We start from the raw sequence: 72089 nt of genomic DNA, 5'->3' as shown, positions 1-72089 counted from the left end.
AGATCTCTCTATAAAGAGGTTTGGGGTCCTATAGATATCTCTATAAAGAGGTTTGGGGGTCCTATAGATCTCTCTATAAAGAGGTTTGGGGGTCCTATAGATCTCTCTATAAAGAGGTTTGGGGGTCCTATAGATCTCTCTATAAAGAGGTTTGGGGGCCCTATAGATCTCTCTATAAAGAGGTTTGGGGTCCTATAGATCTCTCTATAAAGAGATTTGGGGTCCTATAGATCTCTCTGTATAGAGGTTTGGGGGTCCTATAGATCTCTCTGTATAGAGGTTTGGGGGTCCTATAGATCTCTCTGTATAGAGGTTTGGGGTCCTATAGATTTCTCTATAAAGAGGTTTGGGGTCCTATAGATCTATCTATAAAGGGGTTTGGGGTCCTATAGATCTCTATAGATCTGTCTATACAGCGGTTTGGGGTCCTATAGATCTATCTATAAAGAGGTTTGGGGTCCTATAGATCTCTGTATAAAGAGGTTTGGGGTCCTATAGATCACTCTATAAAGAGAATTGGGGGTCCTATAGATCTCTCTATAAAGAGGTTTGGGGTCCTATAGATCTCTCTATAAAGAGGTTTGGGGGTCCTATAGATCCCTCTATAAAGAGGTTTGGGGGTCCTATAGATCCCTCTATAAAGAGGTTTGGGGGTCCTATAGATCTCTGTATAAAGAGGTTTGGGGGTCCTATAGATCTCTCTATAAAGAGGTTTGGGGGTCCTATAGATCTCTGTATAAAGAGGTTTGGGGGTCCTATAGATCTCTCTATAAAGAGGTTTGGGGGTCCTATAGATCTCTCTATAAAGAGGTTTGGGGGTCCTATAGATCTCTCTATAAAGAGGTTTGGGGTCCTATAGATCTCTGTATAAAGAGATTTGGGGGTCCTATAGATCTCTCTATAAAGAGGTTTGGGGGCCCTATAGATCTCTCTATAAAGAGGTTTGGGGTCCTATAGATCTCTCTATAAAGAGGTTTGGGGGTCCTATAGATCTTGCTATAAAGAGGTTTGGGGTCCTTTATATCTCTCTATAAAGAGGTTAGGGGTCCTATAGAACTCTCTATAAAGAGGTTTGGGGGTCCTATAGATCTCTCTATAAAGAGGTTTGGGGTCCTATAGATCTCTCTATAAAGAGGTTTGGGGTCCTATAGATCTCTCTCTCTCTCTCTCTCTCTATAAAGAGGTTTGGGGGTCCTATAGATCTCTGTATAAAGGTTTGGGGGTCCTATAGATATCTCTATAAAGAGGTTTGGGGGTCCTATAGATATCTCTATAAAGAGGTTTGGGGTCCTTTATATCTCTCTATAAAGAGGTTTGAGCAGACCTCACACACCGAGACCACACAGGGACAACACAGGGACCACACAGGGACCGCACAGGGACAACACAGGGACAACACAGGGACAACACAGGGACCGCACAGGGACAACACAGGGACCACACAGGGACAACACAGGGACCGCACAGGGACCACACAGGGACCACACAGGGACCGCACAGGGACCGCACAGGGACAACACAGGGACAACACAGGGACCACACAGGGACCACACAGGGACAACACAGGGACCGCACAGGGACCACACAGCCTCTTCCACAGGATAGGTCTGCACTCCTCCTCTATCGACTCTCCGATGGCCGCCGCACATCAATGGTTGTGCTGAGATGGAGAGCTCAGCTCAGACCACATAACTGACTGCACCCCCTTTCCTCAACCAAGAGACAGGATCACCCCTCCCCCAACGCTCCCAGAAACCGGCCAGCGAGCGTTCCAAGGAGTTGCTGGAAGTGACGTCACGGGTTAGCAGGAAGTGACATCACTGGTTAGCAGGAAGTGACATCACCGGTTAGCAGGAAGTGACATCACCGGTTAGCAGGTTAGCAGGAAGTGACGTCACTGGTTAGCAGGAAGTGACATCACCGGTTAGCAGGAAGTGACATCACCGGTTAGCAGGTTAGCAGGAAGTGACGTCACTGGTTAGCAGGAAGTGACATCACTGGTTAGCAGGAAGTGACGTCACTGGTTAGCAGGGAAGTGTAGGCAGGCGGACATCAACGCATTTCACCATATGGCGTATTCAGGAAATCCTCTCTCTGTCTACTATAGAGGAATTCATACACCAAAAAAGGAGCTGTGATTGGAGGACCCTCCTGGAGTGCAAACAACTTTATTGACAACCTACACACAAACACATATATATATGTAGCACTGCCCCCTTGAGGACCGCTGGATATTACACTCTCGGGTCCCCTTGGGTTACCGTTAGCAACACTGGCATTCACAGATTAACACTTTACTTCTTGGCTCAGTAGTTGATCAGTCCAGGGGTATGGAGTTGTTTTTGGGGGAAGGGAAGAGTGAGATACTCTGCATCAAGATGGAGGACTTCAAATTCTCCAGACAGCCAGGCTGCTGATTCACTCTGCCGCTTAGGGGAATTTGGGGTCTCTGTCCAGATGACTAGATGAACTAAATTCTCTTCAGGACCCTTTCCTAGTACCCTCTTACACCACTGACACCCGTCCTCTGACTATCCTACTCTGGGGTGGCCCCTCTCAGGTCAGGCCCCATGACACAATCCCCTCTACTCACAATGCTGGTTTTTTAGGGTCTCCAGTGTCTCCCCCTCAGTCAGCTTTCCTGGTCCTCTGGGTTCAGCTCCTTTCCTCTGACCCTCAGAACGACCTCCTGATGCCACTGCTACAGAGCAGGGGGCAGCCGCCCCTCCCTCCGGGACTCTGCTCAACAGCCAAAGACCCCGCAGCACATGGGATCCTGGCTTTTACACAGTATCCCAGAATGCCCCGAGGCGACCTGCCCTCTGCCAATCACAGGACTGTATCAAACCCTATACACTGATTGGTCAGAGTTCCTCCCACTGTCCAACATTCCTCCCCATTGGAAACATTCCTTAGAACCGAGGAATCGCACAGCGAGCGCACCGAGCAGACCTCACACAGCGAGCGCACCGAGCAGACCTCACACAGCGAGCGCACCGAGCAGACCTCACACAGCGAGCGCACCGAGCAGACCTCACACAGCGAGCAGACCTCACACAGCGAGCGCACCGAGCAGACCTCACACAGCGAGCGCACCGAGCAGACCTCACACAGCGAGCGCACCGAGCAGACCTCACACAGCGAGCGCACCGAGCAGACCTCACACAGCAAGCAGACCTCACACAGCGAGCGCACCGAGCAGACCTCACACAGCGAGCGCACCGAGCAGACCTCACACAGCGAGCGCACCGAGCAGACCTCACACAGCGAGCGCACCGAGCTGACCTCACACAGCGAGCGCACCGAGCAGACCTCACACAGCGAGCGCACCGAGCAGACCTCACACAGCGAGCAGACCTCACACACCGAGCGCACTGAGCAGACCTCACACAGCGAGCGCACTGAGCAGACCTCACACAGCGAGTGCACTGAGCAGACCTCACACAGCGAGCGCACCGAGCAGACCTCACACAGCGAGCGCACCGAGCAGACCTCACACAGCGAGCAGACCTCACACAGCGAGCGCACCGAGCAGACCTCACACAGCGAGCGCACTGAGCAGACCTCACACAGCGAGCGCACTGAGCAGACCTCACACAGCGAGCGCACCGAGCAGACCTCACACAGCGAGCGCACCGAGCAGACCTCACACAGCGAGCAGACCTCACACAGCGAGCGCACCGAGCAGACCTCACACAGCGAGCAGACCTCACACACCGAGCGCACTGAGCAGACCTCACACAGCGAGCGCACTGAGCAGACCTCACACAGCGAGCGCACTGAGCAGACCTCACACAGCGAGCGCACCGAGCAGACCTCACACAGCGAGCGCACCGAGCAGACCTCACACAGCGAGCGCACTGAGCAGACCTCACACAGCGAGCGCACTGAGCAGACCTCACACAGCGAGCGCACTGAGCAGACCTCACACAGCGAGCGCACCGAGCAGACCTCACACAGCGAGCAGACCTCACACACCGAGCGCACTGAGCAGACCTCACACAGCGAGCGCACTGAGCAGACCTCACACAGCGAGCGCACTGAGCAGACCTCACACAGCGAGCGCACCGAGCAGACCTCACACAGCGAGCGCACCGAGCAGACCTCACACAGCGAGCAGACCTCACACAGCGAGCGCACCGAGCAGACCTCACACAGCGAGCGCACTGAGCAGACCTCACACAGCGAGCGCACCGAGCAGACCTCACACAGCGAGCGCACTGAGCAGACCTCACACAGCGAGCGCACCGAGCAGACCTCACACAGCGAGCGCACCGAGCAGACCTCACACAGCGAGCAGACCTCACACAGCGAGCGCACCGAGCAGACCTCACACAGCGAGCGCACCGAGCAGACCTCACACAGCAAGCAGACCTCACACAGCGAGCGCACCGAGCAGACCTCACACAGCGAGCGCACCGAGCAGAACTCACACACCGAGCGCACCGAGCAGACCTCACACACCGAGCGCACTGAGCAGACCTCACACAGCGAGCGCACCGAGCAGACCTCACACAGCGAGCGCACCGAGCAGACCTCACACAGCGAGCGCACCGAGCAGACCTCATACAGCGAGCAGACCTCACACAGCGAGCGCACCGAGCAGACCTCATACAGCGAGCAGACCTCATACAGCGAGCAGACCTCACACAGCGAGCGCACCGAGCAGACCTCATACAGCGAGCAGACCTCACACAGCGAGCAGACCTCACACAGCGAGCAGACCTCACACAGCGAGCGCACTGAGCAGACCTCACACAGCGAGCGCACCGAGCAGACCTCACACAGCGAGCAGACCTCACACACCGAGCGCACTGAGCAGACCTCACACAGCGAGCGCACTGAGCAGACCTCACACAGCGAGCGCACTGAGCAGACCTCACACAGCGAGCGCACCGAGCAGACCTCACACAGCGAGCGCACCGAGCAGACCTCACACAGCGAGCAGACCTCACACAGCGAGCGCACCGAGCAGACCTCACACAGCGAGCGCACTGAGCAGACCTCACACAGCGAGCGCACCGAGCAGACCTCACACAGCGAGCGCACTGAGCAGACCTCACACAGCGAGCGCACCGAGCAGACCTCACACAGCGAGCGCACCGAGCAGACCTCACACAGCGAGCAGACCTCACACAGCGAGCGCACCGAGCAGACCTCACACAGCGAGCGCACCGAGCAGACCTCACACAGCAAGCAGACCTCACACAGCGAGCGCACCGAGCAGACCTCACACAGCGAGCGCACCGAGCAGAACTCACACACCGAGCGCACCGAGCAGACCTCACACACCGAGCGCACTGAGCAGACCTCACACAGCGAGCGCACCGAGCAGACCTCACACAGCGAGCGCACCGAGCAGACCTCACACAGCGAGCGCACTGAGCAGACCTCACACAGCGAGCGCACCGAGCAGACCTCACACAGCGAGCGCACTGAGCAGACCTCACACAGCGAGCGCACCGAGCAGACCTCACACAGCGAGCGCACCGAGCAGACCTCACACAGCGAGCAGACCTCACACAGCGAGCGCACCGAGCAGACCTCACACAGCGAGCGCACCGAGCAGACCTCACACAGCAAGCAGACCTCACACAGCGAGCGCACCGAGCAGAACTCACACACCGAGCGCACCGAGCAGACCTCACACAGCGAGCGCACCGAGCAGACCTCACACAGCGAGCGCACCGAGCAGACCTCATACAGCGAGCGCACCGAGCAGACCTCATACAGCGAGCAGACCTCATACAGCGAGCAGACCTCACACAGCGAGCGCACCGAGCAGACCTCATACAGCGAGCGCACCGAGCAGACCTCACACACCCAGCAGACCTCACTAATAGATCCGACTCTCTGATAGGCCGAGAACAACAGAGATTTCCCTGCTGCTCCTCAGACAGAGCTAAAATCTATTCTCTATCTCTAGCTAGGAGGGTGTACATATATTATATCTGACAGAAGTAAGTACACCCCTCCCATGTGACAACACTGAAGAAATGAGACTTTGCTACAATGTAAAGTAGTGAGTGTACAGCTTGTATAACAGTGTAAATTTACTGTCCCCTCAAAATAACTCAACACACAGCCATTAATGTCTAAACCGCTAGCAACAAAAGTCAGTACACCCCTAAGTGACAACACACAGCCATTAATGTCTAAACCACTGGAAACAAAAGTCAGTACACCCCTAAGTGACAACACACAGCCATTAACCACTTGCCCACCGCCCACAGTATATTTACTTCAGTGGTCAGCCCCTAACAGGCAAAGCAACGTAGGACTATGTCACTCACCTGTGAGGCTCTAGGGGGAAAACGCGTGCCGCCGGAGGTGCGTACCTGCCTCCGCTCATTCACAGACCCCCCCCCCGCATGCGAGTGACCAGCGGACCCAATGTCCGCTGGTCACTCGCGATTGTCTGTTACAGCGGGAGAAAGGCAGGCGACTGATGCAAACAAAGCCGTCTGTCATTCTCCCCTGTGTAAGTGCAGAGATCATACAATCCTGCTATGTATGATCGTATATCTCTGTTGTTACACAACAAGCCACATCCCATAACAGTTAGAATCACGCCCCTGGGGACACACTTAACCCCTCCTTCTCCAATAAAGTTAATCCCTTCACTGCCAGTGTCATTAGTACAGTGACAGTGCATATATATAGCACTGATTACTGCAGTAATGTCACTGCTCCCCCCAAAAGTGTCAAAACTGTCACTCAGGGGTCCGATCTGTCCGCCGCAATGTCGCAGTCCCGCAAAAAAAAAAAAAAAAAAAACGCAGATCGCCACCATTACTAGTAAAAAAAAAAAAACAACAAAAATCTTTCCCTTAGTTAGTAAACGCAATAACTTTTGCGCAAACCAATCAAAATACGCTTATTGTGATTTTTTTTACCAAAAATATGTAAACAGAAAACAAATTGGCCTAAAATGTTAAAAAATTTTGATTTTTTAATTTTTTTTTGGGAATTTCATATAAAAAAATGTGAAAAATATTGTTATTTTTGCAAAATTCTCGCTCTTTTTTTGTTTATAGCGCGTGATCAAAAAATCGCACAGGTGATCAAATACCACCAATAGAAAGCTCTGTTTGTGGGAAAAAAAGGACGTAAATTTAGTTTGGTTACGGCGTCGCACGACCGCGCAATTGTCCGTTAAAGTCGCACAGTGCCGAATCACAAAAAGTGGCCCGGACATAAGACAGTAAAATCCTCCGGTGGTAAAGTGGTTAATAAAGTCAGTCATGAACTAAAGTGGGCCGGTCTAAGGCCTGAAACTCCGACCCTGGGAGGAACTACAAGTGCAGTATACAGCTCTGATCACATTACTAACAATAGGAGTATATAGAACTGTATTCATTACCGATTCCTGGCCATAAAACTGACTCTGTGTGTCTGTACCGATCTCCTCTGTCTGTACCGATCTCCTCTGTGTACCGATCTCCTCTCTCTGTACCGATCTCCTCTGTCTGTACCGATCTCCTCTCTGTACCGATCTCCTCTCTGTACCGATCTCCTCTCTCTGTACCGATCTCCTCTGTCTGTACCGATCTCCTCTCTGTACCGATCTCCTCTCTGTACCGATCTCCTCTCTCTGTACCGATCTCCTCTCTGTACCGATCTCCTCTCTGTACCGATCTCCTCTCTGTACCGATCTCCTCTCTCTGTACCGATCTCCTCTGTCTGTACCGATCTCCTCTGTCTGTACCGATCTCCTCTCTGTACCGATCTCCTCTGTCTGTACCGATCTCCTCTGTCTGTACCGATCTCCTCTCTCTGTACCGATCTCCTCTGTCTGTACCGATCTCCTCTCTGTACCGATCTCCTCTCTGTACCAATCTCCTCTCTCTGTACCAATCTCCTCTCTGTACCGATCTCCTCTGTCTGTACCGATCTCCTCTCTGTACCGATCTCCTCTCTCTGTACCAATCTCCTCTCTCTGTACCGATCTCCTCTCTCTGTACCGATCTCCTCTGTCTGTACCGATCTCCTCTCTGTACCGATCTCCTCTCTGTACCAATCTCCTCTCTCTGTACCAATCTCCTCTCTGTACCGATCTCCTCTGTCTGTACCGATCTCCTCTCTGTACCGATCTCCTCTCTCTGTACCAATCTCCTCTGTCTGTACCGATCTCCTCTCTGTACCGATCTCCTCTCTCTGTACCAATCTCCTCTCTCTGTACCGATCTCCTCTCTCTGTACCGATCTCCTCTGTCTGTACCGATCTCCTCTCTGTACCGATCTCCTCTCTCTGTACCGATCTCCTCTCTCTCTGTACCGATCTCCTCTCTGTACCGATCTCCTCTCTGTACCGATCTCCTCTCTGTACCGATCTCCTCTCTCTGTACCGATCTCCTCTCTCTGTACCGATCTCCTCTGTCTGTACCGATCTCCTCTCTGTACCGATCTCCTCTCTCTGTACCGATCTCCTCTGTCTGTACCGATCTCCTCTGTCTGTACCGATCTCCTCTGTCTGTACCGATCTCCTCTCTGTACCGATCTCCTCTCTCTGTACCGATCTCCTCTCTCTGTACCGATCTCCTCTGTCTGTACCGATCTCCTCTCTGTACCGATCTCCTCTCTCTGTACCGATCTCCTCTGTCTGTACCAATCTCCTCTGTCTGTACCAATCTCCTCTCTGTACCGATCTCCTCTCTCTGTACCGATCTCCTCTCTCTCTGTACCGATCTCCTCTCTGTACCGATCTCCTCTCTGTACCGATCTCCTCTCTGTACCGATCTCCTCTCTCTGTACCGATCTCCTCTCTCTGTACCGATCTCCTCTGTCTGTACCGATCTCCTCTCTGTACCGATCTCCTCTGTCTGTACCGATCTCCTCTGTCTGTACCGATCTCCTCTGTCTGTACCGATCTCCTCTCTGTACCGATCTCCTCTCTCTGTACCGATCTCCTCTCTCTGTACCGATCTCCTCTGTCTGTACCGATCTCCTCTCTGTACCGATCTCCTCTCTCTGTACCGATCTCCTCTGTCTGTACCAATCTCCTCTGTCTGTACCAATCTCCTCTGTCTGTACCAATCTCCTCTCTCTGTACCAATCTCCTCTCTCTGTACCAATCTCCTCTCTCTGTACCAATCTCCTCTCTGTACCAATCTCCTCTGTCTGTACCGATCTCCTCTCTGTACCGATCTCCTCTCTCTGTACCAATCTCCTCTCTCTGTACCAATCTCCTCTCTCTGTACCGATCTCCTCTCTCTGTACCGATCTCCTCTCTGTACCGATCTCCTGTCTGTACCGATCTCCTCTCTGTACCGATCTCCTCTCTCTGTACCAATCTCCTCTCTCTGTACCAATCTCCTCTCTCTGTACCAATCTCCTCTCTCTGTACCAATCTCCTCTCTCTGTACCAATCTCCTCTCTGTACCGATCTCCTCTGTCTGTACCGATCTCCTCTCTGTACCGATCTCCTCTCTCTGTACCAATCTCCTCTCTCTGTACCAATCTCCTCTCTCTGTACCAATCTCCTCTCTCTGTACCAATCTCCTCTCTGTACCGATCTCCTCTCTGTACCGATCTCCTCTCTCTGTACCAATCTCCTCTCTCTGTACCAATCTCCTCTCTCTGTACCAATCTCCTCTCTCTGTACCAATCTCCTCTCTGTACCAATCTCCTCTGTCTGTACCGATCTCCTCTCTGTACCGATCTCCTCTCTCTGTACCAATCTCCTCTCTCTGTACCAATCTCCTCTCTCTGTACCAATCTCCTCTCTGTACCGATCTCCTCTGTCTGTACCGATCTCCTCTCTGTACCGATCTCCTCTCTCTGTACCAATCTCCTCTCTCTGTACCAATCTCCTCTCTCTGTACCAATCTCCTCTCTGTACCGATCTCCTCTGTCTGTACCGATCTCCTCTCTGTACCGATCTCCTCTCTCTGTACCGACCTCCTCTCTCTGTACCGATCTCCTCTCTCTGTACCGATCTCCTCTGTCTGTACCGATCTCCTCTCTCTCTGTACCGATCTCCTCTCTCTGTACCGATCTCCTCTGTCTGTACCGATCTCCTCTCTCTCTGTACCGATCTCCTCTCTCTGTACTGATCTCCTCTCTGTACTGATCTCCTCTCTGTACCGATCTCCTCTGTCTGTACCAATCTCCTCTCTGTACCGATCTCCTCTGTCTGTACCGATCTCCTCTCTGTACCGATCTCCTCTCTGTACCGATCTCCTCTCTCTGTACCAATCTCCTCTCTCTGTACCAATCTCCTCTCTCTGTACCAATCTCCTCTCTCTGTACCAATCTCCTCTCTCTGTACCGATCTCCTCTGTCTGTACCGATCTCCTCTCTGTACCGATCTCCTCTCTCTGTACCAATCTCCTCTCTCTGTACCAATCTCCTCTCTCTGTACCAATCTCCTCTCTGTACCGATCTCCTCTGTCTGTACCGATCTCCTCTCTGTACCGATCTCCTCTCTCTGTACCAATCTCCTCTCTCTGTACCAATCTCCTCTCTCTGTACCAATCTCCTCTCTCTGTACCAATCTCCTCTCTCTGTACCAATCTCCTCTCTGTACCGATCTCCTCTGTCTGTACCGATCTCCTCTCTGTACCGATCTCCTCTCTCTGTACCAATCTCCTCTCTCTGTACCAATCTCCTCTCTCTGTACCAATCTCCTCTCTCTGTACCAATCTCCTCTCTGTACCGATCTCCTCTGTCTGTACCGATCTCCTCTCTGTACCGATCTCCTCTCTCTGTACCGACCTCCTCTCTCTGTACCGATCTCCTCTCTCTGTACCGATCTCCTCTGTCTGTACCGATCTCCTCTCTCTCTGTACCGATCTCCTCTCTCTGTACCGATCTCCTCTGTCTGTACCGATCTCCTCTCTCTCTGTACCGATCTCCTCTCTCTGTACTGATCTCCTCTCTGTACTGATCTCCTCTCTGTACCGATCTCCTCTGTCTGTACCAATCTCCTCTCTGTACCGATCTCCTCTGTCTGTACCGATCTCCTCTCTGTACCGATCTCCTCTCTCTGTACCGACCTCCTCTCTCTGTACCGATCTCCTCTCTCTGTACCGATCTCCTCTGTCTGTACCGATCTCCTCTCTCTCTGTACCGATCTCCTCTCTCTGTACCGATCTCCTCTGTCTGTACCGATCTCCTCTCTCTCTGTACCGATCTCCTCTCTCTGTACTGATCTCCTCTCTGTACTGATCTCCTCTCTGTACCGATCTCCTCTCTGTACCGATCTCCTCTGTCTGTACCGATCTCCTCTCTGTACCGATCTCCTCTCTCTGTACCGATCTCCTCTCTCTGTACCGATCTCCTCTCTCTGTACCGATCTCCTCTCTCTGTACCGATCTCCTCTCTGTACCGATCTCCTCTGTCTGTACCGATCTCCTCTGTCTGTACCGATCTCCTCTCTGTACCAATCTCCTCTCTGTACTGATCTCCTCTCTGTACTGATCTCCTCTCTGTACTGATCTCCTCTCTGTACCGATCTCCTCTCTGTACCGATCTCCTCTCTCTGTACCGATCTCCTCTGTCTGTACCGATCTCCTCTCTGTACTGATCTCCTCTCTGTACCGATCTCCTCTGTCTGTACCGATCTCCTCTCTGTACTGATCTCCTCTGTCTGTACTGATCTCCTCTCTGTACCGATCTCCTCTCTGTACCGATCTCCTCTCTCTGTACCGATCTCCTCTCTCTGTACTGATCTCCTCTCTGTACCGATCTCCTCTGTCTGTACCGATCTCCTCTCTGTACCGATCTCCTCTCTCTGTACCGATCTCCTCTCTCTGTACTGATCTCCTCTCTGTACCGATCTCCTCTCTCTGTACCGATCTCCTCTCTGTACCGATCTCCTCTGTCTGTACCGATCTCCTCTCTCTGTACCGATCTCCTCTGTCTGTACCGATCTCCTCTCTGTACCGATCTCCTCTCTGTACCGATCTCCTCTCTGTACCGATCTCCTCTCTGTACCGATCTCCTCTCTGTACCGATCTCCTCTCTGTACCGATCTCCTCTCTGTACCGATCTCCTCTCTGTACCGATCTCCTCTCTGTACCGATCTCCTCTGTCTGTACCGATCTCCTCTCTGTACCGATCTCCTCTCTGTACCCATCTCCTCTCTGTACCGATCTCCTCTGTCTGTACCGATCTCCTCTGTCTGTACCGATCTCCTCTCTCTGTACCGATCTCCTCTGTCTGTACCGATCTCCTCTCTCTGTACCGATCTCCTCTCTGTACCGATCTCCTCTCTCTGTACCGATCTCCTCTGTCTGTACCGATCTCCTCTCTGTACCGATCTCCTCTCTGTACCCATCTCCTCTCTGTACCGATCTCCTCTCTGTACCGATCTCCTCTGTCTGTACCGATCTCCTCTGTCTGTACCGATCTCCTCTGTCTGTACCGATCTCCTCTCTGTACCCATCTCCTCTCTGTACCGATCTCCTCTGTCTGTACCGATCTCCTCTGTCTGTACCGATCTCCTCTCTCTGTACCGATCTCCTCTGTCTGTACCGATCTCCTCTCTCTGTACCGATCTCCTCTCTGTACCGATCTCCTCTCTCTGTACCGATCTCCTCTGTCTGTACCGATCTCCTCTCTGTACCGATCTCCTCTCTGTACCCATCTCCTCTCTGTACCCATCTCCTCTCTGTACCGATCTCCTCTCTGTACCGATCTCCTCTGTCTGTACCGATCTCCTCTCTCTGTACCGATCTCCTCTGTCTGTACCGATCTCCTCTGTCTGTACCGATCTCCTCTCTCTGTACCGATCTCCTCTGTCTGTACCAATCTCCTCTCTGTACCGATCTCCTCTCTGTACCGATCTCCTCTCTGTACCGATCTCCTCTGTCTGTACCGATCTCCTCTCTCTGTACCGATCTCCTCTCTGTACCAATCTCCTCTGTCTGTACCGATCTCCTCTCTGTACCGATCTCCTCTCTGTACCGATCTCCTCTCTCTGTACCGATCTCCTCTCTGTACCGATCTCCTCTCTGTACCGATCTCCTCTCTCTGTACCGATCTCCTCTGTCTGTACCGATCTCCTCTCTGTACCGATCTCCTCTGTCTGTACCGATCTCCTCTCTGTACCGATCTCCTCTCTCTGTACCGATCTCCTCTCTGTACCGATCTCCTCTCTGTACCGATCTCCTCTCTGTACCGATCTCCTCTCTGTACCGATCTCCTCTCTCTGTACCGATCTCCTCTCTCTGTACCGATCTCCTCTCTGTACCGATCTCCTCTCTGTACCGATCTCCTCTCTCTGTACCGATCTCCTCTGTCTGTACCGATCTCCTCTGTCTGTACCGATCTCCTCTCTGTACTGATCTCCTCTCTCTGTACCGATCTCCTCTCTCTGTACCGATCTCCTCTCTGTACCGATCTCCTCTCTGTACCGATCTCCTCTGTCTGTACCGATCTCCTCTGTCTGTACCGATCTCCTCTCTGTACCGATCTCCTCTGTCTGTACCGATCTCCTCTGTCTTTACCGATCTCCTCTCTCTGTACTGATCTCCTCTCTGTACCGATCTCCTCTCTCTGTACCGATCTCCTCTCTCTGTACCGATCTCCTCTCTCTGTACCGATCTCCTCTCTGTACTGATCTCCTCTGTCTGTACCGATCTCCTCTGTCTGTACCGATCTCCTCTCTCTGTACCGATCTCCTCTCTGTACTGATCTCCTCTGTCTGTACCGATCTCCTCTGTCTGTACCGATCTCCTCTGTCTGTACCGATCTCCTCTCTCTGTACCGATCTCCTCGCTCTGTACCGATCTCCTCTGTCTGTATCGATCTCCTCTCTCTGTACCGATCTCCTCTCTCTGTACCGATCTCCTCTGTCTGTACCGATCTCCTCTCTGTACCGATCTCCTCTGTCTGTACCGATCTCCTCTGTCTGTACCGATCTCCTCTCTGTACCGATCTCCTCTCTCTGTACCGATCTCCTCTCTCTGTACCGATCTCCTCTCTGTACCGATCTCCTCTCTCTCTGTACCGATCTCCTCTCTCTCTGTACCGATCTCCTCTCTCTCTGTACCGATCTCCTCTCTCTCTGTACCGATCTCCTCTCTCTCTGTACCGATCTCCTCTGTCTGTACCGATCTCCTCTGTCTGTACCGATCTCCTCTCTGTACCGATCTCCTCTCTGTACTGATCTCCTCTCTGTACTGATCTCCTCTCTGTACCGATCTCCTCTGTCTGTACCGATCTCCTCTCTGTACTGATTTCCTCTGTCTGTACTGATCTCCTCTCTGTACTAATCTCCTCTCTGTACTGATCTCCTCTCTGTACCGATCTCCTCTCTGTACCGATCTCCTCTGTCTGTACCGATCTCCTCTCTGTACCGATCTCCTCTCTCTGTACCGATCTCCTCTCTCTGTACCGATCTCCTCTCTCTGTACCGATCTCCTCTCTGTACCGATCTCCTCTCTCTCTGTACCGATCTCCTCTGTCTGTACCGATCTCCTCTCTCTGTACTGATCTCCTCTCTCTGTACCGATCTCCTTTCTCTCTGTACCGATCTCCTCTCTCTCTGTACCGATCTCCTCTCTCTCTGTACCGATCTCCTCTGTCTGTACCGATCTCCTCTGTCTGTACCGATCTCCTCTCTGTACCGATCTCCTCTCTGTACTGATCTCCTCTCTGTACTGATCTCCTCTCTGTACCGATCTCCTCTGTCTGTACCGATCTCCTCTCTGTACTGATCTCCTCTCTCTGTACTGATCTCCTCTCTGTACTGATCTCCTCTCTGTACTGATCTCCTCTCTGTACCGATCTCCTCTCTGTACCGATCTCCTCTGTCTGTACCGATCTCCTCTGTCTGTACCGATCTCCTCTCTGTACCGATCTCCTCTCTCTGTACCGATCTCCTCTCTCTGTACTGATCTCCTCTCTGTACCGATCTCCTCTGTCTGTACCGATCTCCTCTCTCTGTACTGATCTCCTCTCTGTACCGATCTCCTCTCTCTGTACCGATCTCCTCTCTCTGTACCGATCTCCTCTCTGTACCGATCTCCTCTCTCTCTGTACCGATCTCCTCTCTCTCTGTACCGATCTCCTCTGTCTGTACCGATCTCCTCTCTCTGTACCGATCTCCTCTGTCTGTACCGATCTCCTCTCTCTCTGTACCGATCTCCTCTCTCTGTACCGATCTCCTCTCTCTGTACCGATCTCCTCTCTCTGTACCGATCTCCTCTCTCTGTACCGATCTCCTCTCTGTACCGATCTCCTCTCTCTCTGTACCGATCTCCTCTCTCTCTGTACCGATCTCCTCTGTCTGTACCGATCTCCTCTCTCTGTACCGATCTCCTCTCTCTGTACCGATCTCCTCTCTCTGTACCGATCTCCCCTCTCTCTGTACCGATCTCCTCTCTCTCTGTACCGATCTCCTCTCTCTCTGTACCGATCTCCTCTGTCTGTACCGATCTCCTCTCTCTGTACCAATCTCCTCTCTCTGGTGGAATGAGAATGCTGGCTGTGAGCTGGGAACTTTTCCAGACAAAATGAGTGTAAGGCTGGCTGTGATTGGCCAAGACTGTTGCTGAGTGTGAGATTGGCTGTGATTGGCCACAAACTCTTGATGGGTAATAACGTTTAACTCTGTGCTTTCTGGTTTCGATTCTGCTGTGTCTGAGCTTACCTTACATGCATATAAATGAATCTTACAGCATATTTTCTTTTTTCTTCTGTGAACACAAAATACAACTGTTATGTGACATCCAAACATGAAATCACAGGAAATAACTCTGCTTTTGTCTCTCACATATAAACACATGCACTGTATTGAGGTTATTAGCAGGTCTAGCTGTAAATGCATGTGAGTCATATTAGCAACCAAGGACATGGCCGCCATTATTTTCCAGCACTGCCTTAACCCTCTTGGGCATGGAGGTCACCAGAGCTTCACAGGTTGTCACTGGAGTCCTCTTCCCCTCCCCCATGATGACATCACAGAGCTGGTGGATGTTAGAGACCTTCCCCTCCTCCACCTTCTGTTTGAGGATCCCCACAGATGCTCAATAGGGTTTAGGTCTGGAGACGCTTGGCCAGTCCATCACCTTTACCCTCAGCTTCTTTAGCAAGGCAGTGGTCATCTTGGAGGTGTTTGGGGTGGTTATGTTGGAATACTGCCCTGCCCCCCAGTCTCTGAAGGGAGGGGATCATGCTCTGCTTCAGTATGTCACAGTACATGTTGGCATTCATGGTTCCCTCAATGATCTGTAGCTCCCCAGTGCCGGCAGCACTCATGCAGCCCCAGACCATGACACTCCCACCACCATGCCTGACTGTAGGAAGACACACTTGTCTTTGTACTCCTCACCTGGTTGCCCCCACACACGCCTGACACCATCTGACACCAAATAAGTTTATCTTGGTCTCATCAGAGCACAGGAGATGGTTCCAGTAATCCATGTCCTTAGTCTGCTTGTCTTCAGCAAACTGTTTGCAGGCTTTCTTGTCCATCATCTTTAGAAGAGGCTTCCTTCTGGGATGACAGCCATGCAGACCGATTTGATGCAGTGTGCGGCGTATGGTCTGAGCACTGACAGGCTGACCCCTCCCCCACCCCTTCAACCTCTGCAGCAATGCTGGCAGCACTCATACGTCTATTTCCCAAAGACAACCTCTGGATAGGACGCTGAGCACGGCACTCAACTTTTTTGGTGGACCATGGCGAGGCCTGTTCTGAGTGGAACCTGTCCTGTTACACCGCTGTATGGTCTTGGCCACCGTGCTGCAGCTCAGTTTCAGGGTCTTGGCAATCTTCTTATAGCCTAGGCCATCTTTATGTAGAGCAACAATTCTTTTTTTCAGATCCTCAGAGAGTTCTTTGCCATGAGGCGCCATGTTGAACTTCCAGTGACCAGTATGAGAGAGTGAGAGCGATAACACCAAATTTACCACACCTCCCCCATTCACACCTGAGACCTTGTAACACTAACGAGTCACATGACACCGGGGAGGGAAAATGGCTGATGGGGTCACTTAGGGGTGTACTGACTTTTGTCACATTCTGAATCCCCTCCCCCTCTGTACTGCACTTACACCATGTAATGGATTTATATCCCCTGGTGGGGGAGGAGGAGGGGGGATGGAGGGGGAGGGGAGGAGGAGGGGAGGAAGAGGGGGGATGGAGGGGGGGAGGGGGATGGAGGGATGGAGGGGGGGGAGGAGGAGGGGGATGGAGGGGGGGGAAGGGGGGAGGGGATGGGGGAGGGGAGGAAGAGGGGGGATGGAGGGGGGGAGGGGGGATGGAGGGGAGGAGGAGGGGGATGGAGGGGGGGGAAGGGGGGAGGGGATGGGGGAGGGGAGGAAGAGGGGGGATGGAGGGGGGAGGGGGATGGAGGGATGGAGGGGAGGAGGAGGGGGATGGAGGGGGGGAAGGGGGGAGGGGATGGGGGAGGGGAGGAAGAGGGGGGATGGAGGGGGGGGAGGGGGGATGGAGGGGAGGAGGAGGGGGATGGAGGGGGGGAAGGGGGGAGGGGATGGGGGAGGGGAGGAAGAGGGGGGGAGGGGAGGAAGAGGGGGGATGGAGGGGGGGAGGGGGATGGAGGGATGGAGGGGAGGAGGAGGGGGATGGAGGGGGGTAAGGGGGGAGGGGATGGGGGAGGGGAGGAAGAGGGGGGATGGAGGGGGGATGGAGGGGAGGAGGAGGGGGATGGAGGGGGGAGGGGATGGGGGAGGGGATGGGGGAGGGGAGGAGGGATGGAGGGGAGGAGGAGGGGGATGGAGGGGGGGGAAGGGGGGAGGGGATGGGGGAGGGGAGGAAGAGGGGGGATGGAGGGGGGGAGGGGGATGGAGGGATGGAGGGGAGGAGGAGGGGGATGGAGGGGGGGGAAGGGGGGAGGGGATGGGGGAGGGGAGGAGGGATGGAGGGGAGGAGGAGGGGGATGGAGGGGGGGGGAAGGGGGGAGGGGATGGGGGAGGGGAGGAAGAGGGGGGATGGAGGGGGGGAGGGGGGATGGAGGGGAGGAGGAGGGGGATGGAGGGGGGGAAGGGGATGGGGGAGGGGAGGAAGAGGGGGGGAGGGGATGGGGGAGGGGAGGAAGAGGGGGGATGGAGGGGGGGAGGGGGATGGAGGGATGGAGGGGAGGAGGAGGGGGATGGAGGGGGGGAAGGGGGGAGTGGATGGGGGAGGGGAGGAAGAGGGGGGATGGAGGGGGGGAGGGGGGATGGAGGGGAGGAGGAGGGGGATGGAGGGGGGGGAAGGGGGGAGGGGATGGGGGAGGGGAGGAAGAGGGGGGTGGAGGGGGGGAGGGGGATGGAGGGAAGGAGGAGGGGGATGGAGGGGGGGAAGGAGGGAGGGGATGGGGGAGGGGAGGAAGAGGGGGGATGGAGGGGGGGAGGGGGATGGAGGGATGGAGGGGAGGAGGAGGGGGATGGAGGGGGGGAAGGGGGGAGGGGATGGGGGAGGGGAGGAAGAGGGGGGATGGAGGGGGGGAAGGGGGGAGGGGATGGGGGAGGGGAGGAAGAGGGGGGATGGAGGGGGGGAAGGGGGGAGGGGAGGAAGAGGGGGGATGGAGGGGGGATGGAGGGGAGGAGGAGGGGGATGGAGGGGAGGGGGGGAAGGGGATGGAGGGATGGAGGGGAGGAGGAGGGGGGGAAGGGGGGAGGGGAGGAAGAGGGGGGATGGAGGGGGGGAGGGGGGATGGAGGGATGGAGGAGGAGGGGGATGGAGGGGGGGAAGGGGGGAGGGGATGGGGGAGGGGAGGAAGAGGGGGGTGGAGGAGGAGGGGGGATGGAGGGGGATGGAGGGATGGAGGGGGAGGGGAGGAGGAGGGGGATGGAGGGGAGGGGGGATGGAGGGGGAGGGGAAGGGGAGGAGGAGGGGATGGAGGGAAGGAGGAGGGGAGGGGAGGAGGAGGGGGATGGAGGGTGGGGGAATGGGGGAGGGGAGGAGGAGGGGGAGGGGGGATGGAGGGGGAGGGGAGGAAGAGGGGGGTGGAGGAGGAGGGGGGATGGAGGGTGGGGGAAGGGGGGGTGGAGGAGGAGGAGGGGATGGAGGGGGAGGGGACACCGCTATATTTATTGTTTTTGCATTCAAAAGTTTCCAATGAACAGATTTGAGAAAAAAGAAGGGCGGAGCCGGCGGATCACATGGTCAGGAAGGGGGGTAAATCTTCCACAGCTGAATGGGCGGGGAATGTCTGCGGAGGTAGGAATGTACAGAATATATATATATATATAGGAATATAAATTGTTAGGCGGGGCTTACACGTTACCTCACAGAGCAGGCGGAGCCACATTCCTCTCAGGGGGCCATACGGTGATTATGGCGGGAAAGGAGGAGATAGGAGGCGGGGCGATTCGGCTCTGTATGTACGCCTCGACTGGGAGGAGCTGGAAACCTAACCCCGCCTATTAATAATATCGTCCAGAGCGGACTACACCTCCCAGCCTGCACCGCGCTAACGTTATCCGACTCTGATTGGTCCGTTCCAGGCTGCGCCGGGTGGTGACGTCACTGCCCTGGATTGGTCCCTCCCGGCCGCCGTGCGGGAGGCGGAAGTGTCGGATCCGGAGGGGATGAGGAGGCCGCCCGCCGGGTAACACTATGGGAAATATATTCGGGCGGAAGAAAAGGAGCCGGGTCACCGAGCAGGACAAGGCTGTGCTGGTGAGAGACTCACCCGAATACACCCCAATATCACCCAAACAGGACACCCCACACCCGGATACACCCCAATATCACTGAGGAGGACACCCCACACCCTGATATCACAGAGGAAGACACCCGGATACACCCCAATATCACCCGAGGAGGGCACCCCACACCCGGATACACCCCAATATCACTGAGGAGGACACCCCACACCCGGATACACCCCAATATCACCCCAAACATGACACCCCACACCCGGATACACCCCAATATCACCCAAACAGGACACCCCACACCCGGATACACCCCAATATCACCCAAACAGGACACCCCACACCCGGATACACCCCAATATCTTCCAAAGATGACACCCAGATACACCCCAATATCACTGAGGACACCCCACACCCGGATACACCCCAATATCTTCCAAAGATGACACCCCACACCCGGATACACCCCAATATCACCCAAACAGGACACCCCACACCCGGATACACCCCAATATCACCCAAACAGGACACCCCACACCCGGATACACCCCAATATCACTGAGGAGGACACCCCACACCCGGATACACCCCAATATCTTCCAAAGATGACACCCCACACCCGGATACACCCCAATATCACCCAAACAGGACACCCCACACCCGGATACACCCCAATATCACCCAAACAGGACACCCCACACCCGGATACACCCCAATATCTTCCAAAGATGACACCCCACACCCGGATACACCCCAATATCACTGAGGACACCCCACACCCGGATACACCCCAATATCTTCCAAAGATGACACCCCACACCCGGATACACCCCAATATCACCCAAACAGGACACCCCACACCCAGATACACCCTAATATCACAGAGGGCACCCCACAACCGGATACACCCCACACCTGGATACACCCCAATATTACCCGAGGAGGGCATCCCACATCCGGATAAACACCCCAATATCACCAAGGAGGGCACCCCACACCCAAATACACCCCTGTAACCGATCCGTAACCCACACTGTGTTTGTGGACTTCCGTCAGTATACGGCTTCCTCCCAGTTGTGAACAGATATCAGATTTTCCAGCCGCTCCATACAAAACTAGCCGACAACTTAGCTTGTACTGGAATCTTCTCCTTTATTGAACAGTCACACAATTTATATACAGCATGGACCTCCCCCTCCTGACCAAATTACCACACACAGGTCAGGGGTTGCCTGACTACATTATCATATGCAGATGAAATTGTATACAGAAATAAAATTACCCTGAACAAGTTATCTAGCCATCTGGACAGAAATAATATGTGAGTTCATTAACAATGGGACAGACAGAATCCACATTACACCTCAATACACAGACAATAGTAAGAGACCTCCAGTGACAGACTGTCCATCTCTGACATTGAAGTACAATACACATTATCAGAAGTGTAAACACAGAACCCATTACAAGCAATCCAAACCATTTCTCATTGTCCATTCCGTATCTGTCTTCCACTCTTAGTGACAGTGAGTACCGTCACAACCCTAATATCACCCAAACAGGACACCCCACACCCAGATACAACCTAATATCACCCAAACAGGACACCCCACACCCGGATACACCCCAATATCACCCAAACAGGACACCCCACACCCGGATACACCCCAATATCACCCAAACAGGACACCCCACACCTGGATACACCCCAATATCACCCAAACAGGACACCCCACACCCGGATACACCCCAATATCACCCAAACAGGACACCCCACACCCGGATACACCCCAATATCACCCAAACAGGACACCCCACACCTGGATACACCCCAATATCACCCAAACAGGACACCCCACACCTGGATACACCCCAATATCACCCAAACAGGACACCCCACACCCGGATACACCCCAATATCACCCAAACAGGACACCCTACACCCTGATATCACAGAGGAAGACACCCGGATACGCCCTAGTATCACAGAGGAAAACACCTGGATACACCCCAGTATCACCCAAACAGGACACCCCACATACACCCCAATGTTGCCCGAGGAGGGCCCCCTACACCCGGATACACCCCAATATAACCCGAGGAGGACACCTCACACCCGGATACACCCCAATATCACCCAAACAGGAGACCATGTTTCAGTATGGAGGAGGCTGTGGGAGGAGCTTTGGAGGCCATGTATCAGTATGGAGGCGGCTGTGACAATGATTCAATGTGTCCCAATGGGGGTTTTATGTTCCCTCAGTGACAACAGCATTTCATCTGGATTATTTTCTGATCTCTTTGTCTGGAAGTGCGGCTCAGGTGTAGAGCGGTGAAATAATCCCCAACTAACATCCCATAATAACCTCCACTAATCTGCAGGGAGCGCGCTCACATCTCACCCTCCCCCCCCCTTTATGGAAGGGAAAGGGGTTCTCCCTTTATGGAAGGGAAAGGGGTTCTCTCTTTATGGAAGGGAAAGGGGTTCTCCCTTTATGGAAGGGAAAGGGGTTCTCCCTTTATGGGAGGGAAAGGGGTTCTCTCTTTATGGGAGGGAAAGGGGTTCTCCCTTTATGGAAGGGAAAGGGGTTCTCTCTTTATGGAAGGGAAAGGGGTTCTCCCTTTATGGAAGGGAAAGGGGTTCTCCCTTTATGGGAGGGAAAGGGGTTCTCTCTTTATGGGAGGGAAAGGGGTTCTCTCTTTATGGAAGGGAAAGGGGTTCTCTCTTTATGGAAGGGAAAGGGGTTCTCTCTTTATGGAAGGGAAAGGGGTTCTCTCTTTATGGAAGGGAAAGGGGTTCTCTCTTTATGGAAGGGAAAGGGGTTCTCTCTTTATGGAAGGGAAAGGGGTTCTCCCTTTATGGAAGGGAAAGGGGTTCTCTCTTTATGGGAGGGAAAGGGGTTCTCTCTTTATGGGAGGGAAAGGGGTTCTCTCTTTATGGAAGGGAAAGGGGTTCTCTCTTTATGGGAGGGAAAGGGGTTCTCTCTTTATGGAAGGGAAAGGGGTTCTCTCTTTATGGGAGGGAAAGGGGTTCTCTCTTTATGGGAGGGAAAGGGGTTCTCTCTTTATGGGAGGGAAAGGGGTTCTCCTTTTATGGGGGGGGGAAGGGGTTCTCCCCTAATTGAAGGGAAAGGGGTTCTCACTTTCTATCATTTTTGTTGTTTCAGCAACTCAAGCAGCAGAGGGACAAACTGAAGCAATATCAGAAGAAGATCGCCTTCCAGCTGCAGCGGGAGCGGGAATTGGCCAAACGGCTTCTCCACGATGGCAAGAAAGAGTAAGTGAGGGGCCTGTATGGGGCCCCCGGGGACCCCAAGTAGAATCCAGCCAAGGTCCCAATCTGTCCATTCATTGCTTGCCCTGGAGGCTGCTTTCATTGGGGTAGAAGATGGGGGAGGGTTTTACAGTCACCAGAACCAATGAAAAGGGGACTCTCCTGCCGGCTGTCTTATCCCTTCCTGTGGTAAAGGGAGAGGAAACCCCCGGACTGCGATATAAAAACTATCAGCGTAAAAAATGTAAAAAGATGAACGATGTGAAAAGCAAATGAGTGCACCAAAAACTATAAATATCCGGCAGCTCCCACCCAAAATGTGCTCACCAATCACATCAATAGTAAATCAATAGTAAATCAATAGTAAATCAATAGCGTAGCGCCAGACTCCTAACAGTGCAAACAATCAAATCTAAATAAAAATCAAGCAGGTCAAAATCTGTGCCTAGTAAGTCATACAATCAATAAATATTCACAGTGATAATATACAGTACCGAATTCTATCATGCACAATGAAAAAAGTCCTTAACCTTCCTATCGGTATTCCCGAGCGTGACTCGGGGTTCAATTTTAGAGCCAAAATCTGTAACTCCGAGCCATACTCGGGGTACCGCTAGGAAGATCGCTGGATCCTTGTAGAGGGGTTACTTACCTTGTCCCCGGGATCCAGCGACGTATGCGGGCGGTGTGCGGCGGCTGAGCTTCCTCCCGATCCTCTGTGAGCCCCGGCTTCCGTCTCCTGCGACATGACGTCCGCAGGGGGGTGGAGCCGGCGGCAAATTCAAAAAAGTATAAACACACTGATACACTGTAATCCTATTGGATTACTTCGCCAAAATAAAATAAATTGACCTTTGATTGCCCCCCCAGTGCTTTCTCCATTGCCCTTCCTGCATTTTTCCTATACATTGTGTCTGGACACTGCAGAGCGACCATGACATCAAACAAGCGCGCCGCAACCTCAAAAGCGGTATATGACCTGCTGGGCCAGAGCGACAGCGATCCTGAATCGCTTGCAGAGTGGAGTGACAGCGATTCGTGGGGAAGTTCGTCATCCGACGCAGAAAGTGATTTCAGTGATGATGCTGTGACTGTGCCGAGCGATGTGCGGACTTGGTGCTCGATCGACTGCAGTACGGAGCACGTAGCGCCCCCAAGGTTCCCGTTTACCGGAGCGCTTGGTATCAAAGTGGATGTTGAGGAGGACAACCCCTTGGCATACCTGCAACTTTTTTTGACCGATGAGGTTATCGAAAAAATTGTTGTGGAAACCAATCGGTACCAGGAGCAACAAGCCGCAGCGCATCGGCGGTTTTCAAGGCGCCGGACGTGGGAACCCGTGACCAGAGCGGATATCTGGACATTCCTGGGCCTAATTATTCTGCAGGGAGTGGTAGGAAACCCCTGCAGAAGTGGTATTGGACCACAAACAAATTATTGGCCACACCTTTTGTTTTTGGCACAGTTATGTCAGAGTACAAATTTTCCCTCATTATGAAGTATTTGCACTTTATCAATAATGACGAATTTGATGAGACTTCTCATCCAGCTCCAAAGCTCAAAAAGATCTGGGACATTTACCAACTAATTTAGAAAAATTTCCAGGAGTCCTATGTCCCAGAAAGAGACATTTGTATAGACGAAAGTCTAATGGCCTATAAAGGGAGACTCGGCTGGATACAATATATTGCTTTGGAATAAAGTCATTCATGCTGTGTGAATCCAGATCTGATTATATATGGAACTCGGTCCTATACACCGGGAGAGGAACCAAGTTCAACCAAACGTTCAGCAGCTATGGGATGGCAACTGCTTCAGTTCTGACGCTGAATCAGGGGCATTGTGTCACCACAGACAATTTCTATACATCCCCAGAACTGTTTGAGTTCCTCCTACAACATAAGACGGATGCGTATGGGACCGTCAGAGCGAACCGGTGTGACGCCCCCAGCTTTGCCAACAAAAAGCTGAAGCCCGGAGAATTAGTTGCCTGGCAGAAAGGAAAAATGTTGGCACTGAGATGGTGAGACAAAAAAGATGTCTGCCTGATGAGTACCATCCATAACACCGCCACTGTCATGGGGGAACACCGCTACTGTCATGGGGGAACACCGGCCACTGTCATGGGGGAACACCGGCCACTGTCATGGGGGAACACCGGCCACTGTCATGGGGGAACACCGGCCACTGTCATGGGGGAACACCGCCACTGTCATGGGGGAACACCGGCCACTGTCATGGGGGAACACCGCTACTGTCATGGGGGAACACCGGCCACTGTCATGGGGGAACACCGGCCACTGTCATGGGGGAACACCGGCCACTGTCATGGGGGAACACCGGCCACTGTCATGGGGGAACACCGGCCACTGTCATGGGGGAACACCGGCCACTGTCATGGGGGAACACCGGCCACTGTCATGGGGGAACACCGGCCACTGTCATTGGGGAACACCGGCCACTGTCATTGGGGAACACCGGCCACTGTCATTGGGGAACACCGGCCACTGTCATTGGGGAACACCGGCCACTGTCATGGGGGAACACCGGCCACTGTCATGGGGGAACACCGGCCACTGTCATGGGGGAACACCGGCCACTGTCATGGGGGAACACCGGCCACTGTCATGGGGGAACACCGGCCACTGTCATGGGGGAACACCGGCCACTGTCATGGGGGAACACCGGCCACTGTCATGGGGGAACACCGGCCACTGTCATGGGGGAACACCGCCACTCTCATGGTACATACAAAAGGAGGAAAAGATGTCTGCCTGATGAGTACCATCCACAACAACACCACTGTCATGGGGGAACACCGGCCACAAACGGGGGGGGGGGGGGGGGGAGATGTTCTGAAACCGCAACTGGTCCTGGATTATAACACCATGGGAGGTGTGGACAGAGCTGACCAGGCCATGACTTTCTATCCGGCAATACGGAAACAGCAGAAAATATTATAAAAAAATATTCAGGCACCTCCTGGCGCAGTGTTTGTGGATCGCATTCATTCTCCTAAAAGAAGAGTGGCCGGCCTGTGCTCCATGCGCACTTGGTGTGGAAAATTGCTGAGCTCTTATTAGGCACCAGACACCAACAGTAAGTAGATCCGGACGCCGAGCTGCTGGTGTTGTGAACCCCCGAAGGCCTGACCGGTCCTCATTTTATGGACCACATTCCACCGACGGAGAAGAAGTCTGCACCCACAAGGATGTGTGTGGTTTGCTGTTCCAAACGTGACAACACCGGACGGAAAATCAGAAAAGAAACGCGGTGCTATTGGACTTTGCGCTGTACCCGGTTTCAAAATTTCCACACCCGGGGCGTTTATTGAAGCAATGTGACCAATAATATTGCATCCTTTTTGACAAAAAAATGTCAGTGTTTTTGATTTACTATAATTTATTGAATAAAAAGTGTTATTATTTTATAGTTATATTATAAACTTTATCATACCTGAGATGTTATAAAGAAGAACGCACAGTGAATAGAAATCATATATAAATAGTTGGTCTGGGCTGCTCATTCTTAAGAATTGCATGCAAAATGATTGTACCGCTTTCAGCACCTAAAATCGGAAAGAATCACCGCCAGGGAGGTTCATAGGGGAAAAGACTGAAAACCAATCCGTGTATAGAAAGCAAGAAAAGTCCTTCAAACAAATCCCATAAGTGATGGGTATAAGAAAACCCCTCCGAGACTGAGCCCAATCCCTTCACCTCCACTCGTGGCCTCTCACCTCATATATATATTATATATACAGCATTTATACCCTCTCAAGGGGGGGTCAGGAGAGTTCAGGTCCACAGAAGAAGGGGATCCTCACTTCCTTATATCGAGCTTAGGCCACATATAGCATGAAAGATAAATAAGGGGACATCTGGTGCTCTCTGTATAAATCGCTATGACATTTATTTATACTCACCCTCCCCCATGTGACATCACGCTATGATCACCCTCCCCCATGTGACATCACGCTATGCTGCTCACCCTCTGCAAATCACCCTCCCCCATGTGAAATAACGCTATGCTGCTCACCCTCTGCAAATCACCCTCCCCCCATGTGACATCACGCTGTGCTCACCCTCTGCAAATCACCCTCCCCCATGTGACATCACGCTGTGCTCACCCTCTGCAAATCACCCTCCCCCATGTGACATCACGCTATGCTGCTCACCCCCTGCCGATCACCCTCCCCCATGTGAAATCACACTATGCTGCTCACCCTCTGCAAATCACCCTCCCCCCATGTGACATCACGCTATGCTGCTCACCCTCTGCAAATCACCCTCCCCCCATGTGACATCACGCTATGCTGCTCACCCTCTGCAAATCACCCTCCCCCATGTGACATCACACTGCTGCTCACCCTCTGCAAATCACCCTCCCTCATGTGACATCACGCTGTGCTCACCCTCTGCAAATCACCCTCCCCCATGTGACATCACACTGCTGCTCACCCTCTGCAAATCACCCTCCCCCCATGTGACATCACACTATTATCACCCTCCCCCATGTGACATCACGCTATGCTGCTCACCCTCTGCAAATCCCCCTCCCCCCATGTGACATCACGCTATGCTGCTCACCCTCTGCAAATCACCCTCCCCCATGTGACATCACACTATTATCACCCTCCCCATGTGACATCACGCTATGCTGCTCACCCTCTACCAATCATACTGGTCATGTGGTCGTCAATCCTTTACACCCCCCCCCCCCCCTTGCCATTTTTAAAAGGTATTTTGGGGCAGGTGGGAAGGCGTTAAATATTTTTCTGGCCCCTTATAGGGAATATATAGAAGTTGTCATCCATCTGCTGATCTCCCCCCCCCCCCATCTCCCCTCTCCATTGTCTCGTTATATCACACTTTTTTTTTTTTCTTTTTATTTTCCCAGAAAAGCCAAATTACTGCTGAAGAAGAAGAGATATCAGGAGCAGCTGCTGGAGAAGACGGATAATCAGATCAGCAACCTGGAGAAGATGGTGAGTCCCCCCCGCCACCGCGAGTCCCCCCCCCCCCCCGCCACCGCGAGTCCCCCCCCCCCCCGCCACCGCGAGTCCCTCGTCACCGCGAGTCCCCCCCCCCACCACCTCGAGTCCCTGACAGCCGCTCTGACCATTTAGCAGCCGGGTGTGGAAGTGAAGCGGCCATTGTTACAGGAAGTGGGAAAAGAAGAAATGACATCTTCAGATCACATAGCCGGGTGCATTTCCCTTTCCACCAAATCTCCTCCCCCCCCTCATTTTTTTGTCCTTGGAAAATGTTTATGAATGATCCCACAAGGGAGATGAACACTCAACTTGTTTTTATGTTTTTATCTCATCGGATTTCCTTTATCTTTCCAGGTAGGAGACATTGAATTTGCTCAGATTGAACTGAAAGTCATCGAAGGCCTAAAAATTGGCAACGACTGCTTGAAGAAGATGCATGAGGTGAGTGTGAGCTGTCAGGGGGGGGTTAAAGGTCACAGACCGGAAGGGGTCAGAGGTCACAGACCTACTTCCATTCCCATGTACTGCGCCATAGGAGTCGTCACTGCTCTCATGTGTTCCCTCCTCCTCCTCTGAGCCCCGGCGTTTCCTCCTCCTCCTCCTCCTCTGAGCCCCGGCGTTTCCTCCTCCTCCTCCTCCTCTGAGCCCCGGCGTTTCCTCCTCCTCCTCCTCCTCTGAGCCCCGGGGTTTCCTCCTCCTCCTCCTCCTCTGAGCCCCGGGGTTTCCTCCTCCTCCTCCTCCTCCTCCTCTGAGCCCCGGGGTTTCCTCCTTCCTCCCTCCCAGCGTCGGCGCTCCCTCCTATGTACAGGACACAACAGCTGCGGAGTCACTCCATCCTGATAGGAAGAAGGTCACCTAAAGGACGCCATCATTCCCTTAGTTTAGCACACAGGCTGAGTGGTTAGGATGTCTGCCTTGCAGCACTGGAGTCCTCCAATCACATCCTGGCCTGCATGGAGTCTGCCTGTTCTCTATGGAATGTGGGAGGATATGAGCCGCTCTCTCTAGGCTCCGGATCGCCTTCTAAAGTCTGGTACACCCAACCCCCGCAGGCTGAACGGAAGAAAGCTGAGAGGTCAGAGGTCACCGTACTAACTAGGTGATAACCCTTAGGGACCCCCCCCCCCGGGCCACAGATCAGCTCCCACAGCCATTGGCTGCTGGTTTTCTGCATGTCCTGCCTTCTGTCAGACGTCTGTACACACTGACCCAATGTTCCCAGCATAAGTGTGACAGTGCTTGCTGATTGGCCCAGAGCAGTCACATGTTCCCCCCCCCCCAGAAGTCCCGGGTATTTACTCACCCTCTGATTTTCGGGATTGGTGAGTATGTACTGCGGGGGAGGGATTAAGGCAAAGCCGTTGTTTCATCCCCCAGGGGCTAAGCACAGGGTTGCTTTAAAGTTTCATTCTTTGGGTATGGATGAGGAGGGGGTTGGGGTGTGGATGTGGGGGGGGGGTATGGATGTAGGGGGAGGGGGGGTCACTTGTAGAGCTCTAGGAGTAACATGTTTGGTCTTTTTCAGGTGATGTCCATAGAAGAGGTGGAGAGGATCATGGATGAGACGCAGGAAGGCATTGACTATCAGAGAGTAAGTAATGACATCATAACATTGGGGGAGGGGGAGGGGTGTACTTAGAGCTCCAGGACATGCCAGCAGGTACATTGACCCTGTAGAGTCACTGGGGGTGGGGGATGGTAGAAGCTCCTCTGGGGCGGTCTCTGGTATAATTGGCTCTTTGTACTTTGCACTATGGCGCTGTGTATAAATGGGATAAATAAAGTTGTAGGGGGGTGGGGGGAGTGGTGTCAGTGTGGCAGATAATGGCGTCTCCTCTTTTTGCAGCAAATTGATGAACTCTTGGCTGGAAATCTGACCGAAGAGGATGAAGAGGCCATTCTACAGGAACTGGAGGACATCACTCAGGTAATGGGACGCTACTTCAGGGGAATCCTTCAGATATCGGGGAACTCCGGTACACCTATTGAACCCCCCAGGAACATCATTCATCTGGGGGTCACCAGCAATATACATGGCTCAAAAACATTAAAGGAACACATCAGATCTGAATGGGGAAAATATCATGCTGGATATCTATACTGGTATGGACTGGGTAATGTGTTAGGATCTATACTGGTATGGACTGGGTACTGTTAGGATCTATACTGGTATGGACTGGGTAATGTGTTAGGATCTATACTGGTATGGACTGGGTACTGTTAGGATCTATACTGGTATGGACTGGGGAATGTGTTAGGATCTATACTGGTATGGACTGGGGAATGTGTTAGGATCTATACTGGTATGGACTGGGTAATGTGTTAGGATCTATACTGGTATGGACTGGGTAATGTGTTAGGATCTATACTGGTATGGACTGGGTAATGTGTTAGGATCTATACTGGTATGGACTGGGTAATGTGTTAGGATCTATACTGGTATGGACTGGGTAATGTGTTAGGATCTATACTGGTATGGACTGGGTAATGCGTTAGGATCTATACTGGTATGGACTGGGTAATGCGTTAGGATCTATACTGGTATGGACTGGGTAATGTGTTAGGATCTATACTGATATAGACTGGGTAATGTGTTAGGATCTATACTGGTATGGACTGGGTAATGCGTTAGGATCTATACTGGTATGGACTGGGGAATGTGTTAGGCTCTATACTGGTATGGACTGGGGAATGTGTTAGGATCTATACTGGTATGGACTGGGGAATGTGTTAGGATCTATACTGGTATGGACTGGGTAATGCGTTAGGACCTATACCGGTATGGACTGGGGGATGTGTTAGGATCTATAAGGTAAAAAATATGGGGGTGACCAGCGCTATGGACTATTCACAGAGACTCTGGTGAATAGGAAGCAGCCACCAACCAACCCCTAAGAAATAGGGGCCAAAGTAGTGTAAGGGAGAATAAAAAGTTGGAGTCGGCGCTACCCAATATATAAAAATAATGGTATATCCAAACCTTGAGATAATAAACACTTTTAAAACCGTGTGTGGAATAAAGTGCCAGTGCAAGGTGCATATAAAACAACGCTTACCATGTGGATAAGATATAAATTGGTTTGTTAAAAAGAGATATCACAAAGTGCTAAAAAGATATTTAATGTGAAGTGACAAGATGGTGTATAAAATATTGTTTTAAAATAAACAGTAGCCAGGGAACAATCCCATATAAAAAGCTGTGCTCAAACTTAGGGTTTTGGATTGTTCTGATTTGGATATTTTGTGTTCTGTTACAGGAAGACGTGGAACTCCCAGAGGTGCCCACAGAGCCTCTCCCAGAGACCCCTCCAGGTAAGTGTCCCCAGGAAATCCTTCCGCTTCATGGGAAGTGTGACGGAACCTCAGACCCACACTGTACTTGTGGTCTTCTGTCAGTATACGGCTTCCTCGCAGTCCTGAACATAGATATCCAATCCCAGCCGCCGTCATACAAAACTAGCCTGACACTTAGCTAGTATACTGGAAACAACTAACTCCTTTATTAAAAAAGAAACAGACTTTTATACACTTTAGAAGTAGGTCGGTCACTACATGAATATTTACAATGAATAACTAACGAGGTACAGCTGACTCATGGCTAATCCCAATTAACATGCTAATTAACTCATTACACTCAAGTCAGCCTGGAAGCCCAGACTGCCGGCACTAAAGGTAAAACAAGATATAATACACCTATCATAGTGTAAAGAACCCACAGTAACCAATAGGTGAACAAATCAGTATAATTTACAATGCGTGGAAGACAGGTGTTTGAGCTGATGACATGCTTCTGTTACAAGTCTGACCAACTGAAGCAATCCAAACCATCAATTTATCTGTCACATAGTTTTTTCACTCTCAGTGACGGTGCGTACCGTCACAGGAAGGAAGGAAGAGATCCTTCAGATTCGGATATTTATCACATAGACACACATGTGACAAAATATACTGAGAATAATTACAGGGCGCAGCCATCCTTTGTGTGTTTTATACATTTTCCTCAGTGAAGGCCCATGTGTACCCCAAGGTTGTCTCATTCATTTTCTTTTATAGGGACCCTGTCACCAACTTAAATTGCAGATGCTGGCCCAGCTCCTCCCTCCCTTCACCTCCCTATGCAACTCTTTATGCAGCTCCCAGGGGAGGAGAGAAATGGAATATTATAGAGTCACTTTAGTCTACCAAGGATGGAATTGGGTAAAACCTGTCAGGTGGAAGCATTCAGGCTGCTTCCACAAGCAACCCCCCCCCCCCCCCAGTACCGGCACCCCCTGCCATGTATTCTGGGCTCCGCTTGCCTATCTGCAGGCCGGGGACTGACATGGCGGGTGGACACGCATCCACTCTCCTCCCCTTGTTGGTGACCCGGGAAGTGACATGTATGACATCACTTCCGGGTCCCCCTGTCCCTTTCCCCGGCCAGCATAGCGCAGGAGGGATGTATTGCAGTGCAATGTGTGATCTGCATTCAGCATCAGACCTCCTCCATGACACTAAACTGATCACCTATAGGGGGCTTTGAAGCGTCACCTATAGAAAATATCGGGCACTGATTTATGTCGCCATTTCACAAATTTAAGGTTTGACTTGTTGGGTCTCTATTTACTCGGTGCAATTTCATCTTTTATATTTTACCAAAATGTATGTGATATATTACGTTTGTTTGCCCTAAAATTCACTTTAGTGTGTTTTTGTTTTTTTTACTGAAATTTTGCGTTTCCTAGACCTTTGCGGTAATATTGTCTGACATAAATATTTGGAACTATCGCTATTTTATTCTCTAGGGCGGTGATGGGGAACCTTGGCACCCCAGATGTTTTGGAACTACATTTCCCATGATGCTCATGCAGTGTAGTTGAGCATCATGGGAAAACATCTGGGGTGCCGAGGTTCCCCATCACTGCTCCCAGAAAATATATTGTGTGCAAAAAATGCAGAAATGGCGCTGGCAGCAAAAAGGTAAAAATGTTTTTTTCTTTATTTCTCCAGAGAAAGAAGCCGTCAAGAACAAACCCAAACCACAGCTGGTGGCCGCTTCCTAACCTCACGCCGCGGTCCTGCGGTCAGAATTACGGCGGTCTGTGTTCAGGGAGCGTGTTCTGCGCGGCAATTTCCTGCAGAGCATTGCTGAGCTCTTCCTAACACAGCCCGCTGCTGAACACTAACTGACATGGAAGGATACAACCAGCCCCATGGGGGCGTCCTCTAGCGTTCCTCCCACCCTCCGGCCTTCCTCCCTCGCAGCAGCAGAAGGGTTGGTTGGGAATGTAGGGATCGCTCCACAACTCCTTTTGCAGTAATTATAAGCCGGTGTTTCCATTACCATTTGATGAAGTGGGCGGTGCTGTCTGTGGTAGATCTATGGGGGTCCTTATTTTGTACCACTAGAGTATTGGGCAGGCTTTTTTTCTGACTTTGTTATTGGCTGATTCGGTAGGACAGTCTGAAGGGGATAGAGATCCGAATGTCTTCTAATGTGGGGGGAGGAACTATTGTATACATCGCCCTCCAGGAAGTCTTCTCTGGCTGCACCGAGCAGAGGTTGCCGGCCGCTCCTCCTTTGGGCCCCGCGGCCGCTCCTCCTTTCCTCCTCTTTGGCCGCGGCCGCTCCTCCTTTTTGGTCCTGACTGCTCCTTCTTTCCTCCTTTTTGGCCGCGGCCGCTCCTCCTTTCCTCCTTTTTGGCCCTGGCCGCTCCTCCTTTTTGGCCCTGGCCGCTCCTCCTTTTTGGCCCCCGGCCGCTCCTCCTATTTGGCCCCCGGCCGCTCCTCCTTTGTCACCTCAGTCCCTCCCTTTGGCCTTTGCTTTGCCGCCTTTTCTCCGTTCAGCCCCTTCAGCTCCTCCCCCTTCTCCTTTTTGGCCCGGCCGCTCCTCCCCCTTCTCCTTTTTGGTCCCGGCCGCTCCCTTTGGCCTTTGCTTTGCCCCCTCTTCTCCATTCAGCTCCTCCCTACATGACTTTGGCAGCAGAAGTTGCTGTGAGAGAAATCCCATCCAGGCATTTTGTCAGGATAAGAGCTTGGATCCCTAAGGCCCCATTCACATGTGTGCGACTTTAGACCCCAAAATCGTATGACAAGACGCACCCATGTTTCCTAACGAGTACCGTTTATTTCTGTGCGACTTAAAGTATTTCCTACACTACTTTGGTCTGATTTTTGTGCGAATTGAGGGCCAAAGACTTTCTCAACCCTCAAAAGTCGCAGGAAAGTTGCACCTGCATAATATACGTGCAGCATGTTTAAAGAAAGCCGGCAATGAAAAAAAAAAAGTCTTATTCTAACAAATTCCAAACTTTCAGAACAATTCAAATTCTGTGTGAAGAATAGCTGGTTGCTAAGGAGCGGACTGGGAAGCGGCCGCTGTGTCCTTAGCAACCGATGACTCAGCCGATGTCGGCAGGTTTTCCCGCTGTCAGCTGAAGTGTAAAAAAAAAAAAAAGAATTCCAGCAATGAAAAATAAATGAAAATAAATGGCATGGGCCCCCCCCCCCCCCCAATCCACAGCAGACCGTTATACATTATACAGTCACATGATGAGGATCAATGATTGTATATAATATTTCTCATTCCTCTACTGATGGTGAATGAAGAAGCCTTCATTATCCGTCATCTGAAAGGAATCCCACACACAATCTATCTCTACCTTATATCAGCGGTGACAATGGGCAGGCCGGCTCCTTCACTGTCCACATGCTTTCCTCCAATAACTCCGCCCCCACCTTTACAACCCCATTTTTTAGAGGAGTCAGAGATTCCACTTGGATCCTTTTAACTTCTGAAGTTGCCAAACTTCCAGCCCCCCCCCCCCCCCAATAGCCTATGGGGGTTCTTCTCTCCGCAGCAGCGGTCAGAGATCTGTGGTTGAAAGGACTACAAGTCCCATAATCCATTGCTACAGATAAACCTGTAGTCCTCAGTGGAACACAATGGCAGTGATCCCCGTATTTGCAGCCCATTGACACTTCCTCCAGTTCTCCGTACCCTGGAGGTGGAGGAGGGGTCTGCAGGAGCCTGACATTGCACCCGCCATATACTGATAGCCGTTGCAATGCTCTGCAGACTTGGCTGCAAAAGAATAAGTAGCGTCCATTTTTTGGGTGTATTTTATTTAGAATGGAAAGGAATATTGTTCATTTAGGACTTCAGGTTCTGGGCTGCTTAGAAATATTTCCCTTTGTGTAGACTTCCATTGTTCCCCCCCCTTCCTGGTCCATGCCCATCCCCACCATCAGAGGCACCGCAATCCCCTCTTATCACAGCAGCTTCCTAACGGGAAGAAACATTGATTGGAAAAGTCACCCTCTGTTCTAGAAGCAAATGTGACTCAAGAAGTTTACTTTCTCCTATCAATAAGGGCAATCCCCTCCCCCCTTCCCCGGAACATCCCCTCTCCCCCTCCCCCCTTCCCTGGAACATCCCCTCCCCCCTTCCCCGCTACATCCCCCTTCCCCCGGTACATCCCCTGACATGCCTGCTACGTCCCCGATACCATGACCGGTGCCGAGGTGCTGATCACATGATCTGTGTGTCTGCTGCATAGGAAGATGGGGACTAATATTAGGGAACGGTTGAGGCGGAGCTATGGGCTGGATTTAAATTAAATAAGATATTTTTTTTAAAAATGTGTTCTCGCTTTTGACTTGAGGAGAGGCGGTGGGTGTGTCCGAGGCGGTGGGTGTGCCGGTGGGTGCGTCCGAGGCGGTGGGTGTGGCGGTGGGTGCGTCCGAGGCGGTGGGTGCGTCCGAGGCGGTGGGTGTGTTCGGGTATACAGCCCGCGTGTGTATATATAATGTATTTCACTCCTCAGAAATAAAAGCTGGCCAGACATTGGCTGAGAACGTGTACAGGAGGACTCCTCCCCTCTGGAATCTTCTTTTCTGGCGGTTACTGTCCTTTTAAATAAATACTTTCCTTAAAATAAATGTATTTTGGTTTTCACAAATTTTCCTTTTCTTTATTTTCTGCTGATAAAATTTTCATTCTTGGACCCAAAGTGTCATCTATGGATCTTGTGCCACCACCATGGCTATTGGTATGGAGTTCACCCCTCCCCCTTTCTGGCTATGCCATCCTCCACTCTCCTGGGAAGACTTCCCGCACAATGTTGTGGGGGAGGGGGGGGGGACTGTGGGAATTTGTACCATTTCTGAGGTCAAGTACTGATGTTGGATGAGAAGACCTGGGTCACCATCAGCATTCCAGTTCATCCCAAAGGTGATCAGTAGGGATGAGGTCAGGGCTCTGTACACTCGAATTCCTCCAAACTGGTCACCCCATGACTTTATGGAGCTGGCTTTGTACACAGTGGGGGGGGGGGCACAGTCATGCTTTGTACACGGGGGGGGGGGGGGGGCACAGTCATGCTGGAACAGGAAAGGGTCGACATTGGAGACAATTCTGCTCTTCCAATCTTGTGGTGACCGGTTGGTGAAGACCCTTTCCTGTTCCAGCCAGCATGACTGTGCCCCCCCCATGTACAAAGCATGACTGTGCCCCCCCCCCCCCATGTACAAAGCATGACTGTGCCCCCCCCCCATGTACAAAGCATGACTGTGCCCCCCCCCCATGTACAAAGCATGACTGTGCCCCCCCATGTACAAAGCATGACTGTGCCCCCCCCCCATGTACAAAGCATGACTGTGCCCCCCCTTATGTAAAAAGCATGCCTGTGCCCCCCCCCATGTAAAAAGCATGACTGTGCCCCCCCCCATGTACAAAGCATGACTGTGCCCCCCCCCCCCATGTACAAAGCATGACTGTGCCCCCTCCATGTACAAAGCATGACTGTGCCCCCCCCCCTCCATGTACAAAGCATGACTGTGCCCCCCCCCCCATGTACAAAGCATGACTGTGCCCCCCCCCCCATTTCCCCATTTACAAAGCATGACCGTGCCCCCCCCAATGTACAAAGCATGAGTGTGCCCCCCCATTTACAAAGCATGACCGTACCCCCCCCCCCCCCCCCCAATGTACAAAGCATGATGTGCGCCAACATGCAGGGAAAATGTTCCACTCCAGAAGTGGTTAATATCGGCTCTTATAATGGAAATTCGCGGTTTGTTGTTGTTGTGATGATTTTGCCTCTTTGTGAAAACTCCAATTTGTTTTCATTGTGGCTTTTATAATGTTTTTATTATAATGATTATAATTGGTGAGGTTGGAGGACGCCGGTCCATCCGGTTCCACCAATGAGGAGTGTTTGTGCTGCCAAACATCTTTTATATGCAGTTTTGTTTTCTGCACCTGACACAATGTAAGTTTGTAGATTTAGGGGCGGAGTCACACACAAGAATCGCACAGGAACGCGCTGCGCATGCGTCTTCCTCTGCAGTGCGATTTCTCACCAGACTGCACAGAAATGAGAGCCGGCCCTGCGCTCCGTCTTTGGGGTGATCACAATGTATTGGCACCACAGCAGATCACAAAGGCACTGCGTTTTAAATGCGGTGCGGGAAGCGGAACGCAGCTTTCACACATGGCGTCCTGCTGTGACCTGTCCTTAAAGCCGAACTCTGGGACTTGTGTGACTTTAACCGCTTGCGAGCGTGCGGCACAACCAAGCACTGCAACGTACCCGAACATCGCACCGTACTTCCTGGTTTACTGGCCTGCATGCAGGCGCCCCCTGCTGACCTGTGCTGGGATTTTACTCTGCATCAGTTTGTCAGCAGATTTCAACCAATGATTTTGGCTGAAACCTGCTGATCGGCTGCGGCCAATCACAGCACAGAGTCAGAACTCTGTACACAGACAGCGATCGGTTTCTTCTCCCGGAAATATAGTCAGTCCAGGGAGAAAAAGCAATCAGATCTGTTAGAAGAAGTCGCACACGTTACACACATTATACTTGTTCGGATATGTTTTATAACGGAAAGTAGAGAATATCATAGTTACATAGTAATCATGGTTTTGTTTTTTTTCTAAATTTTCAGCATTTTATAATTCATATATTAAAAAAATAAATAACGCCGAGGTGATGAATTCCCACCACAAGAAAGCACTATTTGTGTGAAAGAATGATATAAATGACATTTGGGTGCAGTGTTGCATGACCGCGCAATTACCAGTTAAAGTAGAGCAGTGCTGAGGAGCAAACAATGCCCTGGTCATGAAGGTGGGGGGGGTAAATCTTCTGGAGGTCAAGTGGGTAAATCTTATCTTTAGGCCAACCTAAATAAAGTGACCTAAAAGCCGGACGGTGCAGATGTTTGATTTGTCAGTAGAGGGCGATGTTGTCCGACTTATTATTCCCCAATATGGCCGCCGAGAACTGATTGCCGTCACTTCCAAATGTCAATGTTGGGTTTTTCAGTTTTAATTCTTTTTTTATTAATTTTACTCAAGTACAAAAACGCACAAACCTAAAAATAGGGCGATCCCAGAATGATAAATATCCCTCAATACTTCCATTCCTCCCCAGATCTCATAAAGAAGGGGGGAGGGGGAATGCAGGGATTTTAGAATATTTACTTATCAATGTCTGCGATGGATGAAACATTCGGGGCCGTTAACACTTCGCAGGTCCGGTGCGTTGAATTATTGTGTGCACGTTGAAGCGCGCTGGTGTGTGTTTAACCCCTTCACCTCTGGAAGGTTTTTCCCCCTTCATGACCAGGACTTTTTTTTTGCTATTCAGCACTGCGCTACTTTAACTGGTAATTGCGCAACACTGTACACAAATTATATTTATATCATTTTTTCACACAAACAGAGCTGTCTTTTGGTGGTTTTTGATCTCCTTTTTATTATTTATTATATAAACAAAAAAAGACCAAAAATTTTGAAATAATTGAAAATTTGGAGGAAAAAAACAATATTTTCTACTTTCTGTTTTAAAAAAATATCCAAAGGAATCAAATTTCTTCATAAATTTATACCAAAATCTATTCCGCTTCATGTCTTTGGTAAAAAAAAATCCCAGTAAGGGCTCTTTCACACGGTCCGCCTCCGTAGTCGGATCCGTGCTGCTCAGCGGGGATCGATCCGCTGATCCCCGCTGAGCCGGCGGATGACAGCTCCGTCTCCGCTTGCAGTGTGGTGTCACAGCCCCCGCTGCTCTCTATGGGGGATCGGATGAGAGCGGACCGCCTGTCCGCTCTCATCCGATCCCTGAACTGATGGAAAAATAGGGTTTCCATCCGTCCGGATTTCACGGACAGGATCGGATGCGGATGGCAGCGGGTGTCAGCGGACATGTCACCGCTGACATCCGCTGCTCCATAGGACTGAATGGGGCATCCGATCCGCCTACAAAAACTAACAGGCGGATCTGATCGGACCACCCGTGTCAAAGAGCCCTAAGTGAATATTGATTGGTTTGTGTGAAAGTTACATCTACAACCTATGGGATATATACTGCGATTTACACAGCTATAGACACTATGGTGGTGATCAGCGACTTGTAGTGGGACTGTGATAGTGTGGTGGGCAATCCTGCACTAACAGACACTGACAGAGGGGACACTACCTCCCCCCCCCCCCCCCCCAAACTTCCTCATCCATGTCTTTATGGACCTTGCTTTGTGCACTGGTGCGCAGTCATGTTGGAACAGGGAGGGGCCATCTCCAAACTCCTCCCACAAAGTTGAAATTGTCCAAAATGTCTTGGTATGCTGACACCTTAAGAGTTCCCTTCACTGTAACTAAGGGGCCAAACCCAACCCCTGAAAAACACCCCCACCCACCATAATCCCCCTCCCCCACACCATAATCTCCCTCCCCATACTATAACCCCCCTCCCCCCACACCGTAGTCCCCCCCTCCACCAAATGATTTGGACCAGTGCACAAAGCAAGGTCCATAAAGACATGGATGAGGGAGTTTGGGGTGGAAGAACTTGACTGGCCTGCACAGAGTCCTGACATCAACCCCATAGAATGCCTTAGGGACTATGAGCCAGGCCTTCTCATCCAACATCAGTGCCTGACCTCTGGAAGAATGGTGAAACATTCCCATAGACACTCCTAAACCTTGTGGACGGCCTTCCCAGAAGAGTTGAAGCTGTTATAGCTGCAAAGGGCGGAACCAACTCAGTATTGAACATATATATGTAATATAGTGTATATAGAGAGGCGTTCCAATACTTTTGGTAATATAGTGTATATAGAGAGGTGTCCCAATACTTTTGGTAATATAGTGTATAGAGAGAGGTGTCCCAATACATTTGGTAATATAGTGTATATAGAGAGGCGTCCCGATACTTTTGGTAATATAGTGTATATAGAGAGGTGTCCCAATACTTTTGGTAATATAGTGTATAGAGAGAGGTGTCCCAATACTTTTGGTAATATAGTGTATATAGAGAGGTGTCCCAATACTTTTGGTAATATAGTGTATATAGAGAGGCGTCCCGATACTTTTGGTAATATAGTGTATATAGAGAGGCGTCCCGATACTTTTGGTAATATAGTGTATAGAGAGAGGTGTCCCAATACTTTTGGTAATATAGTGTATATAGAGAGGCGTCCCGATACTTTTGGTAATATAGTGTATATAGAGAGGCGTCCCGATACTTTTGGTAATATAGTGTATATAGAGAGGCGTCCCGATACTTTTGGTAATATAGTGTATATAGAGAGGGGTCCCAATACATTTGGTAATATAGTGTATAGAGAGAGGTGTCCCAATACTTTTGGTAATATAGTGTATATAGAGAGGTGTCCCAATACTTTTGGTAATATAGTGTATAGAGAGAGGTGTCCCAATACTTTTGGTAATATAGTGTATATAGAGAGGTGTCCCAATACTTTTGGTAATATAGTGTATATAGAGAGGCGTCCCGATACTTTTGGTAATATAGTGTATATAGAGAGGGGTCCCGATACTTTTGGTAATATAGTGTATATAGAGAGGCGTCCCAATACTTTTGGTAATATAGAGTATATAGAGAGGTGTCCCAATACTTTTGGTAATATAGAGTATATAGAGCGGCGTCCCAATACTTTTGGTAATAGAGTGTGTGTGTCTAAGCTGTGATGACTTAGTATGTTGAGGTACCAATGAAAATGAATGGCTCTGCGACACGCTAACGTGTGCTGTGTCAGACGTGTGACGTATGTAATGCGTGTTAAACTAGATTGCGGTAGTGCATGGCATTGGAGAAGAGTGGATGGACCTCGGGGAATGCGGGAAGAAAACACGTCAGGGATTAGATTTCGGTCATATAAGGCAGTGGTCCTCAACTCTGGTCCTCAGGGCCCACTAACAGGCCAGATTTTAAGTATTACCTTGGGGAGATGCAGACTAGAGTACTGCAATCACTGAGCAGCAAATGATATCACCTGGGATGTATTTCAGTTATCTTGCAAACCTGGCCTGTTAGTGGGCCCTGAGGGCCAGGGTTGAGGACCACTGATATAAAGGGTCTCCAGTGGTGGTGAACTGACGCGTTTTGGCGGTTCTGCCTCTCTAGGAACTCATTTAATTTCCTCTTATTTTTACCTCTTGGCACCAAGCAGTGGTGTGCGGAGAGAGTGCCCGGCGTGCTCCTGGCACAGTGACTGGAGCTGTGAGAGGCAGAAGGAGATTAGGGAACTTAACAAGTGGCTGAGGAATTGGTGTAGGAAGGAGGGGTTTGGGTTCCTGGAGAACTGGGCTGACTTCTCAGTCGGCTACTGGCTCTTTAGTAAGGATGGGCTGCACCTTAATGGGGACGGTACAGCTCTTTTGGGGAGAAAGATGGCCACCAAGTTGGAGGGGCTTTTAAACTAGGAGACGGGGGGGAGGGCTCAGAAGTAGAGTCAGTCAGGAGGGAGCAGAGGACTGAAGGCAGTTGTAGGGTCAGCAGCGACAGTAGTTCCATAATGTCAACTGGGGGGTCTGTGCGGGAAAATCTCAGACCAAACAGGAATAAACATAACTGCCAATCACGATTAACTCCCGTAAAACTAAGAGGGGTATATGCTAATGCCAGGAGCCTAGCTAATAAGATGGATGAGTTGGAAATGTTAGTACATGAGGAGGACATAGACCTTGTGGGAATAACGGAGACTTGGTTCAACCCCTCACATGACTGGCTGGCCAATATCCAAGGGTATTCAGTGTACCGGAAGGACAGGGCAGGAAAAAGAGGGGGAGGGGTATGTCTCTATGTCAAGAACAATATAAAGGTGATAGAAAGGAGTGACATTACAGATGGGATGAGCATGGATTTAGAATCTGTGTGGGTTGAACTCGATAGGGAAGAAGATAAGGGAAAAGTAGTTGTGGGGGTTTGCTATAGGCCACCTAACCAAGGGGAGGAGGTAGAGCTGGAATTCTTAGCACTAATGAGTAAAGTGGCAAAATTGGGATCAGTCATCATATTGGGGGACTTCAATTATCCTGACATTGACTGGGACGAGGGGACTACACACTCACAGAAGGCCCGTCTATTCACGGAAACCTTACAGGATAATTACATGTCACAGTTGGTGGATTCTCCTACCAGAGAGAATGCAATCCTGGATCTATTGATCACTAATGACCCAGACCTAATCTCGCAGGTAGGAGTCCAGGACAATCTGGGCTCTAGCGATCACAGGATGATCACATTTAGTATAAATAACAATATAAAAAGGCAAGTGGGGAACATAAGAACCCTAAACTTCAGAAGGGAAAACTTTCCCAAATTGTTCTCATTGATGGAAAGGGTAAACTGGGACCAAACCCTGGGATCACTGACCACAGAGGAAAAATGGGAATGCTTTAGGAACATATTAATCAAAGGCATCTTGCAGTGCATTCCTATGGGAAATAAATTTAGAAGAGACAAAGCCAAACCTGGCTGGCTAAACCATAGCGTTAAAAAACTTATTAGGGGGAAAAAATTGGCCTTCAAGAAGTATAAATCAGAGGGCACTGTATCGACTTTCGAGCAATACAAGGAGGCAAATAAGAAAAGTAAACACAAAATCAAAATGGCTAAAATCAACTTTGAGAGACAAATAGCGGAGGATAGTAAAAAAAAAGCAAAGAAATTCTTTAAATATATCAACAGCAAAAAAACTAGGGCAGAGCATATTGCACACATAATTAACAATGATGGGAGGATGGTTACAGAGGACACTGAAAAAGCAACCGTCAGTCTTTACACAGGAAACTGAGGGGTACACTGACCATGACTGTATGGGGTACACTGACCATGACTGTATGGAGTACACTGACCATGACTGTATGGAGTACACTGACCATGACTGTATGGGGTACACTGACCATGACTGTATGGTTAGTAGTAATACACAGGACTTGCCACTATGGCTAACAGAGGGTGAAATCAGGGAAAAGCTGGATAAAATTAACACAAACAAATCACCAGGCCCGGATGGCGTACATCCGAGAGTACTCAAGGAACTCAGTAAGGATATATCCAGACCACTGTTCCTGATCTTTGCGGACAGTATTAGGTCAGGAGAAGTACCAAGGGATTGGAGGAAAGCTAACGTGATTCCGATATTCAAAAAGGGGCAGAGGCATATACCGGGAAATTATAGGCCTGTCAGTCTGACATCGATAGTATGTAAACTACTGGAGGGGATGATAAGGGACTATATCGTAGAGTTTGCTAAAGACAACAACATCATCAGCAGTAATCAGCACGGGTTTACAAATGGGAGTTCTTGTCAAACCAATCTCTTAACATTCTACGAGGAGGTGAGCTGTGAGCTAGATAAGGGCAGACCAGTGGATGTGGTTTACCTGGATAGGGGGAAACCAGTGGATGTGGGGTACCTGGATAGGGGGAGACTAGTGGATGTGGGGTACCTGGATAGGGGGAAACCAGTGGATGTGGGGTACCTGGATAGGGGGAGACTAGTGGATGTGGGGTACCTGGATAGGGGCAGACCAGTGGATGTGGTGTATCTGGATAGGGGAAGACCAGTGGATGTGGTGTATCTGGATAGGGGGAGACCAGTGGATGTGGGGTACCTGGATAGGGGGAGACCAGTGGATGTGGTGTACTTGGATTTCGCTAAGGCGTTTGATACAGTTCCCCACAAGCGCTTAATTTATAAAATAAGGTCTGCAGGTATAGACAGCAGGGTTTGCTCTTGGATACGGAACTGGCTAAAAGGGCGTGTCCAAAGGGTGGTAATAAACAGCGCATACTCAGACTGGTCTGAGGTGGTAAGTGGGGTCCCCCAAGGCTCAGTCCTGGGACCAACCTTGTTCAATTTATTCATAAACAGCATTGAGGTCGGGATCAGTAGTTCGATATCAGTTTTTGCAGATGACACAAAATTGGGCAGGGCAATAACTGCACAGCATGAAGCAGATATCCTACAGGATGACCTGGACAAAATAACGGAGTGGGCAACGACTTGGCAAATGAGGTTTAATGTGGAGAAGTGGAAGGTTTTGCACTTGGGGACTAAAAACATAAAAGCACAATACACGTTAGGGGGGGAACCCTTGGGGGAATCAAAAATGGAGAAAGATCTGGGAGTCTTGGTTGATGATAGATTAGGCAACAGCATGCAATGTCAAGCTGCAGCTGCCAAAGCCAGCAGAATATTAGCATGCATAAAGAAAGGGATGTATTCCAGAGATAAGACTATAATCCTTCCACTTTATAAAACTCTGGTCCGACCTCATCTGGAGTATTCTGTCCAGTTCTGGTCGCCAGTCCTCAGGAGGGATGTGTTGGAGCTGGAGAGAGTCCAGAGAAGGGCAACTAAACTAATTAGGGGATTGGAGGACCTTGACTATGAAGAGCGTCTGCAATCGCTCGATTTATTCTCCCTGGAGAAGAGACGCCTGAGGGGGGACATGATAACAATTTATAAATATCTCAATGGTGATCTTGGCATAGAAAAAAAGCTGTTCAGTCGGAAGAATTGCATGAAGACTCGGGGGCACACAATGCGATTAGAGGAGAAGCATTTTAATCTCAGGCAACGTGGGGGGTTCTTTACTGTTAGGGCTACAAGATTGTGGAATTCTCTACCACAAGAGGTGGTTTCTGCGGGAAGTATGGTGGCTTTCAAAAGACTCTTAGACGTACATCTCAAGGATCAGAACATTCAGGGGTATGAGAGATGATTACAGCCACACACATCTACACAGGGGAACTGGATGGACTATTGTCTTTATTCAACCTCACCTACTATGTAACTATGTAACTGAAAACCCTCAATCACTGCTTGTGATCGGGAGTTTTCTGATCATGTGACTGCCATGACAGCCAATCACAGTGGTCACATGGCCATAAGCCCCGCCCTAGCATAGGAAACCCCTCAAAGAGTCGGCGGCATGCAGAAAATGTGTAAGACGAGTCCCCAGGGTGAAGGAAGTAAAGCGGGAAGAATCGTTTGGCAGCGAACAAACAGCACTTGTGTTGACGGGTTCGCCATTACAGCTTAAAGCTGCAGGTAAATCCTAAGGATTAGGTGAAACGCGTCGCCATTGTGTGTGCATTGCCATAACATTTCTCCCGGGTTATTTGAACCATCCCATGGACTCCATTTTTCATCTCCACTTCGGTTCTAGGATTCCATGAGTTCAGCCCATAGAGGCGGTGCAGAATCTCAGCCACAAATGTCAGCCAATGGGCCGCTGACCTCCCACTCTTCTAAGGTGATATTAACACTTTCAGCAGCTGAGTTACTGAGTATGCGGCTTCTTTAATCCTTGGCTCTGTTCCAGTTGGTGTGTGCCATGATCATACCCCACCTTTCCTGTCTCAGGGTGACTCCTTCCTCTTGCACCGTCCTATGGGGTCACCATTGTATGCAGGGACTAGAGTTGTATCTACCTACACTGTGTGCATCAATAGAAACACACAGCCCTATAGCCTAGGATGGCAAGGCACATCCCCTCTTTACCCTTCCTTCTCCAAGCTAATAGACTGTCTGAAGACTGCACTGTCCACTGTTATCTCTTTCCTGAAAAGACTGGAAGTTCAGGGAGGCATTGGAGGGGGTGCCTTGTTAGGACCCTGTGCATTGGAGGGGATGCCTTGTTGGTGCCCTGTGCATTGGAGGGGATGCCTTGTTGGTGCCCTGTGCATTGGAGGGGATGCCTTGTTGGGACCCTGTGCATTGGAGGGGATGCCTTGTTGGGGCCCTGTGCATTGGAGGGGATGCCTTGTTGGGGCCCTGTGCATTGGAGGGGATGCCTTGTTGGGACCCTGTGCATTGGAGGGGATGCCTTGTTGGGGCCCTGTGCATTGGAGGGGATGCCTTGTTGGGGCCCTGTGCATTGGAGGAGATGCCTTGTTGGGGCCCTGTGCATTGGAGGGGATGCCTTGTTGGGGCCCTGTGCATTGGAGGGGATGCCTTGTTGGGACCCTGTGCATTGGAGGGGATGCCTTGTTGGGACCCTGTGCATTGGAGGGGATGCCTTGTTGGGACCCTGTGCATTGGAGGGGATGCCTTGTTGGGACCCTGTGCATTGGAGGGGATGCCTTGTTGGGACCCTGTGCATTGGAGGGGATGCCTAAGTTGTTGGGGCCCTGTGCATTGGAGGGGATGCCTTGTTGGGGCCCTGTGCATTGGAGGGGATGCCTTGTTAGGACCCTGTGCATTGGAGGGGATGCCTTGTTGTCCTGTGCATTGGAGGGGATGCCTTGTTGTTGCCCTGTGCATTGGAGGGGATGCCTAAGTTGTTGGGGCCCTGTGCATTGGAGGGGATGCCTTGTTGGGGCCCTGTGCATTGGAGGGGATGCCTTGTTAGGACCCTGTGCATTGGAGGGGATGCCTTGTTGGTGCCCTGTGCATTGGAGGGGATGCCTTGTTGATGCCCTGTGCATTGGAGGGGATGCCTTGTTAGGACCCTGTGCATTGGAGGGGATGCCTTGTTGTTACTCCCTGGGTTGGTGGGGGGAGGACCTGTTGGAGCCCCGTGTAGGGAGGTTTGTGTTCTGCGTATCTCTGTATGCCGGGCTGACCGCAAGCCTGACGACTGAGCAACCTGACTCTGACAGATACAGAGGACGAGCGATGGGATTGTTGGCGGATATTCTATCTCTTCTTCCAGCAAAGAGATTATTTGTTGCACCATTGTGAAAAGTAACAAAACATTGTGATCTCTTTATGCCGAGATTACATCCAAATCCGCTTCCACACAGAGTCTCCTTTCCCTGTAATTATAACGGGGACTAAATGTTTACCCAGAAGAGTCCTCCAGCAGTGCAGAGTATTTCAGGAGAGGAGAGTTATAGAGGAAGGAGCAGAGTCCTCCAGCAGTGGATTGTGAGTTCTGCTCTCAGTGCCATGTAGATCCATTGTTTCCTGCAGCACTGAGGTGTAAAAACCCATAAAAGGTGAAAACAGATACAATATATATAATTTAAAGGCAGAGTATTTGTTTTTCATGTTTTGGGAAGCGGAATGCCCCCCCCCCCCCCAGTAAAGTTGGATGTCGCAGTCCTGGATGTGAAATCGGTGCCTTGGCACAATCCACTTTCTGCTCATTTTTATCTCTGTCAACAAAGATATTTATAATTCTGCCGCCGCCCGAGGCCAACATCTCCGCCTGTCTCTCAGGCTGCGCTTAGCCGGCCGTCAGGTTTTTCAAGGCTCGCTCTGTACAAAGGTGCCGTAACAGTTAATGCCTTGTGTTGGAATTGTTGTGAAAGGTGTGTTCTATTTGAAGAGCTAAACCTGGAAAAAGAAAAGATAATCAGCACTGAAGCGGTGGACACCACGCAATGTGGTCACCATAGTCCCTTCTCTCCCAATACAACCCAACGCCATGAAGCTGACCAAATTCATCGGGCGTTGCCCAGGAATATTTTATGTGGCGGCAATCTTTGACCTGGTTGGTATAATTCTGCTGCTTATAGGAATCTTCGCCAGTTTAAGCATCTGGGATTTCCTCATCTACACGGGGGCGATCGTCATTGCCTTCAGCCTGGTTTTTTGGGTGCTGTGGTACACCTTTAACATTAGGATCTCCTCCAAGGAGCTGGAACTGGTTCTGTAGGCTGAGGAGTCGTCTGGCCAAACCTAAAGGCTCGGGAATTGGGATACATCTGAAAAAAATTTGCAGAGTTTCAATTTGGATTTTCTGTTTTTATCACATTGAGTTCTACATTTCTCCACTCCTCGGAAGACAATTGTTAGAAGGTGGTGCCAACCGGAAAGGCATGCATCAAGCAAGAGACGAAGACAGGACCCAACTCTACACCCATAACCAAGGGTATGGTATCTACAAACATTTTTCATTAAGATATATTTTAATGATTTTATGAAAGTTTTTTCGAGTAACAATAGGCACTTCAAAATAAAGAGGGATCCAAAAAAAGATGAATATGGCAAAAAAGAAAACAAATACAATGGGAAAGACATTGGAGATACTATATGTGTATATTGGGGGATTCAAGGTGGTATGACATCAATGGATTCTTCTTTTGGGGTTCCTGGCCCTACGGTCCAATCCCTAATCTCCCACCGCCCCTTCCCTCATACTCCCGCCACCTCTGTCATCTGCCCACCATTTCCCCGTGTCTAGTCTATCCACGTCAGCTCTATTCTTTCATGGTTTCCTCTTCTCTAATTCCTAATGGTGCTTGGTTCTTAGAGACCTTCTAGTTCTTCTCCTGATTTCCACAACCCAAGGTTGGTATGTCCAGATGTTAGCAATGTCTGTTGTAGGTGAGAGCAAGGGAGATACTATAGGTTTATATTGGGGGATTCAAGGTGGTATGAGAGCAAAGGATTCTTCTTTCGGGGTTCCTGGCCCTACAGTGCAATCCCTCCTCTCCCGCTGACCCTTCCCTCATACTCCCACCACCTCTGTCATTTGCCCACCATTTCCCTGTGTCTAGTCTATCCACATCAGTTCTATCCATCTCAGCTCTATCCACGTCAGTTCTATCCTTTCATGGTTTCCTGTTCTCTAATTCCTAATGCTTGGTTCTTAGAGACCTTCTAGTTCATCTCCTGATTTCCACAATACAAAAGTTGGTTTGTCCAGATATAAGCAATGTTTGGTGTAGGTGAGAACAAGGGAGATATGTATATACTTGAGCCTGATCTTGATCCAGCGATTCAGTAAGGGACAAGTGTGTATATTGGTTGAATTCAAGGTGGTATAAGCTAAATTGATTCTTCTTTTGGGGGTTCCTGGCTGGGCCCCATGTCCAATCCCTCTTTTCAACCTGCCCCTTACCTTGTACCCCTACCACCTCTGTCATCTGCCCACCATTTCCCCGTGTCTAGTCTATCCACGTCAGCTCTATCCTTTCATGGTTTCCTTTTCTCTAATTCCTTATGGTGCTTGGTTGTTAGAGACTTTCCAGTTCTTCCCCTGATTTCCACAACCCAAAGTTGGTATGTCCAGATATAAGCAATGTTTGGTGTAGATGAGAACAAGGGAGATATGTGTATAATATTGGGGGATTCAAGGTGGTATGAGCTAACAGATTCCACTTTTGTGGGTTCCTGGCCTTACACTCAATCCCTCCTCTCCCCTCATACTTCTACCACCTCTCTTCTGCCCTCCATATCCCCTTGTCTAGCCTAGCCGGATCAGCTCTATCCATCCATGGCTCCTTTTTCTCATTCTTTCTGGTGCGAAGTCATTACAGACCTTCGCCATTCGTCTCCTGATTTACACAGCTTGAGGTCTTCCCCAATATGACCCAAAAACGGTTAATATGATGTTTAACAAATTAGTCCTTAAGACAGCCTTACATTTGTGGTATTTTATTAGTTTGAATTAACTCAGTTTTCAACAGCAAACAAAAATTTGGAAGTACTTTCGATCGACATTCATGAAGTCATCCAATGTACTGAAAATGTTTGCACAAATGTTCGTTTGAAAATCTACTTGTGTATGGCTCACTTTAGCCTATTGGTCCATAATCTGATGGTCTTGTACTGCCAACCAGAAGTCACCAGGTGATGTCCTGGATGCAAAGTCCTTCAAAATATTGTTTGGCTCTGCAGAGGCAGCATTATCTGGAAATATCTTCAGGGAGGGTGAGTGGCAGCCCATAATATTCAGTATGGGGTTTTCTGAAGAGCATTACTTTCTACTATCGAGTAACTGGCACACCACCCAGTAGCCTAGGTGGACCTTGGCTCTCACATCCATCCACTGTGGCCAGGTGCTGATCTGGATCATCCTGCCAGTAATTAAGCACTAAACCAATAAAGAGTTCAATCACAACCGGACTGGAGAACCTTTTAGTGGTATATTATACTGCACGGGAAACAGATTTTACAAGTCTCACGCTTACAATCACCTTTGTGCAGAAAATTCTTTATATATTTTTTTAAAGTTGAAGTGAGAAAGGAGCGAGCGGCACGTCACCATGACACAGCAGTTCTCTGTCCGTGGTTATCAAAGTTCTATGGAGCACGTCAAGCAAGTCTCCGATGCTGTAGACCAGATATGCCTTTGCTTCAGTCCTACCCTGTATGAATCACAATCATATAAATGTACCAATAAACACAATTTATATAAACTAAATGGTACCTTTTCAGTCGGTTTTATACGTAGGAATGGAGAGGCAAGGAATCCAAGTCGCATGAGGTCCAGTGTGAACTTTCCACAGTCAAACCTTTTGATGATATTCTAATTTCATGAGATGATTCTGTATTGGTGTATAAACTCAGATCCATAACCTGGGGACCTTGGGACACGGCCACCATATATGCAACATCATGCCTTCCCATCTCCATTTTTTTTTTTTCAAACCTGTATTTGCTTCCCAGAAAAACGTTTCAGGGAAATGGTGGCCTGTCCTTGTGGGTACCAACAAATACAGTCAGGTCCATAAATATTGGAACATGGCCACAATTCTAATCTTTTTGGCTCTATACACCACCACAATGGATTTGAAATGAAACAAACAAGATGTGCTTTACCTGCAGATGTTCAGCTTTAATTTGAGGGCATTTACATCCAAATCAGGTGAAAGGTGTAGGAATTACAACAGTTTGTATTTGTGCCTCCCACTTTTTAAAGGACCAAAAGTAATGGGACAATTGGCTGCTCAGCTGTTCCATGGCCAGGTGTGTGTTATTCCCTCATTATCCCATTTACAAGGAGCAGATAAAAGGTCCAGAGTTCATTTCAAGTGTGCTATTTGCATTTGGAATCTGTTGCTGTCAACTCTCAATATGAGATCCAAAGAGCTGTCACTATCAGTGAAACAAGCCATCATTAGGCTGAAAAAACAAATCAATCTCATCAGAGAGATAGCAAAAACATTAGGTGTGGCCAAATCTACTGTTTGGAACATCCTTACAAAGAAAGAACGCACTGGTGAGCTCAGCAACACTAAAAGACCCGGAAGACCATGGAAAACAACCTTTGGTGGATGACCGAAGAATTATTTCCCTGGTGAAGAAAACACCCTTCACAACAGTTGGCCAGATCAAGATCACTCTCCAGGCGTTAGGTGTATGTGTGTCAGATCAAGAACACGCTCCAGGAGGTAGGTGTATGTGTGTCAGATCAAGAACACTCTCCAGGAGGTGGGTGTATGTGTGTCAGATCAAGAACACTCTCCAGGAGGTAGGTGTATGTGTGTCAGATCAGGAACACTCTCCAGGAGGTAGGTGTATGTGTGTCAGATCAGGAACACTCTCCAGGAGGTAGGTGTATGTGTGTCAGATCAGGAACACTCTCCAGGAGGTAGGTGTATGTGTGTCAGATCAAGAACACTCTCCAGGAGGTAGGTGTATGTGTGTCAGATCAAGAACACTCTCCAGGAGGTAGGTGTATGTGTGTCAGATCAGGAACACTCTCCAGGAGGTAGGTGTATGTGTGTCAGATCAAGAACACTCTCCAGGAGGTAGGTGTATGTGTGTCAGATCAAGAACACTCTCCAGGAGGTAGGTGTATGTGTCAGATGAAGAACACTCTCCAGGAGGTAGGTGTGTATGTGTGTCCGATCAAGAACACTCTCCAGGAGGTAGGTGTATGTGTGTCAGGTCAGGAACACTCTCCAGGAGGTAGGTGTATGTGTGTCAGATCAGGAACACTCTCCAGGAGGTAGGTGTATGTGTGCCAGATCAGGTACACTCTCCAGGAGGTAGGTGTATGTGTGTCAGATCAGGAACACTCTCCAGGAGGTAGGTGTGTATGTGTGTCAAAGTCAACAATCAAGAGAAGACTTCACCAGAGTGAATACAGAGGGTTCACCACAAGATGTAAACCATTGGTGAGCCTCAAAAACAGGAAGGCCAGATTAGAGTTTGCCAAACATCATCTAAAACAGATGAGACCAAGATCAACTTGTAGCAGTGTGATGGGAAGAGAAGAGTATGGAGAAGGAAAGGAACTGCTCATGATCCAAAGCATACCACCTCATCAGTGAAGCATGGTGGTGGTAGTGTCATGGTGTGGGCATGTATGGCTGCCAATGGAACTGGTTCTCTTGTATTTATTGATGATGTGACTGCTGACAGAAGCAGCAGGATGAATTCTGAAGTGTTTCGGGGAATATTATCGGCTCATATTCAGCCAAATGCTTCAGAACTCATTGGACGGCGCTTCACAGTGCAGATGGACAATGACCCGAAGCATACTGCGAAAGCAACCAGAGTTTTTTAAGGGAAAGAAGTGGAATGTTATGCAATGGCCAAGTCAATCACCTGACCTGAATCCGATTGAGCATGCATTTCACTTGCTGAAGACAAAACTGAAGGGAAAATGCCCCAAGAACAAGCAGGAACTGAAGACAGTTGCAGTAGAGGCCTGGCAGAGCATCACCAGGGATGAAACCCAGCGTCTGGTGATGTCTATGCGTTCCACACTTCAGGCTGTAATTCACTGCAAAGGATTTGCAACCAAGTATTAAAAAGTGAAAGTTTGATTTATGATTGTTAATCCCATTACTTATGATTGTTAGTCCCATTACTTTTGGTCCCTTAAAAAGTGGGAGGGGCATATACAAACTGTTGTAATTCCTACACCGGTCACCTGATTTGGATGTAAATTCCCTCAAATTAAAGCTGAAAATCTGCAGTTAAAGCCCATCTTGTTTGTTTCATTTCAAATCCATTGTGGTGGAGTATAGACCAAAAGATTAGAATTGTGTCCATGTCCCAATATTTATGGACCTGACTGTATGTTGGCACTGGCAGGCAGGTGGCAGGAAGTACAGACAGTAATTGGTGTGGTTATCTTTGGGCACTGAGCTCTTGGCACAAGCATGAGGATTTAGTTCCGCTGCTCCTGATGTAGGGTGAGGTTGGTGTGCAAATAAAGATCAGTTTGGATTTATTTAAAGCATTCCAGGCACAACAACAAAAAAGTCCCTTCCAGTAGATCCCCCCCCCCCCCAGCACTGCACGGGTTAAATGCTCATTAAATCTAAAGCTTGTAGAAGAGGTATTGTTACTCCAAGCTCTAGGAGGCTCCGTCCATCTGCTCAGCCGGTTCCCCCACAGCCTCCTCTCTAATCTACCCCGGCCATGGTCGCCAGCTCACTCCCTCCACATACAATTCAGGGTTAAAGTGGTTATAAAGGGAAAAAAAACAAACATGTCTATACTTACCTGCTCTGTGCAATAGAATTCTCTCCTCTTCTCGGGTCCCCCGCGGGCGCTCCTGGCTCCTCCTCTCCTGCTGGTGCCCCCAATAGGAGATCGATTCCCATGGGGGCACTTGTTTGGGTTCACTTCTGAGCCCCGCTGCTGCGTCCATTGACACAGACAGTGGCACTTAACTCCGCCCCCGGCTCCTGTGTCTCTAGAGTTGATTGACAAGAGTGGGAGCCAATGGATCCTGCCGCTATCAAGCTGCCCAATGAGGGCTCTCGTGCACATCGCTGGAGGGTAAAGGGGGGGTAAATCTTCTGGAGGGTGAAGGGGGGGTAAATCTTCTGACGAGGAAGGTGGTAAATCTTCTGGAGGGTGAAGGGGGGTAAATCTTCTGGAGGTGAAGGGGGGGTAAATCTTCTGGAGGGTGAAGGGGGGGGGGGTAAATCTTCTGACAATGAAGGGGTAAATCTTCTGGAGGGTGGGGCGTGTAAATATTCTGGAGGGTGAAGGGGGGTAAATCTTCTGGAGGATGAAGGGGGGTAAATCTTCTGGAGGGTGAAGGGGGGTAAATCTTCTGGAGGGTGAAGGGGGGGGTAAATCTTCGGGAGGGTAAGTGGTTAATGAGGTGATTTGTGTTTCTTTGTATCTCTCCGGAGTTCTTCTTTAGGTGGGAAGATTTGTCAAGGTACATCAGGCACATGGACTGTAGCGGAGTACAGAGAGGAGAAGGGGGATGTGATTAGTGAGGGGAGGAGGGGGGCAGGGTTTAATATTCTTTGCTAGGAGGAAGTGGGGGAGGGGTGGGGGGTAACAATCGTCTATCACACCCCATGTGTGTGTTTGGAACTCTGCGGTAGCCAATCAGATGAGGAGAGCTGCACTGGGTGCAGAGAAGTCCCCTGAGCTCTTCAGGTGTCGGCACTCTGACCCCCCTCATGTCTCGTACACACAATACGAATATCAGACGAATGTTCGTATGCCGATCTCATATCCCAAACCGATAGAATACAAAACGTCTCATACAACTTGGGAAGTGATCTCATGTGTTGTATTCTTTCCTCTCTGAGCATGCGCGGTCTGTGGGGGTCACCCTACAAATAACATACGAATTACATAGAAATCGTTCGTTCTGTGATTGTATGAGAAGATTTCTGTGATTGTATGAGAAGAGTTCTGTGATTGTCTCTTCGGATATTTGGTATAAGCTGTGTACTAACCATCAGATTATCGGACGATCGTTCCGTATTTTCATCAGATTTTCTCATTGTGTGTAGCACTGCCCCCTTGAGGGTTGCTGGTAATTGCATGTTCTTCTGTGCTGCTTTGACCCTGTGATGCTTCCAGCCCTCCTGACACTCTACAGCCGTGTTTCTCAACCTTTTTTTAGTCTAGGCACCCCTTTAAAATTATAGAAAGTCTCGAGGCGCTCCATTCTAGAATGTAAAAAACGATTCTAATAGTTTTACATAATGCAGCAACATCCACACACATGGGACACCCGACGTTAGAGGGGATTTATTCTTCCAAATCAAATACATTTTTGCACACTGGTACTGACTAGTATTCCAATGTTTCTCTCCTCCCTATATTTCTCTCCATCAGTCAGCTAATGTCACCCCAGTACCGAGGGAGGATCAAACAAGGATGCTGTGGAGGCGACAGACATCCTCCTCATTAACGGATGATCTTATTGGTTGTTAGGATGCCGGTGTCTAGAAAGTTGTAATGGTGCATAATGAAAACCTGAGGCTTTGTGTACCTAAAAGGCTTCATTCACCTGCTGGCTTGTGTACAATTTTTGATAAAGTTTTAGGCATTTTTCCAAGGCACTCCTGAAAAAGGCTCAAGGCATCCCTGAAGAAGCCTCAATGCACCCCTGAAGAAGTATCAAGGCACCCCTGAAGAAACCTCAAGGCACCCCTGAAGAAGCCTCAATGCACCCCTGAAGAAGTATCAAGGCACCCCTGAAGAAACCTCAAGGCACCCCTGAAGAAGTCTCAATGCACCCCTGAAGAAGCCTCAAGGCTCCCCTGAAGAAGCCTCAATGCACCCCTGAAGAAGTCGCAAGGCACCCCTGAAGAAGTCTCAATGCACCCCTGAAGAAGCCTCAAGGCACCCCTGAAGATGCCTCAAGGCACCCCTGAAGAAGTCTCAATGCACCCCTGAAGAAGCCTCAAGGCACCCTGGTTGAAAAAGGCTGCTCTTGGTTCAGACATGTTGTATGTCCCTTTAAATGACACAATGCAGATCAGTTTTGACTCTTTAGCTCGTCTTTAGTCAGGAAAAGTCCTGAGAAGATGATTTGTCACCAGACCCCGGAGAACCAGCCGGAGCTGAACTGACACTAAGAAACCGCGATAAACAAGTTATAATTACAGGCAAATCCACTGAATCCGCCCAGTGTCTGTATATACCGTATATTCCTACAATCAATCCTTCTAATGTAACGAATATGAAGAAAGTTAATGACTTACATAAAGCGGAGTTCCACCAAAATGTAGAAGCTTTGCTTATCTGCTCCTCCCCCCTCCGATGCCACATTTGGCACCTTTCAGGGGGGAGGAGGGGGCGGATACCTGTCAGAAACCAATACCCACTCCCATTTCCAGGTAAGGGCGCCATAGTGACCTACCTCATTTGTGGCCCCTCCTCCTTCCCCCCATTGCCTTCTGGGAGACACACAAAGGTCCAACAGAAGACGGGGGGACCATTCAGAAAGCGCAGCACAGTAGGAAGCAGACTTCACTTCCTGTTTCCCTTAGTAAGGATGCCGGTGTAATGTTAAAAAACCATACCCCGTGAAAAAACCATACCCTCGTCACTTCCTGTGTGAAACAGCTGAGCAGCGCAGCAGTGCGCATGCTCAGAGCCCCGAAAACAGCATGGAACAGCTGTGAAGATTAGAAGTGCGCATGCTCGGAGGGTAGGAAATCATAACGGAAGTGTGTATAATCAGATACTTGCGGCGGGTACATAAAAACAGTTCGGCAGCAACATTAATCATCTCCTCTGCTATCCCTGTCACCTCCCTGATGTCGGATAGAAAAATATAAAAGCGGCGGCGGGTGTATGGAATCGATATGACGGACATCTCGTCTCCGTGATGCGCTTTTATATTTATTAGCCGAGAGCAGGGAAGTGAGAGGGGAAGGAGCGGAGATGAGGGAAGTGAGAGGGGAAGGAGCGGAGATGAGGGAAGTGAGAGGGGAAGGAGCGGAGATGAGGGAAGTGAGAGGGGAAGGAGCGGAGATGAGGGAAGTGAGAGGGGAAGGAGCGGAGATGAGGGAAGTGACAGGGGAAGGAGCGGAGATGAGGGAAGTGAGAGGGGAAGGAGCGGAGATGATTCATGTTGCAGAGGAGCTGTTTTCTTCTAACCGCGGCAAGTTTATGTACCATGAGAAATCCATACCCTCCGGAAGTGACGAGGGTATGGTTTTCTCACGGAACACCGGCGCCTGCACCCAGAGTCGATGGACGGGTCAGCTAGGTGTGCCGGCATTGCAGGATCCCGGTCAGGTAAGTGTCCATATATTAACCGCTTTCCGACCAGCTGCTGCTGATGTACTGCAGGCTGGCTCCCACAGGCAAATCGTTGTACATGTACAGCGCTGGCTCTGGGGAGGCTAGGGGGCGAGCGCGCGTCACTGGCGATGCACTCCCACCCCCGCTCGTCAGCCAGGAAGCCAGTGTGTGTCAGGCGGCTCCGATTACCATCTGACACCTGCAATCGCTCCCCGCTGAGAGAGAAGGGCGGGCAGATGTTGTAAACACAGCTGACCGTTCTTCTCTCTGGAATGAACACAGAGCGTCTTCTATATAGGATCACAGGTCTCAATGGTCATCTCACAAGCCACGCCCCCCACGGTTAGAATCACTCCCCTAGGCTTCAATTTAACCCCTTGATCACCAACAGTATTAACCCCTTCCCTGCCAGTGTCATTATTACAGTGACAGTGCATATTTATAGCACTGATTACTGTAGTAATGTCACTGGTAACCCCAAAAATGTCAGTTAGGGGTCCGATCTGTCCGCCGCAATGTCGCAGTCCTGCTAAAAAATCGCTATTCGCCGCCATTACAAGTAAGAAAAAATAATAAATAAATAAAAATGACATAAATCTTTCCCGTAGTTAGTAAACGCGATAACTTTTGCACACACCAATCAATATAAGCTTATTGGGATTTTGAGAATGTCATAAAAGAATGTGAAAAATATATATATATTTTTCAAAATTGTCGCTTTTTTTTTTGTTTATAGCGCAAAAAAATAAAAATCGCACAGATGATCAAATACCACCAAAAGAAAGCTCTGTTTGTGGGAAAAAAAAGGACATAAAGTTTATTTGGGTACAGCGTCGCACGACCGCGCAATTGTCTGTTAAAGTAACGCAGAGCCGAATCGCAGAAAATGGGCTTTTACTTCCCCCCTCCCCCCAAGCTGGATCTCCACTGTAACAAATAAATCCGAAATCTCTACTCGTGACATCATTGACCTGAAATGGTCACCTGACATTGACTGACCATGTGCTCATATTGGGTCATCCTTGACCCTTTGTGTAGCTGTCATGGGCGTCCGCAAAGGGCGCCCCCCCCCGGAATCTCCTTTTCAGCAACCATGGTATAGTGTGGTCAGTTTACAGAGGGGAGGACATAGCTAAGCAGGGTCAGCCAGGTATTTTAGGTGATAGAAGGGGACAAATGACACCGCGAACCACTGTGCGGTATAACATGATTTAGGCCCCTTTCACATTAGTGCGACTTGCGACTTTCCAATAAACCCCATTCATATTAGTGCGTTTTGAAGTCGCACCGACTTCAAAGTAGTTCCTGCACTACTTTAGCACGATTTTAATGCGTTTTGAGGTATATAGCCATAGCCATTGCTTTCAAAATTGCGGTAAAATCGCGTCAGATAAGTGTGAAAGGGGCCTTAAGGCTACATTCACACCTGAGCGTAGCGTTTTTCGCGCGTTTTTTACCGCGATTTTACCGCGATTTTTGCGGCGTTTTTTACCGCGATTTTACCGCGATTTTTACCGCGATTTTTGTGCAGGCGTTTTTAGATTGAATAGAGATCAATGGAAAACGCCTGTAATCTGCCCAAAAAGAAGCTCATGTACTTTTTTGAGCGTTGGGCGTTTTGTATACAGCTTCAAAACGCTCAGATGTGAACAGGGGCCATTGAAATGAATAGGATTTGTCTTGTTGGGCGTTTTGAGAGCTGATCCTAGAGCAGAAAAACGCCCCAAAAACGCCCCAAAACGCCTAGATGTGAACGGAGCCTAAGGGAAGAGGATCAATATTTATTTTTTGTTTGTTTTTTTTTTAGGTTAACAAACGTTTTTAAAAAAATAAATTCTGCCATTTCCCCTTAAAAGTCACGGCTCAAATGGTGACTGACATCGCCTTCATGACATTTTCAAAAAGGGGCGGAGCATGGGTGATGCTAAAATTATGCCCCCCCCCCCCCCCCGAAAAAAGTCCTGCGGACACCCATAGTAGCTGTGGTTTGGGGGAATCTCCCACTCGCAGCTCATTGGCTAATTTCCAGGGTTTGGACACACTTGGGTTTCGGAAACCTAACCCATCCCCCATATTAGGCTCATCACTAACTGTGACCTGTCAGAACTGTTATCGGGGCCGGCCCTACCATGGGGGTCGCTGGAACCATAGGACCCAGGCAGCACTAGGAGAAGGGCAGAAAATTGACTCCCAAGATTTTTTTCCCAGCAGTTTTGTATCATCAGTTTGCGGCGCGTTTCATTTGCCCATCTCATACTGCCGCCCGTAGTGCAAACGGAGTATGAGGAGGCGGAGTGTCTCCTCCGGGGAACCTCCCTCACGTGATCGTGGTGTGCGCAATGACGTCACACATCAGCGCACTCCATCTCACAGGGGGCAGTCTGGATCTTCTAGGGCGGAGGGAGTGTCAGACACAGGAGTGACAGGAGGAGTGAGGACAGACAGTGGGGGGCCCCAGCAGACACAGGAGTGGCAGGAGGACTGAGGACAGACAGTGGGGGGCTCCAGCAGACACAGGAGTGACAGGAGGACTGAGGACAGACAGTGGGGGGCCCCAGCAGACACAGGAGTGGCAGGAGGACTGAGGACAGACAGTGGGGGGCTCCAGCAGACACAGGAGTGACAGGAGGACTGAGAACAGACAGTGGGGGGCTGCAGCAGACACAGGAGAGACAGGAGGACTGAGGACAGACAGTGGGGGGCTCCAGCAGACACAGGAGTGACAGGAGGACAGACAGTGGGGGGCCCCAGCAGACACAGGAGTGACAGGAGGACTGAGGACAGACAGTGGGGGGCCCCAGCAGACACAGGAGAGACAGGAGGACCGAGGACAGACAGTGGGGGGCCCCAGCAGACACAGGAGTGACAGGAGGAGTGAGGACAGACAGTGGGGGGCCCCAGCAGACACAGGAGAGACAGGAGGACCGAGGACAGACAGTGGGGGGCCCCAGCAGACACAGGAGTGACAGGAGGAGTGAGGACAGACAGTGGGGGGCCCCAGCTGACACAGGAGAGACAGGAGGACTGAGGACAGACAGTGGGGGGCCCCAGCAGACACAGGAGTGACAGGAGGACTGAGGACAGACAGTGGGGGGCCCCAGCAGACACAGGAGTGGCAGGAGGACTGAGGACAGACAGTGGGGGGCTCCAGCAGACACAGGAGTGACAGGAGGACTGAGAACAGACAGTGGGGGGCCCCAGCAGACACAGGAGTGACAGGAGGACAGACAGTGGGGGGCCCCAGCAGACACAGGAGTGACAGGAGGACTGAGGACAGACAGTGGGGGGCCCCAGCAGACACAGGAGAGACAGGAGGACCGAGGACAGACAGTGGGGGGCCCCAGCAGACACAGGAGTGACAGGAGGAGTGAGGACAGACAGTGGGGGGCCCCAGCTGACACAGGAGAGACAGGAGGACTGAGGACAGACAGTGGGGGGCTCCAGCAGACACAGGAGTGACAGGAGGACTGAGAACAGACAGTGGGGGGCTGCAGCAGACACAGGAGAGACAGGAGGACTGAGGACAGACAGTGGGGGGCTCCAGCAGACACAGGAGTGACAGGAGGACAGACAGTGGGGGGCCCCAGCAGACACAGGAGTGACAGGAGGACTGAGGACAGACAGTGGGGGGCCCCAGCAGACACAGGAGAGACAGGAGGACCGAGGACAGACAGTGGGGGGCCCCAGCAGACACAGGAGTGACAGGAGGAGTGAGGACAGACAGTGGGGGGCCCCAGCTGACACAGGAGAGACAGGAGGACTGAGGACAGACAGTGGGGGGCCCCAGCAGACACAGGAGTGACAGGAGGAGTGAGGACAGACAGTGGGGGCCCCAGCAGACACAGGAGTGACAGGAGGACTGAGGACAGACAGTGGGGGGCCCCAGCAGACACAGGAGTGACAGGAGGACTGAGGACAGACAGTGGGGGGCTCCAGCAGACACAGGAGTGACAGGGGGACTGAGGACAGACAGTGGGGGGCCCCAGCAGACACAGGAGTGGCAGGAGGACTGAGGACAGACAGTGGGGGGGGGCCCCAGCAGACACAGGAGTGGCAGGAGGACTGAGGACAGACAGTGGGGGGCTCCAGCAGACACAGGAGTGACAGGGGGACTGAGGACAGACAGTGGGGAGCCCCAGCAGACACAGGAGTGACAGGAGGACTGAAGACAGACAGTGAGGGGCTCCAGCAGACACAGGAGTGACAGGAGGAGTGAGGACAGACAGTGGGGGGCCCCAGCAGACACAGGAGTGACAGGAGGACTGAGGACAGACAGTGGGGGGCCCCAGCAGACACAGGAGTGACAGGAGGAGTGAGGACAGACAGTGGAAGACACCAGCAGACACAGGAGTGACAGGAGGCGTGAGGACAGACAGTGGGAGGCCCCAGCAGACACAGGAATGACAGGAGGAGTGAGGACAGACAGTGGGGGGCCCCAGCAGACACAGGAGTGACAGGAGGACTGAGGACAGACAGTGGGGGGCTGCAGCAGACACAGGAGAGACAGGAGGAGTGAGGACAGACAGTGGGGGGCCCCAGCAGACACAGGAGTGACAGGAGGACTGAGGACAGACAGTGGGGGGCCCCAGCAGACACAGGAGTGACAGGAGGACTGAGGACAGACAGTGAGGGGCTCCAGCAGACACAGGAGTGACAGGAGGAGTGAGGACAGACAGTGGGGGGCCCCAGCAGACACAGGAGGACTGAGGACAGACAGTGGGGGGCCCCAGCAGACACAGGAGTGACAGGAGGACTGAGGACAGACAGTGGGGGGCCCCAGCAGACACAGGAGTGACAGGAGGACTGAGGACAGACAGTGGGAGGCCCCAGCAGACACAGGAGTGACAGGAGGAGTGAGGACAGACAGTGGGGGGCCCCAGCAGACACAGGAGTGACAGGAGGAGTGAGGACAGACAGTGGGGGGCCCCAGCAGACACAGGAGTGACAGGAGGACTGAGGACAGACAGTGGGGGGCCCCAGCAGACACAGGAGTGACAGGAGGACTGAGGACAGACAGTGGGGGGCCCCAGCAGACACAGGAGTGACAGGAGGAGTGAGGACAGACAGTGGAAGACACCAGCAGACACAGGAGTGACAGGAGGCGTGAGGACAGACAGTGGGAGGCCCCAGCACACACAGGAATGACAGGAGGAGTGAGGACAGACAGTGGGGGGCCCCAGCAGACACAGGAGTGACAGGAGGACTGAGGACAGACAGTGGGGGGCTGCAGCAGACACAGGAGAGACAGGAGGAGTGAGGACAGACAGTGGGGGGCCCCAGCAGACACAGGAGTGACAGGAGGACTGAGGACAGACAGTGGGGGGCCCCAGCAGACACAGGAGTGACAGGAGGACTGAGGACAGACAGTGAGGGGCTCCAGCAGACACAGGAGTGACAGGAGGAGTGAGGACAGACAGTGGGGGGCCCCAGCAGACACAGGAGGACTGAGGAAAGACAGTGGGGGGCCCCAGCAGACACAGGAGTGACAGGAGGACTGAGGACAGACAGTGGGGGGCCCCAGCAGACACAGGAGTGACAGGAGGACTGAGGACAGACAGTGGGAGGCCCCAGCAGACACAGGAGTGACAGGAGGAGTGAGGACAGACAGTGGGGGGCCCCAGCAGACACAGGAGTGACAGGAGGAGTGAGGACAGACAGTGGGGGGCCCCAGCAGACACAGGAGTGACAGAAGGACTGAGGACAGACAGTGGGAGGCCCCAGCAGACACAGGAGTGACAGGAGGACTGAGGACAGACAGTGGGGGGCCCCAGCAGACACAGGAGTGACAGGAGGACTGAGGACAGACAGTGGGAGGCCCCAGCAGACACAGGAGTGACAGGAGGAGTGAGGACAGACAGTGGGGGGCTGCAGCAGACACAGGAGAGACAGGAGGAGTGAGGACAGACAGTGGGGGGCCCCAGCAGACACAGGAGTGACAGGAGGACTGAGGACAGACAGTGGGGGGCCCCAGCAGACACAGGAGTGACAGGAGGACTGAGGACAGACAGTGGGGGCTCCAGCAGACACAGTAGTGACAGGAGGACTGAGGACAGACAGTGGGGGGCCCCAGCAGACACAGGAGTGACAGGAGGAGTGAGGACAGACAGTGGGGGGCCCCAGCAGACACAGGAGTGACAGGAGGACTGAGGACAGACAGTGGGGGGGGGGGCCCCAGCAGACACAGGAGTGGCAGGAGGACTGAGGACAGACAGTGGGGGGCTCCAGCAGACACAGGAGTGACAGGAGGACTGAGGACAGACAGTGGGGGGCCCCAGCAGACACAGGAGTGACAGGAGGACTGAGGACAGACAGTGAGGGGCTCCAGCAGACACAGGTGTGACAGGAGGAGTGAGGACAGACAGTGGGGGGTCCCAGCAGACACAGGAGGACTGAGGACAGACAGTGGGGGGCCCCAGCAGACACAGGAGTGACAGGAGGAGTGAGGACAGACAGTGGAAGACCCCAGCAGACACAGGAGTGACAGGAGGCGTGAGGACAGACAGTGGGAGGCCCCAGCAGACACAGGAGTGACAGGAGGAGTGAGGACAGACAGTGGGGGGCCCCAGCAGACACAGGAGTGACAGGAGGACTGAGGACAGACAGTGGGGGGCTCCAGCAGACACAGGAGTGACAGGAGGACTGAGGACAGACAGTGGGGGGCTGCAGCAGACACAGGAGAGACAGGAGGAGTGAGGACAGACAGTGGGGGGCCCCAGCAGACACAGGAGTGACAGGAGGACTGAGGACAGACAGTGGGGGGCCCCAGCAGACACAGGAGTGACAGGAGGACTGAGGACAGACAGTGAGGGGCTCCAGCAGACACAGGAGTGACAGGAGGAGTGAGGACAGACAGTGGGGGGCCCCAGCAGACACAGGAGGACTGAGGACAGACAGTGGGGGGCCCCAGCAGACACAGGAGTGACAGGAGGACTGAGGACAGACAGTGGGGGGCCCCAGCAGACACAGGAGTGACAGGAGGACTGAGGACAGACAGTGGGAAGCCCCAGCAGACACAGGAGTGACAGGAGGAGTGAGGACAGACAGTGGGGGGCCCCAGCAGACACAGGAGTGACAGAAGGACTGAGGACAGACAGTGGGAGGCCCCAGCAGACACAGGAGTGACAGGAGGACTGAGGACAGACAGTGGGGGGCCCCAGCAGACACAGGAGTGACAGGAGGACTGAGGACAGACAGTGGGGGGCCCCAGCAGACACAGGAGTGACAGGAGGACTGAGGACAGACAGTGGGGGGCTCCAGCAGACACAGGAGTGACAGGAGGACTGAGGACAGACAGTGGAGGGCCCCAGCAGACACAGGAGAGACAGGAGGACTGAGGACAGACAGTGGGGGGCTGCAGCAGACACAGGAGAGACAGGAGGAGTGAGGACAGACAGTGGGGGGCCCCAGCAGACACAGGAGGGACAGGAGGACTGAGGACAGACAGTGGGGGGCCCCAGCAGACACAGGAGTGACAGGAGGACTTAGGGACAGACAGTGGGGGGCCCCAGCAGACACAGGAATGACAGGAGGACTGAGGACAGACAGTGGGGGCTCCAGCAGACACAGGAGTGACAGGAAGACTGAGGACAGACAGTGGGGGGCCCCAGCAGACACAGGAGTGACAGGAGGACTGAGGACAGACAGTGGGGGGCCCCAGCAGACACAGGAGTGACAGGAGGACTGAGGACAGACAGTGGAGGGCCCCAGCAGACACAGGAGAGACAGGAGGACTGAGGACAGACAGTGGGGGGCTGCAGCAGACACAGGAGTGACAGGAGGACTGAGGACAGACAGTGGGGGGCCCCAGCAGACACAGGAGTGACAGGAGGACTGAGGACAGACAGTGGGGGGCCCCAGCAGACACAGGAGTGACAGGAGGACTGAGGAGAGACAGTGGGGGGCCCCAGCAGACACAGGAGTGACAGGAGGAGTGAGGACAGACAGCGGGGGTTTGGTGGACCGGTCCGGTGGTGAGTTATGGAAGAAGATAACACTATATATAATATTTTCTACATTTTACATTTATATAAAATAATGGATTTGGGGGCCTTTTGTAGGGTGTGATTTTTTTTTTTGTGATTTTTTTTTTGGGGGGGGGGGGGGGGGCAGCATTTCATTCATGGTCCCAGGCAGCACAATGTCTTGGGCCGGCCCTGACTGGAATCATGCAGATGTGTAATCTTACGGAAAGGTCCTCTTTGAAAAGTTCCATTGGGGAGATTTCGGGATGTTCTGGATGTTGTTTTGGCATCTTTTCTGTTTATATTTGTTTTTTGTATAACATTCCGATCCTCCAATCAATGACCAGCGTCTTCTTTTCGCACACACCGCATTCTATTGACATGTTTTTGTGTTTTTATTTTTCTTGAATTGTTTTTTTCCTCAGACTTTACTAGCATGCTTCCAGTTTCATCACCGCCACGAAGTTCACATTCCAAGCTGCAGCCAATGAATACATTTTGTATCTCTGTTACAAGATGTGATGTTCCTAAAGCGCGGTGTCTCAGCTGGTGTCCCGGAATGTTGTTTTGAAGAGCACGTTGAGGTGACTGTCAGGTTTTTCAAGGCTGACACAGCTCCTCCGTGTCCCGGCATGTGTCGTGTCACCCAATATAAACAAGGTATAAATTGCGCGGTATGAATTCTCATTATTTGATGAAGAGACAACTGAAGCGACAAGTCCTATCCTGTCCCTCTGGAAACCATGCCCAGGACCATGAGATGTTCGGATGTGACCGGTCGCTGTTGGTTCCTCTTGGTTTTGGCTCTGTTGGCTGACTTTGCCGGCATCGTTTTATTGGCTTTGGGGATTTTTGCTAACTTGAGTTGTTGGGACTTTTTAATCTACTCTGGGGCCACCGTCCTGGGGCTCAGCATTGTGTTTTGGATTTTCTGGTATACTTTCAACTTGGAGGTTTCCTACGAAGAGTTGGAAATATCGTCTATAGATTGATCTGATGACCGGTCCTTTATTGGGATTCTTCTCGCTGCTCTTCAGAGACCTCCATGAGTTCCGACATTTCCTTTTATAAAAGCAGCTTGAATGTATCTGAAAATTTCAAATCTCATCAGAAAATGTTTTTGTTTAAATTATTATTTTTTATTTATTTATTTGGTGCTACATTTCAATTCTCTGGAGAACCCAAACTTGTCCCACGACCTCAAAAACAAGAATACAAATTATTTCCTCATAAGCGAAAAGAGAAGGTATTATATTATATTTTATTATTTATGAAATCTTTACTGAAACCCAAAATTACTTCTAATATTAAATGTGTATTCAATTTATATTTTCACCTTTGAATGACTTATCTGGAACGTTCGAGAAGGTTTGTTTAACCACTTCTGGACCAGAAGATTTTCCCCCTTAATGACCAGGCCATTTTTTGCGATTCGGCACTGCGTTACTTTAACTGACAATTGCGCGGTCGTGCAGCGCTGTACCCAAATAAAATTGATGTCCTTTTTTTCCCACAATCAGAGATTTATTTTGGTGATATTTGATCACCTTTTTATTTTTTTCACTATAAACAAAAAAAGTGACAATTCTGAAAAAAAACAAAACAATATTTTTTTACTTTCTGCTATATGACATTCCCAATAAAAATTTTCATTTTAGGCCAATTTGTATTCTGCTACATATTTTTGGTAAAAAAAATTCCAATAAGTGTATTTTGTGCAAAAGTTATCGCGTCTACAAACTAGGGGATAGATTAATGGCATTTTTATTTTATTTTTTTTACTAGTAATGGCGGTGATAAGCAATTTTTTTTTAGCAGGACTGTGACATTGCGGCAGGCAAATTGGACCCCTAACTGACACTTTTGAGGGGACCAGTGACGTTACTACAGTAATCAGTGCTAAAAATATGCACTGTCAATGTACTAATGACACTGGCAGGGAAGGGGTTAACATCAGGGGCAATCAAAGGGTTAAATGTGTCCCTAGGGGGGTGTTTTCTAACTGTGTGGGGGATGGACTCAGTAGATGAACACAGAGATCTGTGTTCCTAAATAGGAGGATCCCTGTGTTCAATACTGTCTTTCTAGAGAACGATCACAGGTGCCCGGGGACATCACAGCCGATTGACCCGCTAATTGGCTCCCCTTTGGCCAATCCGCAGGCGCCCCCACTGGTACATTGTTTCACGTGTTAAAGCCGACCTTCCACAGTGTATGTACTCCTGGAGGCCGGCAAGTGGTTAAAGCCGGGGGCTCAAACTTGCAGCCCTCCAGCTGTTGCTACAAGTCCCATCATGCCTCAGCCTATGGGAGTCATGCTTGTAACTGTCCGCCTTGCAATGCCTCATGGAACTTGTTGTTCTGCAACAGTTGGAGGGCCACCAGTTTGAGACCCCAGGTTTAAATGTTAAGTAAACCCAAGAACTAAAATAAAATGTAATATATTGAAGCTCTTCGGTTCTTGCATGGGGTGGCTGTATTCGTTTTCATCTTTTAGGGTAAGAATCATTTTCAACAGAACAACAATGTTATCTTTCTTCTCCAAACTACTAATCTTCTCGGGAATGGTGCATGCACAGTTGCACTGTCAGCCCGCAGCCATACTGTTTATGGGCGCCGCTGTGAAAATTTAGCCTTGAGAAAAGGGCACTTTGGGCATCAAGAGGCAAACGGCAGGTGCTCAAGCACCCTCTGCGCCCCCCCCCCCCCCCCCTCTGCATGTGCCTGGCAGGATGCATTGGACATTGGGTACACCGAGACAGATTATACATTGAATGGACAGGTCACCAGAACTAGTGTCCCCATTGGAAGATTTCCCCTCTATTACGTTTCTGGGGGCAACCCAAAATTTGGGATTTTTGTTCACTTTCACTGATAACAGTAACCAGGAGAAATAGAGAGGGAGAATCGGGGGCACAGACAGCAATAAAAACTGACAGGGGTTCTAATTTCAGCAAATATGAAATCTTCCCGTCAGTTTTGTAGAAACGTTTTTCTCTCTGGAAGTAAAAACAGATGCAAATGAATGGAATATTCAGAGCGCAGAGCTGGAGCCTCACAAATAGGAGACAATCGGCATAATATTTGTTTGTTTTTCCACGCTGACAATGCAAAGATGAAAAAAACGAATCGGAGTCCGGTTTTCAGCTCTAAGTTTCCCTTCTCGTGTGTCACGGAAACCACAATCCCTTAAAAGGTGACTCCGATTTCATGAAAAAAAATAGCAAATAAAAAAAAAAAGAAATATAGCGAGTTATTTACTAAAAATCCAGTGCCGCTCTGCATAGAAATAGAACCCAATCAGCTTCCAGGTTTTATTGTCAAAGCCTAACGACTTGCCGCTCACCCCATAGCAGATTTACTGCTACAGGGCAGCCATGCTTATATATATATAATATAGTGATCCGGCTCTTCCTGGTATCGGACACGAGTGTGCACTGCCGGTGGTTCGCTCCCTCCAGCTGTGATTTCCCAAAACAGGAGCTGATCAATGGGTCCCACGGGCTCTATGTCTGCCGGCACCCGCTGATCATTCAGTACTCTGACAGAATGGCAGTCCATGTAAACAATGCAGATCGCCGTTTTGTCAGTAGGGAAAGCATTGATCCTGTGTTCCTGTAAAGCAGATACACCAATCCATGTCTTCCCCTAGTACAAGCTCCTCCCCCACTGCATTGAATCACCAGCTAGGCATGCATTTAACCCTTGGAGTGCCCCTGATGTAAACCCCTTTTCCAGCCAATGTCATTAGTACAGTGACAGTGCATATTTTTAGCCCTGATCACTATATTCGTGTCACTGGCCCCAAAAAGTGTCAGTGTCCGATGTGTCCGCCGCAATATCCCAGTCCCGCTACAAGTTGCTGATCACTTACTAGTAAAACTAAATACAAATTCCATAAATCTTTCCCCTAGTTTGTAGAAGTGATAACTTTTGTGCCAACCAATTAATATTCACTTATTGGGATATTTTTCCACCAAAAATATGGAGCAGAATACAAATTGGAATAAACTGATGAAGAAATTTGATTTTTTTATATTTTTTTATTGGATGTTTTATAGCAGAAAGTAAAAATTTTCTATATATTTTTTAAATTGTCACTTTTTTTTTTTTGTTTGTTTATAGCGGCAAAAATAAAAATTGCAGAGGTGATCAAATACCGCCAAAAGAAAGTTCTATTTGTGGGAAAAAAGACATCAATTTTATGTGGGTACAGCGTCGCACGACCGCGCAATTGTCAGTTAAAGTAATGCAGTGCCAAATTGCAAAAAATGGCCTGGACAGGAAGGGGGGTAAATCTGACACATGGACACAAAAAACAAACAGTTATTTCTTCAGTTAGAAATCTGTAACGTTTGTTGAACCCTTGCAATGTACAGAGATCACCCAGAGGGGGATATTGATTTTTTTTTTTTGTATGTTTTCAGCAAAACCGGAGTTACTCTTTAGCTTTCACTGACGGGCTCTAGTAAGCTGGAAAGCAGCTATACGCCAGTGCTTTATATTCAGCTTTACCTGTTCTATCCAGCTGGCTGGCTGTGTTGGGTATCTAATGACTCCAGTCATGAAAGGGTTAATGAGAGAACCCCCCCCCCCCCCCCCGCACACATTGTCAACAATACTGACTTTTATAGAATATTTGAACAAGCCGAGCGATACGTCAGAGTTTCCAGCATGGCAGATGCTCACCGGAGAGGGCGCCCCGCGGGTGCAGCTGGGAGGGGGAAGAATAAACCTACCTGTGAATACAGACAGTGGAACATCGTGTCAGCGTATTATAAAGCAGCGTGACTGGGAGGTTATAATTTTACCACCCGAGAAATCTCTCTGTTGTTGTAATAGGAAAACGGAATATTCAGAACCGGGTAAAAAAAAAAGTCTTAAAGCTCTGATAACGGGGGATGCCTCTAGTTTGAGTTCCAGCTCTGTGCAGGCTTTGGGAAAGCGGCAGAGACATTGGTCTGATGGTCCCAGCAATGCTGAATGGGTTGCGTTCTTTATTGGGCTGCTGTGAGTCTTTGCCACATGGACCCCAATACCGCGCCGGAAGATGGCCACAGTGCGGCTCTCTTGTTTACCTCCTGGGACACGCCTCCTACACGCCCTTTACCATGTGATCAGCTGTGTCCAATCACAGATGATCCCATGTAGACAAACTTGCCGGTTATCGGCATTTCTTTCCTCACACTCGTCACAGCGCGATGGGAGGACAGCTGATAACCACAAGTCTGACAGGGCACATATACACTCATCAGTGCAGCCCCATCAGTTCTAATCAGTGCCCATCAGTGCAGCCTATTAGTACCACCTTGTCAGTGCCTATCAGTAAACATCAGTGCAGCCTCACCAGTGCCCATTAGTGCAGCTACACCATTGGCCATCAATGCAAGCGCATCATTGGCCATCAGTGCTGCCTCATCAGTGCCCATCAGTGCTGCCTTACTAGTGCCCATCAGTGCTGCCTTACCAGTGCCCATCAGTGCTGCCTCATCAGTGCCCATCAGTGAAGGATAAAAATTACTTATTTGAAACATTTTATAGCAGAAACTAAGAAACTTTATTTTCCCCCAAATTTTCAGTCTTTTATGGTTTATTTAGCAAAAACTAATAAAACCCCCAGTAGTGATTAAATACCACCAAAAAAAAAAAACTGTCTCAAAAAAATGATAAAAGTTTCATCTGGGTACCGTGTTGCATGACCGCGCAATTGTCATTCAAAATGTGACAACGCTAAAGCTGAACATTGGCCTGGGCAGGAAAGGGGTGTGTCCAATATTTAAGGGGTTAACCTCCCTGGCGGTATGATTCTGTCAGGAATTACATACCAAAAGCGGTACAATTCTTTTCATGGAAATTTGGCGTTATGTATTATAGGCCTACAATTCTTAGTAATTACTGACTTAAACCTGACCAAAACAAGACTCTAGTAGACATCCCAGATGTGATAAATTTGAAACACAAACTCATGAATTATAATCTAATCAATAATATAATTTTATATATATATATATATATATATGTGTGTGTGTGTGCATATATATATATAATATAAAATGTGTTTTGTGCAACTTTTTTTTTTTTTTTTTGAATTTCCCTCCCTAGTTCCGCTCCCATGAAGCATTGCTGCTGCAGGGAACGGAACCAGGAAGTCATCATACCGACAGAGACCGACGGAGGAGCGGCGGGGATCTCGGCTGGTGGTCACAGCAATGAGAGATCATCGCTGGATCGCCAGGATAAGGTAAGAGAACACCGCTGCGCTCTCTGCACATTCACCCTGAGCGTGACTCGGGGTTACCGATCCTGGTATGAAAAATCAACCCCGAGTCACGCTCTGGATTACCGCCAGGGAGGTTAAGTAAAGTTTTCAGGCTTTAAAACAAAAAAACGAATGCAGCCACCACATGTAAAGACCATGAAGCTCCAATATATTATTATTTTATTTTATTGTTCTTGGGTGTAGTTTATCCTTTAAGTATTTATCTATTACATTTCCAATGCCTAATGTGTGAAGAGTTTTCTGAGCCGACCGCGCGTCCTCATTCAATTCATGGAATCGCTCGCGCTCACCTTCAGCCTCCATACAAAGAGAAAACAAAGCCTGGAGTAATTGTGGGATTATCCGCATTACAAACTTCTTCTTCCACTTCTGTACTTGGCAAAGCCTGCAACAAAGTGCTTGTATGGGCAGCGAGTACAGGGAACCGTCTGTTACAATGTGTTCAGAACAAATAAAGTTGGCTTTGTTATGTAATATGAGGTGTATGAGCAATGAAGAGTAAATGTTTCTCCATATAATCTTCTAATCTTACACGTGTCTGCAAACATCTGCAGGACAGAAGCCTCCAAGTGGATCCAACGCCTCTCATTTGTTTGCTCAGGTTGTGGAAATCGCAGTAGAAGAAGGAGGCGAGCGCTTTTATGTTTCCCAGAATTCCATCATTTAGGATGTTTCTATTATTTAGTATTTTAGGGATGATGTCACTCCTGTATATAAGAAAAACTAAAGACGCGTTTCAGCCGCATCCTGATAAAAAAATGTTCTGATTACAGGAAATCCACAGCGACTTCCATTTCTGAACCTCTTTGCCCACCTCTGTGTATTGATGGATGAATGTGTCTAGGTCAGGGGCCAGGGGTCTTCTAACTACGGCCCTCCAGGTGTTCAGGAACTACAATTCCCATCATGCCTTGTCATGTCTGTGAGTGTCAGAGTTTTACAAAGCCTCATGGGATGTGTAGTTCCACAACAGCTGAAGGGCCGTAGTTTGAAGATCCCTGGACTCTAGACCGACCTTCTTCAGTCTTTTTACCCCACTGGAACCCTTAGGCCCTGTTCACACATACTGCACTGACCTGCTTTTTTT

At 50.3% G+C, this 72089-nt stretch overlaps 1 protein-coding gene across 1 annotated transcript; it reads left to right on the top strand.

Moving 5' to 3' along the window:
- The first annotated feature begins 19406 nt into the window (after positions 1-19406).
- CHMP6 (charged multivesicular body protein 6) lies at positions 19407-32929 on the top strand. The gene is made up of 8 exons (XM_082276271.1): positions 19407-19575; positions 22721-22830; positions 27727-27818; positions 28182-28264; positions 29349-29414; positions 29670-29750; positions 31081-31135; positions 32813-32929. Exons 1-8 carry the CDS (start codon positions 19513-19515, stop codon positions 32863-32865), a joined length of 603 nt encoding a protein of 200 aa, XP_082132397.1. The 5' UTR covers positions 19407-19512; the 3' UTR covers positions 32866-32929.
- The last annotated feature ends 39160 nt before the right edge of the window (positions 32930-72089 follow it).

The sequence above is a fragment of the Pelophylax lessonae genome, assembly GCF_965119305.1.
Source record: "Pelophylax lessonae genome assembly, contig: HAP1_SCAFFOLD_430, whole genome shotgun sequence".
Taxonomy (NCBI): domain Eukaryota; kingdom Metazoa; phylum Chordata; class Amphibia; order Anura; family Ranidae; genus Pelophylax; species Pelophylax lessonae.
This window is presented reverse-complemented; position numbering and strand designations above follow the sequence as displayed.

Coding starts and splice junctions, on each gene's coding strand:
- CHMP6 (XM_082276271.1), top strand. CDS start 19,513: ATGGGAAATATATTCGGGCGGAAGAAAAGGAGCCGGGTCACCGAGCAG. Junction 27,819..28,181: donor CAACCTGGAGAAGATGGTGA/GTCCCCCCCGCC, acceptor CTTTCCAGGTAG/GAGACATTGAATTTGCTCAG. Junction 31,136..32,812: donor TCTCCCAGAGACCCCTCCAG/GTAAGTGTCCCC, acceptor TTATTTCTCCAG/AGAAAGAAGCCGTCAAGAAC.